We start from the raw sequence: 56,057 nt of genomic DNA on the forward strand, positions 1-56,057 counted from the left end.
CCGAGTCTGATGGTGGGGTCTTTCTGTGTGGAGTTTGCATGGGTTCTCTCTGGGTACTCTGGCTTCCTCCCACAGTCCAAAGACATGCAGTTAGTGGGGATAGGTTAATTAGAAACTCAAAATTGCCCATAGGTGTGAGTGCGACTGGTTGTCTGTGTCTATGTGTTACCTGTCCAGGGTATACCCTGCCTCTAGCCCTAAGATAGTTGGGATAGGCTCCAGACCCCCTGGGACCCTGAAAAGGATAAGTGGAAGAGAATGGATGGATGGTAACACACTACAATAAGCAGAGGTCATTATTCATGAGCATTATTTATTGCTTCAGATCATTGCATTTAAACAACAGTACAGTATGTATCTAAAATCTCAAATGAATCCAACAAATGAAGTAGTGGCAGGCCACGCAGGCATAAAGTCACATGATTCTGTTCAGTCTGCAGAACTAACTCTGCTGAAGTGAGTGTAGAGCATGCAGCTGCTGTGGAGGGCATCACATTATATTCTATTTAAACAATAGTACCTTTTAAAAACGGGAAATGGTTTTCTTGCAAAGGGTTGATGAGAAATGTGAAATGTATTTCATATGAAACAAATATAAAGAAAGGGGTCGGTCATCTTAGCTTAGCATAAAGACTTAAAGTAGAAGGAAACAGCCAGATTGGCTTGGCTTGTTTGTTTCATTTTCTTGGAAAACTTAAAGTTTCCTCAAAGTTCGTTTTCCTGCCCGTGAAACATAGACTGTATAGAAAACACAAACCACTATGATGAAACTCCAAAAGCCGACATCAGCTCATCACACATTTCTTTACATGGTAATCTGTAAAGAAATGTGCACAGCTTACAAGCTCCAGGTGCTGCCCTTCAGCAGACTTCCCCAATGTAGCCAATCAGAATGAAATAAACATCATTCCCAGCTCTAGTCTTTATGCTAAGATAAGGTCTGAACACTGGAGAGCGTCACTACTTACTGCACAGAGAGAGCAGCGTTAATCTTCTCATTACACTCTCAACAAGAAAGCAAATAAAATATTGCCAGAATATAAAATTATTCATTTAGCTCATCGGAATTTTATTTAATGTAATGTGATGAGACACTTGTCACTGAGACCCTCGTCTCTCATGATAACCTGATTAGTTCAAATCAGTCTTTTAATTACATGACAAAGAGTGACTCTGCTCAAAGCAACCAGATATTGGTTAATAATATTTGCAAGTTATTATCAAAGCTTAGAAACAACAAAGTAACCTAAAAAAATGTCAACATCTCTAAAGCTTAAGCTACTTGGATCATTTCCTAATCCAGTCAATAAAGCGCTAGACTAGAGTAATACTGGTGCTGTATATGCTTTACATAGATGAACCTTACTGGCTTAGTGGTGCCTTTCTAAAAGCTGAGCGTATATACATTTTTCCCAAACTACTACCACACTTGCATACATACAGGATTCTCTACACGAGGACTTGGTAACAGAAGCTGCCACTATCACGTTAGCTTTAAATCGTCCCCCGTTTTATAGGACCAACGGAAACAGGAACAAAACAGTAAATGAGAACTCGCCGTACGAAATGGAGAAAGTCAGCGAAAGCAAACAAGAAGCAGAAACGTTCAAGTAAAAGCTGAAAAACTGGCTTCTGATAAATGTAATAGCAGAGGATTTCAGTGCATTCATAATGAGTTATCACACTCTGAAGGCAACATATTAAGCATGGCTATTCATCTGCTTTTAACAAGGAAGCAAATTTCCATGTGCCCGGGCCCAGCTTCGCAATCCCGGACCTCCGGCCCATTTGTACAAAGTTCGAGTTACAAAGGAGAAAAAAGCCGAGTTCGAGTAATAACACAGGTGCATCTTTTGCATAGCATTTGGCTTTTGCTGAGCCATCATCGAATGTAGACTCAAGGAGAAAATATAAATGCCAAATGCCAAAAAATTTAAAAGATCACAATGTGGCAGAAACGAATCAATAACTGAGTGGTAAAGTGTGACAAATTAAGCTTTTTTTAATCATGTACAAACTCTAAGCAAACATGGCAAAATGTTCTTGAAGCAACGCACATGCAATGTTATCGAACTAGCTAAAAAACATGTCAATGACTCAAGGACTAAGGACTTCTCTGCTGATCTCTGCTGATCACTGGCTCCCTATTGAGATACGTAGCCCAGTACACCAGGTTGAAGGTCCCAAACAGCACGGGGAACACTATCCTGGCCATCTTATCAATCTTGCTGACACTGTTGTAAGTCTTTTTGGGGTCTGGCGCCTTGGTTTCAGGCAGTTTGAGCTGGACAGCCGTGCTGTTTGAAATAGTTGAGATGGACGCGTCCTTCGTTAGGTTGGTTGTGTAATTCACACCAGCTGAACAATTGTTGTTTGGCTTCTTAGACAGAGTTAAAGGGTCTTTCTTCTGTAGAGAAGCAAAATAAAACATTGATTCAATATGCATAAGAAAAAGTGGCACATTCATCATTGAACATAATAAAACAGGTGGATAATATCACAGGCACTCACACACATACACAAGAGCTGAAGGTGAACAATAAAAGATGGCTGGTGAGATCTGAAGGCAGGGATCAACGTCCTTGGGCAGTAATGAACTGGCACTGTGCCACAGCACCGGCACACTGAGCAGAGGAGATATTGATCCGGCTTTTTCAACTTCTACGCATCGCCCAATTCATCTCTTACTTTATTATTATTTGGGAAATAAAAATTTTCACTGCGCCCCCTTTTTCTTCTCTCTCCCCACAGCAGATGAAAGCACGGTTTGGCATACCGTGAACAAACTTCAGCGTTTCTCCAATTTTATTCCACTGAGGCAGCACTGATAATAACTTATTTAAACATAATTGACTAAAGAAGAAAGCTGTGTAATTGCTCCTCCTAATCGAGCCAAATGTACTGCCTGAACCATTATCTGTATATAAAAGATGGACAAGCTGAAGCTGAAATTCTTCTAATGATCAGCAGGGGGCGATAATTTTCTTTGGGAAAATGACAGAACATTTTATTTGACATATGACCTCAGTAAATGTTTTCTGATGCGTTTATGGTGTCGGGCGCTAGTTTCACGTCAAATCTAACACAGCATAAGTGGATAATGTAAATCATGGTCTTTATTAGAGTCAATATGTACAACAAATCAGTGTCTTCAGTTTCTCTGTCACATCAGCCCCTACCAACCTGTCACTAATGCAGAAAACCAAGATGATGGTCAAAATCAAGTTAAGGCTTCACGCCAGGACCTCATAGACCAACCCAAACCATCACAGTCTTTTATATACAGTTTATGGGCTACACACAAACATGCAGTAAATTTACACACAACGCATTATGTCTTAACTAGTTAGTTTTTCATTCAAACATATCAAGGGATCCCCTAACAGAGGCATGTTGTACAGCAGCGGTCCCCAACCTTTTTTGCGCCACAGACCGGTTTAATGTAAGACAATATTTTCAAGAACCAGCCTTTAAGATGTCGCAGATAAATACAACAAATGAAAATGATACGACTAAGACAAAAACAATTCATAACACAAGGGAAAAGACCCAGAGAAACCGAGTTAATGATAAAAACCTTGAAAACCATAAATTTCACACCCGAGCCTCAACTCTCGCGGCCCGGTACCAAACGATTCACAGACCCGTACCGGTCCATGACCTGGGAGTTGGGGACCGCTGTTTTACAAGACCTTTATTTTTAAATAAAGTGAGCTTGGCTCTATCAAATATATTGAGCTGTAACAACCAGCTGTAACACTGAGAATACAGGCCAACTTTATGTGAGGAAAAAAATCAATTTTCCAGCCTTCAATATTGACTTTAAAAACTACATCAAGATCTGAAAATGTATTTTCAGTTTTCCTGTTCCAAGAATTCCACTGTAGTTAATCAACAAGAATGTGAGTCGAGGGCAGGTTGGAGCACAGCACGTACCTTTGGCATCTGGGCCTCCATTGCTTTTTTCCCATCCCACGCCCAGCTCCTTTTGGTGAAATAATTAACTGTGGCAAATTCAATGAGGGCAGAGAAGACAAAGGCATAGCACACCGCGATGAACCAGTCCATGGCAGTCGCGTAAGCCACTTTAGGCAGCGAGTTTCGAGCGCTGATGCTGAGAGTGGTCATGGTGAGCACTGTGGTCACACCTGGTGGTGCAGAAAACTGGGTCAGTTTTACTCACCACACTTGCTCTTCAGTTTCTATTCCAGCAGATTAAGTCATAAAAACAGGGCACGTATCAAAGTATTAAAGGCAGATTGTGAAGCCGAGTCACAGAAAAAGACATTTAGGAATATTCACTGCACTCATTTCCCAGCTTTATATTCCCACAGCACATGAAATTTGCTAACATTATGTAAAATATCTGAATTCATTTGATTTCTCTCCTTTTTTCAAACGTACCAAACACGGTCCGTGCTGGCACCGATTCGCGGTTTAGCCAAAAGGAAACCTGTGACAGGATTACAGTCATGAAGCAAGGCATGTAGGTCTGAATGACAAAGTAGCCGATCTTCCTCTTTAGGTAAAAGTGAGCCATCATCACGGTGTATTGACCTGTGGAAAACAGCAGAAATTAGCAATTAGTTATTTTAGTTACTCAATTCCGTATTTTAAAGAAAATAACATGGAGTAAAACTGAGCAAAAACTTCTAAACAACACAAAGAAAAGTGGCATTTATATTTAAAATGCTCTTTTATTTGGAAACACAAAACAAAAAAACGAATTAACCAAAAAAAACTTTTGGCCACTTGGGGGCACTGTAACCTGTCAGTGCAACACTTTTAGGATAAACAGTTGCATTAACCTTCTATTTGAAGTCATGTTATTAGCCACCTGAGAATGCTGGTCCAACCTCCCGTCTTCTTTTAGCTTTTGTTCTGGTCTCCACTAACTTTGGTTCTGCCTACCACAGCTGAACCACTGCAGGCCAGAGGTTCCTAACACATAGTTTATAAATACATTTTTCTCACATGTATGTTAGGAGTTACTTGCGTCGGGTATCACGTCTGACCCCTTAATCTCTGAGACCTTTTACCTTTCCTGAAACATGTGGCCTGTGAGCAGTTGCTACATCGTCACTCTGCACTCTGTGCTCTACATCAAACCACCCGACAATGCCCTGGCCATCATCCAAATGTGTGAATTCGATTATTTAAAGAAAAAAGGTTTGTGGGGAACTCATCATATCTCGTTAACCAACTGAAGATTTCATTTGAAGGATTTTTTATTTTTTTTCCCAAAAATCCTGTTGAGCCATGGAGTCTGATAAACTATAGAAAATCCACAGATGACTGCTGCTTTCTCCTGGCAAAATCCGATTTTTCTGTCTCACTAATCCCTTGTCACAATCTGCATCCTGTATATCTCTCTCTCGCTTCCTCCCCCTCTCTCTCTCTTTCTATGTGCATGCATGCGTGTGTGTGTGTGTGTGTGTGTGTGTGTGTGTGTGTGTGTGTGTGTGTCTCTGTGTGTGAAAGACAGTCCATCCCATTCTGTCAGGCCAGGCCTTTGATTGGGGACGTACATCCTTGCCTTTGCTGAGCGAGAACACTAAAACAGACCTGGATCAGCGGTGATTACAAGCAGGTGCACAGATGACTGAAGCAGAGGGGGGCTGAGAGGGACCGCAGGAAAGTTTTGTGAGATGCAACAACGAGCATCATGTTCTTAATGAAAAGGGCACCTGTGCTGCCTTCGCTCCGAGGACTAGCAGTGAGCAGCCCTGCTCCGTGGTGGCACGGCCGGGCGAACCCCGCTCTGATCTGACCGCCTGCTGGGATTGGAAGTGGATGGAAATCTCCGAGGCGTGAAAAAATGCAGTTGTGGTGGATTTTACTGTTTGGTTTTTGGAGTGTCTGTGGAGAACTGCCATTCATAGCAGAGAACAACGCAGCTATGTTGGTCAACTGGTGAGTACATTTCGAAACCATCTGTTGAGCTTTGCCGCTTTTAATTGTAACCCGGTGTCTTTAACCAAGTGAAATCACAAGTATTCTCAGCTCAGCTCCTGCTCCTCTTCTCACATCATCCTCAGCTTAGCTTGTGAGGTCAAAGGTCATTTCACTGTGAGCACCTTGCTGAGCTATTCTCGGCTTGTTAAAGAGGGCTTGCACCCCAGATTAGTGATACTAATTAAGGACACGATGGCTTTGTGTGTCTGCCCTCTTTAACCAGTCTGAGCTGCAGGAGTGTGTAAAGACAGAATTGCTGTCTATGGCAGAATCTCATCGGTTACTGAGTCTCGGTCTTCCTCCTGTGTAAGCATAGCTGGCTTATTCTTTTTACCATGTAAGAAGCATGTGACGTGCCTCTCGACAAGTGTTCACTTTTCATACACCAGCCAGTGTAAACACCGGCTTGCACCGGCAGATACTGGATCAAGATAGCTATTTCTGTATACATCACACTATAGGAACTCCTCCTCTGTGACAGACTCTCCACCAACAAGCAGCAGAATTGTATTATTGTACTTCTTTACATAACAGAATTAAGCAGATGCCATTTGCCCCCCACCCCACATGCCTCCACTCCAGCAGCCAATCCCTGCGCTGTGACGTCACTTAGTAAAAGCACAACTGATGGGCCTGCAAACGGATTAACCCTACAGACCCAATGGCTCAGACCACGGATAAGTGATTTTTTTTCACCCCCCCTCCCCTTCCCAGCACCATCCTATCTCTTCTCTTTGCAGAGACAGCTGGCTATGTGTGGGAGGCATCCTCAAATCCTTGTGATTCATTCATTGTCTCTATCCTGCTTGATTTGAAAACAGTTTCTTCACACAATATCTTTGGAACACTATAATAACACGGATAATAGGGTGGAAGTGAGGGCTTAACACAGCCTGAAGCTGGGGTATGACCGCTGCAGTAAGAAGGGAAATAACGGCGAGAGCTAAGACGTAAGAGGTCGTGTGTGTGATGCTGTGGGATGGTTCATCTGTAATCTGAGTCCATTTACTCTTCGCTTTACCTCGGCTGGTGTAGATGTCCTCTGTGCCCGCGTCCTGACCAATCAGGTGATACTGGTTGAGCCGGGACCCTTCCTCCGCAACCACCACCGAGTCAGCCGCTTTCTCGGTCCACCTGTAAACCACCTCCGAGACCGGATAAGCATCTAAGAAAACAAAACACAAAGATGTGCAGTCTTTTAAGACTTTGTTTCAATTTTATTTGGATTTATATCAGGAAGTAATTTTATCCAGTTTCATTAACCGCCATGTTCACAGTTGGTTTCAGGGCAAACAAAAAAGGACAGAAAAAAACACTACAAACTTTTAAAACACCATTTAAAGGACTTTTCAACACCTACGCATTTCAGATTAGGCGTTGAACGCAATACTTACTGTTCATCAGAGAAAAAAGAACTTATCTGATATTCGCCTGGACTCAGTTTTAATTACATCGCAAAAATATTCTTGAATCTCCCATTTATGAGAAACAGTCCAATAACTAATATCACTCTTTGCTTCAGGAACAATTCTTTAAAATAACATAAACATCGATAATGTCTATGTCCAGATTTGACCTTTAACCTTCTACATAAACTCCCCGAGTCTTCCAGTTTTATAATAACTGCTGAATGAATTCTTGAGTTGTGATCAAAAACACGATTTGTTTAAAATGTGGACACATGGCTGAACTCATTAACTGCAGGTGAAGAGTGTGTTCATTCTCTGCAGCTTTGTGGAGACTCGATAAAAGACATCGTGATGTTGCTCACTGGTTTTGGAGCTCTACATTCTGAAGCCTCGGTGCTAATATGTTGGCCGTGGTGTTCTTTCGGCAGCAGAAAGTGGCCAAGGTTGGGTACAGAGTTTATAGGAGCGCCACACAGACATGAATGCCTGCTAATTAATTCTCAGTAGTAAGTAAATAATTAAGTAAAATCCTAGAATTCAGTCACCAAAACTGGAGACTTTTTGGACGTGCATTAAACACTACAGCAGCGATGCATGTCTTTGTAGCAGCCTGTAATAACGCTTACTCGTGTCGACTATTTTAGCTGGCTTTGCTACTTAGCTTGTTTTAAACACGGCACTCTGAATATCTGTAATAAACAATAAAACTACCATCAGTGATATCGCTGAGGTGAGACATCTGCACAGAGTCCATCAAAGACTCAAAGAGGTTTGAGATGACTAAACTCCAAACCTCATTACAGAAACTACCTTTATGTTGCCAACATCATTTATATTTCTTTAATTTCATGAATAAAAGGAACTCTGAAGCATGCAAGCGTGAGAGTAGCACAGCTGTTTCAGTGGGTCTGTCATTAACTTTAGTTTGCTTCGTCCTTCCTGTCCGTCAAAGTGAAAAACGCTGAAGTGACTGACTGCTTCTGACGCTTTCAGAAAGGATTCGAATATATTATTAGAACAGAAATAAACGGTCTGCTGAATGAATGTCATGTCATGGATTAAACAACACACTCGCACACATAAGCCCCCCCCCCCCCAAAAAAAAACAACAACAAACAAAAAAAAGAACAAAAGTCCTAATGCCACACGAGCCGTCCACCCACGGTGCATGTTCACAATATTATTTTGTGTCCCCTGTGAGCTTTTACTTCCTGTTAAGCAAAGATGAGTTTGATAAATGACATGTTACGTGAATGAAATTATGTAAGAGCTGCATTTTTAGTCACGTCAATGTTCAGATACAGGTGCTGTTTAACAGGAAAAGCAAAAAAAAGTTCCAAATGACTGACAAATGCTAACTTACTGAGTATGATCCAGAAATCCAAAATGTGCCGCAAATATCCAGCAGTGTTCATGCAGATGCACTAAAAGGGCCCCAGTCCCTGGATTTTGAGTTCATAGTTTCTTTCTTCTTGAGAATGATTTATGTGATTTATGGACTCTTTATGAATTCTTCATTCTTCTTTGCTTTAAGTTGATCTCTTTGTGTTTTTATATGTTTACTTTACTCCTTGTCAGGTTTATCTACCGATGATTTTGTGGAGTTTGTTTTTAGTTAGCTTCCTCTCTCTTTCTCCTCACTCTTTTGTATCTTATGTCCAAATTTGCTTCGTTTTTATTTTCTTAACTTATTTCAGCTGCGTATTTTTTTTTTTTTTTTTTTACCTCTGGTGTATGTACAGCCTCAGTCTGAGTCAGAGTGTCTGTTTGTCTTCCTTATAGTTGCACCTCCATTTGTTTAGCTTCTGTCTGAAAATCCTTCATTTTTGTTTTCTATTCATTGTGTCAAAAGCTACACTTGCAAAACATTTTTCTTAATTTATCACGAAAGTGTCCTCATGATGAAAGTCAGTTACTTAGCTAAAATAGTGATAATACCAGAGCTCTTTGAAAGAAAAGTCACCAGTGTGACTTCATTACACAGAGATTAAGTTGAAGTCGCTGTCAAGAGCTCGTGTGTGGCTCTAACATAATCGCCCTGATGTTATATGTGGCACAGTGAGGGGGATTGCTGTGACACGTCAGACTCTTCCTTTTGCTGCCACTACCTCTTCATCCTCGTGCATTTCAAGCTCAATCTTTCATTCATAGCTTCGTTTTAGAAACAAGTGAACTCTGCAAAACGCAAAGGCGGCGATCCCACGCACGATCCCAAGTACAAACTCCACACGTACTGTACAGTAGATGCATCTGTGTGTCTTTCTCTCTCAGTTGTACTGCAGTGCAGAATCCAATCTAACAGTGTTGCACTAATCCAGCAACTGTGGTGTTAGAAGACTTCACTGTAATTTAGATTGACCCCGGTCAACCAGGCTGTGGATTATCGTCTTAAAGAGGCTCCGCGTTGCCTCGAACGAATCTTTGTACATCCGAGTCACAGAATACATTACGCGCTGCACCTACTGTAACACTTCACCCACACTTAAACAGTTCAGAGAGCTTTGTCTGTAGATCGAGGCTTATACACTTGTTGGGAGACAAAAGACCTTTATATAATGACTAAGCCATTCATTGCTCTAAAATAGAAAAAATGAACTTTAAGCCAGTGTCATCACAGACTGAGGGTTATATATGGCACTTTGCTCAAAACCGCTTTCTGCACAGGCTGAAAAGGAGTCTGTGCTTTTTTAGAGAGTTTCTTAAAATATAAAAACGATTCAGAAACAACAGCCACAACGTCGCTGTTTTCCATCCTGCAGGTTGGAGGACTGTCACCTCGTTCTAAAGACTGACCTCAGAGTTATCATTAAAGTGGAGAGAAAGCCCAAGATACCGTAGATCACACTGGTTATGAGTCTGAAAGAGATCGCTGCTTTAGACTAAAAGTATTCTTGAAAATAAAGTTAAGCCACAAACTGTCATCTTTTACACTCTTTCCAGTCTTCAAGCTAATGGTAATTCCCCAAATCAAACTACACTGCAGTCTGGAAACTCTAAGTAGCACTTTTTGCATATTGGCTTTCTTAATGAAAACTCACCCTTTTCTTTTTCCATAAATCTTTATGATTGAGTTCCAGGTTTCTTTGTTTGTATCTGCTATTTACTAGAACTTACTCACTGTCGGAGCCTCAAGTGGGCGTTCAAGGAACTGCAGATTTTAGCTTTCTTTTTTTTTTTAAGCCCCAGAGGGTGTTGGTTGTTTACAACAGCGTACCTTAAAGGTCAGTGTGAACAAACCTAAAAACAGGTGAAACACTTCCGTTGTGTCAACCCTGATACACTACAGTTCTTAATGACAATGTATGCTCACAGTGAATACACTTTATTCTCTGTAGCCACTTCTACATAACACAACAAACACACAAGACAGCAAATAGTACTTTAAAAAGGTTAAATATGAAAATTTTCTTGGCCACTCATTTCTCTTAAAATAATGCAAAAAATATATATTGTTTTTATGTTATTGATTTACAGATATGTAGGAAGATTTGGACCTGATTTGGTTCACCAGCTCGTTCCACATAGTAAAAAACATTTTTATTTTATGGTAACCATGAGAGAAATTCAAACATTTATTACAAATATCAGCTATAAAGTTTAAAAAAATGTTATTGCATTACAGCTGTTGCAACAAAACCACAAACCTTACTGCTCATCACAGTCGGCGAACAAGCTCAAACACTCAGAAACTTCATCTGTAAAACATCTTTACATACAGGAAGTCACTGTACATGTGGCCCATAAAGCAGCCAGTGTACTTCAGACATGCCTGAGAAAATCAGAGAGACCCAAAGGGTTGAAAACACTCATTACCACTCAGACGGGTGGTGGCGAGGCCACTAGTCTCGTGTGAGGCTGAACCGGATGTCTTAAGTATATTTTAAGCATAGGAGATTTCTTTATTAAAAGACCCAAACATTGAGACGCTTCTGCATAAACTGCAGTGTTAACGGGAGCTGTATATCACAGTAATAGAATCAGGCCTACGTCTGTCTAAAACCTATACAGATACACGTGGACATATAAATACATTTATTAGTAACCAAATTAAAAACATCCTTTTCAAAGGTTTATGTCATATTTTCAGTTTAACTGTGACTCTGTTCCCTGTTTCGGTCCTGATAGTGTTTTCTGCCCATCATTAAGTGCAAAAAAGAGACAAATGAAAGTAAGAAATCATCCTGATAAATGTGGTTTGTGTGCATATATCTGAACATGGAGCACTTCTATTTATCACCCAGAGTGTAATCTAAAATTAGAAAAAACAGCCTTTCAGACTGAGTAAGAACGTTCGTCTTACTTTGTTTTGTATTTGCATTTCGGTTCATTTACAGGTGCATGAATGATCTGAGCAATTACTTCAGCTGTGAAAAATTGAGACGCCGGCAAGAACACGACTCCAGATTAGCATTTTCCCATGCTAACACTCAAACATGAGGACAGAATAGTGTCGCAAGAGTCCAGCACGCTAGCGTGCCATGTTAGACTTTTTCTTGTATTATGATGTTTTTTAACGGCGTTTTTACTGAGGTACAAATAAATCTTTGTAAATTCAGGCAAAAAGAAACCATCTGTTATGGCGAGTGAATTGTAATTAAGGCTGTACGACAGTTGGCACACACACTGAGATTGTGAATCGACTGCTGTAGACGAAAACTTCACCAGAATTGTCGGCTCTTTTTCAAAAGTTGGTTTGGAATTTTGGAAGTCGTATGTAAGGAGGTACACTAAGAGAATCAAAGAGACTACAGGTGTAATGTGACTAAAACAAATTAAGATATATACGCATGGTCACGTGGCCACCAGTGTGACCACAAAACAAGACCTGCGTGTTGCTCTGGTGTATTTACATCAGGTAAAGGCTTTCTGTGCATCACACACTTCCTTTAAATTGTGTCACAGCGATGAGCGACAGCAGGCACACAGACACTGGTGGTTGTACAGTTCAGTCCATGAAAGGTGATTAACACAACAGCAAAGGAAAGGTCTACTGTAGCTTTGAAAGCTTTGAGCTCACGGGTGAGTGCTGTCCATTAGGTCAGAGGATTAGCTTGGGTTAATGGAGTTGGAGAAAACAGGATGTATCGCACGTTAACTTTTACAGCTCACAGCCTTTCACCTTCATCACGATAGATCACAACTTAGCAAAGCTACAATAATACATACTGCAGCCACACTTCCATCACTGCTTTTGTTGAGCTTAATTATTTGTGTTATTTGGACAGTTTGGAACGATTTCCACTTATTTTATTTTTGTAGTTAATACTGATGGTTAACATAGCTTTCAGCCTTTGATGGGTTTTCACATTTTTCCATTCAAGGATATCAAATTTTAAAAGAATCTTCACAAAATTAAAGAGATTCTGTTGCTTTTTTGTTACAACTTTTATTGTCAGTGTTTTTTCTTTGTGTATTTGCAATGAGCTGCTGTATGCAATAGACTTTGTCTGTTACACTAAATCTGCAAGAAACCAAGCAACTAGTGCTGTATTTAAACTTACATAATTAATTTAAAGTGGCGCTTTTATGCATTTCCTTATTTCCTGTCATAAATCTTCTGTTCCAGTGGACACTGGCATTATAAAAAGGCTCAGTATTTACACACAAACCCCCTGTGAGCCCAAAGCTCCGCCTGCCAACTGATCTCAGTTCACTCATTTCATCACGGGTGTTATACTGTTGGATCTGTGTGATGTCAGTGAGAGTAGATACATGGCCATTCCCCTTACTTTCGGTTTTAACCTTCTGTTTATGACTGACAGCCAATCAGAGCAAAGCTCGCTTGCCTTAGAATGGAGAGGAGGGGTAGCACTAAGGTCCACCTTGATATGAGGAAGAAAACCTTGATCTGTGAATCATACAATATTAAAAATATGGAGCTAAAAATGAGAAGAACAGCTCCTCTGTGAGGAGGTTTCGATTGTCAGGGATCCCTGATGGACTTCAAGTAGAGTTCATCAACTTCACAGCAGTTGTTCTCTTAATTAGCTGCTGCGATTATCCCTGCACTTGGTTTCACCTGCCGGTAAGGTGACCAAAGTAGCTGTGGGAGCAGCTAAGTGTCAGCATGCGGCAAGCGCACTCATGAGGACTGCGATCACTACGTCATGTCAGTGGCAGGGAAAGCCTCAAATGCTAATCTGAAGCTTACAGAACAGGAGCTCCCCAGATATTTTTGGACCGTGTGAGACAAGCTGACTAACATAGAAGTCACATGGAAGGTGGCGGTTTGGCGGTTCATGTGCAAAAGTATGTCCAGATTTCTAAGGTTACCTTGGTGGTAAATTTAGATTTGGTGTGTGTGTTTATGTCTCTAGCTGCTTCCAGTGTGTGTGCATGTAGGGTAGCTGTTTCAGAAATTTCACCATTAAATGTAGCCGAGCCAGTGAAGGGTGCAGAGGAGCAGCCCTGACATGTTGATTAATGGCTTCATCAGGAGGAGTGTGTCAGTGTCTACATGGCTCTCCTGCACCACCGCAACAATAGCTTTACACCTGAGGGACACGGCCTGTCAAACGCACTAACGTTCATCCGTCCCTATGCCCTCTGCATGGAGAAAGACACTGAAACCGATGCCATGTCAAAACTACATGCTGCTTTTCTTTCTGGTGTACCCCCTTTTTCGAAAAGTTTGCTAACTATTTTAACATCACTCTAGTTCCGGATGCTGACATAAAACATTTACATCACACCTTTTCCTGTATTATTAAAGACTCATTATGTGCAGTGGGCATTTGCTTGAAGGTGCATTTACTTACAGCTTCCAAATTTAAGGGGACAAGCATGAGCATCCATTGGAAAGTCCTCCAGCTGCATGGGACATTCAGCAGAGATGGTAAGCCTGAAAGAAAAAAGCAGAAAATGAACTGACTACATCATTATCATGATCACCTCGTTCACAATTAAACACAACCCCTTATTATAAATTGTGTTTAATGTTGTAAACAGCCATTTATAAACAGAAATCTCCCTTTGTCTTCATTAGTGTCTCAAATAATTAACGGTAGAGCGAAAAGCAATTTTCCCAGTGTAGAGCAAAAAGCATCTGAACCAGCAGAGGGACCCGTGATGAGCTTTGGTCTGTGGAGAAAGGATGCCACCTGTCTGTGGGAATACAACAATGCACAAATGAAGCTTCAGTGGAAATAAAAACGGGGAAACAAATGAGCTCATGTTGGATCTAAAGTGTGAACACAGCTCAGCCACACAGGCAGCCAATGGACCACCAGGTCTTATATAACACTGCCATCTGCTGGTCACATGGAGAACAATGAGAGCTGCTACTATTCAAATGAATGCACCATGGTAACAGGACGTGCTATATTTGACATATTTTCTATTTCAGTATACAAATCCTGTGATCACTTGATTAACTTGATTTCTTGTGTACATTCACCTTGTTTCTACTTTTGTATTTGGGGGCGTTGTTTGACGTTTCTTGGTTGTAGTCTAGTTGTGACCATTTAGGAAAGTTTACTAAACTTTGCCCCACGGCTGCTCCTGATCTGCTTGCCTTCATCTGTATGACCCAAATGTTGGATTTGCTCTCTCTGGTGTATTTTTGTCTTACTTGGTGATCATTACAATTCCAGGTGTGGTTGTGACTCTCACATTGATTTAAATAATGGATCATAGTATGTTTTCCACCAAGAATACCTCACAAACAGGGCCGTCAACCTCCGTTAAGTGTATGAATCACATTCAGTCCAGTTGATCTGTGCAACCATTTCAAATATCTAATTTTCCCTTTCTTGAGTAAAAATGTGTGAGTTCACTCGCATTTAATGAACCCCTCTTTTATGAAACAGATGATCAGTCTGCTGCGAGTACATGTGCAATTTATCGCTCATAGTTGATCTTGTGAGGTGTCAAACCTCCACAAATCTAAGGAATTATATATCTAAAAAAACACAAGACTCAAGACTCCAACAACACACTGAAATCTACAGATGTGGATGTCCATATATTTTTATAACAGTGCTGATATTATTTAAAACATGTGCTTATTAATCACATTAAAATAACATATTCTTATATTGTTATACAATATTACTTTTATTTCACTTTTAATACTTTGACACTTGCGCATTAAACATTGTAACGCAATGCAAAGTCTCGATTCAAATGTGCAACGACACCTGCTCGGTCTTGTTGTGCTGAGCAAACTGACGGCAGACAAAACTAAAGAAGATATTTCTGCAATATTTTGAAGTTACTGCAGTTACTTTATATGCAGTACAATATCAAATTAAAGTTCATTTTATTTTTTCCTCAAAGTTTTTAGTTTTGCCACCAATTTTTTTGCAGCAAACGTTAGTTTTGAGTTTTAGTTGACTGTCATAATCCTGCACAGCAGAAGGATTTCTTCATTTTGAACCACATCTGCTGTCTCGGCTGTTTCGTGTGAATAAAATCCACACGGCACAGAGCACGAGCCTCGATGTGAGAGAGAGAATCAAAGATGAATACAGATAAGCTTGGGATTCACTGAATACATCACAGAGCAAAATATACTTTCTAAAAAATTGTCACTGCTCGCTGTGTCTGAATAGGACCCCCTAGTGGTGATTGTGTTATATTGTTACAGCCGATTATCTGACTGGAGGAGTTGAATTTAGGTTTTGTTGTTATTGAAACATGCGACATATGCTGGAAAATATAGTTGTCCTTCTTTTCAGTTTTTTGCTTCACTCCTTTCTTGAACAGAGAATAACATCTTTATGGATTTATAAACCAATGTGTCTAAATGACAGCTCTGAAAGCAAAAACATGCATTAACTATCGTAGTCAAAGGAGCTTGCAAAGAAAAGCGTCTGGACTTCTTTAAGTTGCTTGAAGACGTTTCACCTCTCATCCGAGAAGCTTCTTCAGTTCTAAGGTCAAATGGTGGAGAGTCCCAGATATAAACCTAGTGGGAGTGACCCCCCACAGAGGGACAAAAGGACCCCCTGATGATCCTCTAGTCGCCTGAGCCAAGGTGGGAAACTGGGCGTGGGTCCCAATCAGCCAGAGTTTCGGGTGTGTTCATTGTGAAACCTGGCCCCACCTTATCATGCGAATTCCTGAGGTCAGATGGCCCAGGATGTGAGTGGGCGTTAAGGCGTCTGGGAAGGGATCTCAAAACTGGATTATAGATGGAAGAGAGTTGGTGTCGTAAACCCCCGCCTCTGTTCAAAGATGGTCGCTCACAGAGTCAGCTCGCTGACTGAGAACCTTCACAGACATGCATTAACTATCACTTTTCATGGCATTAAATAGATGGAAAACTTGAGAAAGATTATTGATAAAACAGTTTAAATAAATTAAACGTAAGGTAAAAGCATCACTAATATTATCCTGGTATTGTTTCTGCTGATTGCCATGTCAGCACTTACAGTATCGGTACAACAGCAGGTGTTTAATTCTGTCCTGTTTTAGATTAATTACTCCTAAGTGAATCATGTTTGACACACAGCGTTTTGTTTTGAGACTTCTACATCATCAGATCATTTAGTTAGTCAAACACATACAGATGTTAATAAATCATACTGACCAATAAAAAGAGTGCAGGTAAATTACCAGATGATTAAAAGGATGACTGATGCTTTCACTATGTTATTTCACCGAGGTCCATGTTATTGGATTATTAGGAAGTTATTGCGTGTTTTGGGCCATATTGTGCATAATGTGGCATTGCACTGTCTGGAAGAAACCTTCATGTTTCTCTAAGGGATCTTTTCATCCTACAGCAGCTGGGGCACTGCACACTGCAGAACGACGAACGCAGGAGAGGAGAGTAAGACATGGCTAAAACGTTCCGCTAATAACCGGACACAAATGCATTAATGGGCTGCCTTGAACTCGTTTCTAATGGCTCGTAGCGTTGGAAAATGTGCTGTAGATTTGTAGCAATTTCAAAGTAAGAGGATCGATAATGATTTTTGACACGCAGCCATGTCCATTTCCTCAAACTTCCTTTGTTAATATTTGATTTGCAGGATTTATTGACCTGATAAGATGATGACGCAGCACTGAAATGAAAGTGGATGTAAATGAGATGGTTCTATCTAGAATACATTTCTTTCCACAGCACAGAGTCTAATGTATTATGCATCCACAATGAGTGGATTAGTATGCTTTATGCAAGGAAAAAATCTCTTTCCAGTTGTTAAGGCGGCACAAACTGAGAACAAGACACATTCTTGAACTGTATCCATCCTTTGAAAGAGCCAGAGCATGTGAAATCTGGGCTGCGATCAGCTTGTGCTGTTTTCAAAGTAAAGCTTTCTGTGACGTGGTGACAGAGTTAGTTAATAGTAGAGGAGAGAACAGAGCACTGGGTCAAAGCAAACATTTCCAGTTCCCCTGACCTCCAGTTTACAGTGTGAGGACAACATGATGACGCATCAATGCACCACTGAGACACAGAGTATAAATGTGTGGGCTGTATTAGAGCAGCGGGGGTCTTAAAAACCATTACCAAAGGAATATCGCAGACTGATAGAGGTTTCAGTCATCGCTCCAGGTTTAATTGGATTATACAATATCTTTAAACATGGCTAGCCAGCTCTTATGAGTCAAGGTTTGTAATGTAAGACTGGCTGGAAAAGAAATGCTTTCAGTTCAAGCTGGATAAAACGTTTGCTTACCTCATGGTGTAGAGAAGAGTCCCATCATCCTTCAGCCGCAGCAGCTTGTTAGGTGTAGTCATATTATGTGCAATGGACTTTTTCCCGTTGAGGAAGAAGGTGTCAGGGGTCCAGATGTTGCTGGCTAGAAGATTATTCAGGGCAAGCATTTCCATCGGGCCTTTGAAGCAAAGTCGCTCATCCTTCCAGCTTTGGCGGAAGAATACGTCGATGGTGTATTCCTGCAGGAAAACAGCTCAGACCCATGAATATGAGAGAAGTCACGTATGCATCTAAACAAATTGATGGAATAAAGAAAGTTTATGATGATTAACTAGTGCTCAGTCATGAAATTGTCTGTTTCTCCTACAATAGTTCAACAATAGTTCACAGTTCTTACAGGAATTGGTACATTTTGTTCATATATTTTGTGAGGTTTTTTTTCACTCCTTTTTGCATAAAAATGACTAAAAACTGTGATTAGAAGATTATGGAATATTTGCTTCAGATAAAGGAAACAGTATTTGGCATGAGAAACACAAACAAAGCCAATAAAAAGTCATCCTTTGTAAAATATAACAGAGTTACGTGTGATCGCACTCGGGCTCATTTGAGGGTTAAGAAGGAGCAGCAGAGTGATTAGCGAAATCTAACATCATGCAGCTTAGGTTCAGGTGTGATCCCTTCACCAAGCTGAATGTGTGATCGTTGCCTTTTATTGGTGTGTTCAACAACATTATGCAAAAATCAAGCCATATTTCCTGAATCGTGGTTAAGAGGTGAAAAATGGAAACATTTAAATCTGTTCAATTCTGGCACAATTTGGATCACTTTCTTCAAACCTGTGGAACAGGACGGTAAAAAAGTAGACTTGTAATTTCTGTAATTAAAGTTCTGATAAGGCCAGGTTTTTAACTTAAAATATGTATGCATTTAGTATATTTGCAGTGTGATTATTACCATTTCGGTGTCAGAGACCGGACCAAAGCTGGTGACAAAGATGTTGGTTTTGATCTCCGTCACCTTCTCTGTAAGAAAACACAGAACACAGTGAGCCTCCAGAGCAGACATCAGCATCCACAACATCATCTGGTCTAAATATGAGGGACTAGGTTCTTGCTTCTTTGGGCAGAGATTAAAGTTTAACAGGCCAAATCTCTAATTTCATTTTATCTGAAAAACTAATCCAGTGTGACATTTGGGTTTGTAAAATTTAGGTTCTTCCACAAAAAATAAATAAATAAAAATAAAATTAAAAAAGGCATATCGTGGATTATTTGATGGGGTGACTGCAGTCCATCTTTTGAAAAGTCACTTCATCTCTGCTATGTTTAATACTGTTTAAGCCACGGTAAGATTTTTATGCCTGCATATTGTTCAGTAATTAATGCATGACACCTTTGAAGCTGGGCCAGTGGGCATTCTCTATATTTTAATGTTTATGTGTTTACACATCAAACCAGATTTTTTTTTTCAGTTTGATAAATATAATTTATGGGAACTTAACTTTACAGTCGCTGCAGAACAAAGGACCCACCGTCCAACCAGAGATGAAGTGGTTCTCTCAAGGTCACAGTAGCACGCTGCATACTTCACAGTGCCATTAAATCATACTTAGCTGAGGTCATAACAGCTCGTCATGTGTCTCGTGAATACAGACTAATTTTCTGGGCCGAGCAGAAGGCAGATGTTGCGGTGCGGAGCATTTTTTCTCTGAGGGGAGAAAATTTGTGTCGAGGTTTAAACATTCGCTGGGCTTACCTCCCAATCCGGGCCGGAGTCTGTTGTCGTAACCATCCAGAAGTCCGTCCAGGATGCGCGTGAAGATGGTAATATTGTCATTTAATTCTGCCTCTTTTGGAGTTATCTCCTGGGAGAAGCTGGAGGAAACACAGAAACAGAAAGCTGATCCTGGACACGGGTGGATTAGAAAAAAAAGGATGTCATATAAACACCTTTAACTTTCTGTAAAATTATTTAAAAATATTGAACAATCAATTCCTATTTATTAAGCAATGAGCTGTGAAAAATGTGCCATTACAGTGTGCTAACATTAAGAGTCAGTTCCTTACCTCAGACGGCAGGTGATGCTCGCAAGCAAGACACAGAACCACAGACGCCTCATTGCAAAGCTGCAGCACATTCCATCGCCCATTCCTGAAAAAGACACACACGCAGTAGTTTAAAACTTGAATACCTTTTTTTATTATTACTGCCAGGGCTAACTCTTAGTTCAAAATAATCAGAACTTAGTTCCGTTTGAGAGCTTTTGAGATGTGACCTTGTTGGCACATCATGTTGCCTTTTTTGGCAGAGGAAACTAAGTCAAATATTAGATGATCTGCACACTGTCCCCCAGAAACTCTGCACTCACTCCAAGCCTATGGGTTCAATAAATCTTTAACAGCTCCACTACAGGAAATGTGTGACAGAATCAATTCAGCATCTCGCAGCGCAGTGGCCATCAGCCTTCCTAAACACTAGGCAACATCTGTAAGACATGCAGATGTTCAGACCTTCAGCGGAGGTGTGACAAGAAAAAATGAAAAGCTGATAAATATCCAGTGCAGCTTTCACGGCTCAGACATGCAAACAGTGAGTTCCTTCTTTGTTGGAGCCCCTCTATACCCACCCATCTCACTGCAAAAGCCTCTGTTCAAAGGACTGGCGCTGTGTGAGCTCTGCTGCGTGTATATCCAGGTGAAATGCCTCCACCTGTGCTGCATCTACAAGATTCCTTTCTGCACCACAGCTGGACTCTTTTAACCCGCGTCTGTGTTGCTGTGACTGAAGGTACTCTTCACTGAATCATCTGAAGTCCGACACAGATCTCTACAAGCTGATTAAACTCCCGTGAGGAGGACGGTGTCTGCGGGTCCTTCGTAATCAGCAGCAGCAGCATCAGCAGCAGCAGACCTCGGGGATACTCTTTTCTTTTCTAGCCTGTTCACTAATCCGTGCTACTACATCTCATACTGTAGTGGCCTAAAATAACGCGGTGCTGCACAGGAGCCGAGACGCAGTTACCAAAGCTTACCACACAAGACGATGCGCAGTCAAACTTCTCCGCAGGTCTCTCACACACACGCAGACTGCACTGTTCACAATTTGGCATCAATTCCTAAGGCCGACACCTCCATCCGCGCACAATAACTGTATGTTGGAAAGAGAGAGGAAGAAGATGTGGACTGACTTCACTGTCAGCGAGCTTTATTTCTCCCCAGAGCGATTAAAAGGTTGGCAGCGAAAAAATAAAGGCTTCCCAACACTTGTGCTGACTGACCATCCTTTAGTTTGGTCTCCGAGGAGCCGCGAGCACAAAGCCAGCTTAGCAAAAAATCCAATAGTGTATCCAAAGGAAAAGCTGAGTGCAAATGTAGAGTTTGGTGCGAAATGAGCAGGCGAGCGTGCAGAGAAGCGGGAGGATGTGTGGCCAGTGAGCGGAGGAGAGATGCTGTAGAGGGATGAGAGACGGAGAGGGGAGGGAGGGGGAGGTGGCAGAGGGAGGCAAAAAAAAAGAGGCAAAAATCAAAGTGTCCGTAGTAATAATCCACAGCATGAGAGCCATCAGCAATATTAGCCGTAAAAGCTTTACTTATTTAATGTGAGGTTAAAGCTACACAAACAGAAGTGGCTTATTTTCATTTCAACGCTGTTCTATTGTTTTAACAGGCAGCTGCACTCATGGTATACTGCACTGATCTACTGCTCCCCTCCAGTGCTCTAGTGTATTTGCAAACTACAAATTATTTGTATTTTATCAACATCCAGTGACATCCACCGTACCCACTGTATCTAGACTGTAGTAAAAAGAAGGATGCGTCTACTTCCAATTTATTTATTTAAAAGGGACAATGCAGTTCAACATAGTTCCAATATAGAGCACGAAACTCTGCAATGCTGCACATCACAGTTTATAGCTATTGCTCATTTCCAACCCTTGTCCTTCATTATATATAATACATTTATACTATGTTACAACATTTAGTTACATAAAACCGTAATATATCATCAATATAATATAAAACTATCAAAAATTCGCAGTGTAAGATAAACCTTTTCTCTGTTTTTATAGTGTGTTTTTTTCCGAGTCTGAACAGTAAAGCTGAAGCCCCATGTTTCAAAAGGACAGCAGAGGGCGACTCTTTTTGGTTCGTCTATAGAAGTCTTTGTGAAAAAAGAGCCTACTGCTATCAAAATCTGACCCAAGTAAAGACTTTCCCGATGAGTTTATGTTCTCAGTCACCATTTCCATATTTTATTAATTACAATAAGATTTCCACTTTGTAAATTATGGCCCCAGTTAGAATGAAAAAGAGCAATCAAGCTAACTCTCCTTTAGGGAGGACCCTTTTAGATAAGTTGTCAACTTAAAAAAATTAAAACTCAGTTAAATAGCCTCATTAAGAAGTCTAGTTTATTTTGTATGCACAGAAGCTAAAATATACATTTAGTGTCAGTTTCTGTGCCCCACATACTAAAAATCAGATTCAAATAAATAAAATGAAACAAGTTAAAGACCCAAATGAGTGAAACAGAAAGTAGAGATAATCTAATATAAAAACTAGTACAAATGGATTGAAATCCATGCAGTATGGCACAGTTTCACAGTCATCACATCATGGTGACAGTCAACATGCTCACCTGAAGGCTTCATAAAAGGACCTTACTAACCAAGGGGTGGCGTCACAGGGGCTGCATCCATCTTTTATATACAGTTTATCACTGTACGGGATAATACAGGATAATACGGGATGATACGAGACTGTGAATTATGAACTGAACAATTGTTTTTGATTTGTCTTGTCAAACAATATTGCTTGAGAATGGTTTGCATGAATTTCCAACAGCTGTAGATACCCTGAGTGTAGAGAAACCTGGAAAACGATGGTGTTGGCCTCAGCCTTGTGTTATGAGATTCAGAAGCATTACACTGACTGAAAACCATTTGAATGGTACGTTCTGGTACTGCTTACTGATTCAGAAGTCATTTCTTTAATGTGGGATTTTGTGTATTTATGCTTTAGTCGGTTGTGCCTCTCACTAGTGTTTTGTATTAATGGCTCGATTCATGTGCTTTATTGCTTTTCAGTGTGCTTACTTACATGGAGGAGGCAGTGGTTAAAAATAAGCCATTTAGTTTGGACTGATGCTTTCTCCATTTCTCTGAGATTATTGTGGTCCTGACCTAAGTGGGGCATTTTAAAAACTGGGTCCCGGTTTGGTGGTTAGTGGTCCAGACTACTTGAAGAGACAACATGTCACTCTGTGCTTCTCAAGGAGGCACAGAGAACCCTCTACGACAGGAATCTGCATTTATTTCAAAGGGTTACGGTCGACTTACTTCCAAATGACTGGGTTATTTTAAATTCCACAACACAAGTACAAGTAGAAAGATTGGCTTGTGATACTGCAGCAACAACTGGTACTTGCGTGTTTCTAACAATGTGCAATAAAACTGGATCGGGAACAAATCTCCTGTAGGGACATGGAACGAGTCTGTAAAAGTCACCGTACTCACACGGAAAGTAATCTTTTCTTTTCTGTGTTTGCAGGAATGCTGTTGATGGAAACAAAAAGCTGTATGCCATCTATGATACAAGGTAAGAATCAATCCCTAAACACTGCTTTCTTGAGGGCTGCAACAAAAGGGAAACTTTATTAGAAAAAGTTGCAGAGTGTTCATTCTGAAAAGTGGCAGAAAACCAGAGCGGCTCTCTTGAATAAATAGGAGAAATCTTTTGGTAGGCGTCCAACTAAAGCACAATCTCATTCCCTGCAGCAGTATTGAACTTCTTCCTCTACGGCAAACACTGGAGCAGAGAGGGAAAAAAAAGAGCTCAGTGAGCATTTTCATGAAATCTTCGCTAGAACAACTTAAACTGATTGGCATTCGTGGGGGTGCGAACATTGTTTTCATTAACAAGTAAGGCTGAGTCAGATCTTCTAAAATTAGTATTGAGCTTTTAGATCTCCAACCTGCTTTTACCCTGTAACCAAATCTGGAAAACCTAAGACAATTAGACCTGCACACTCCACTACTTAAACTTAGCAACAAGCACTGTGTTCAAAAGTGGTCGTTTTGGAGTATCAGTAAGTGCTAATGCACAGTACAACATTAGCATTAGCATTAGCATGTAGTAGCTGCAGTAAAAAAAAGCAAGCTTATCAAAGCAGGTGAAGCACAAAATACTGAGGGACTGAGTATTATCAGTTTATTGTTGTAAGCAGCTGGTGGTCATTCTCCACTCAGGTGCTTTTAAACCATTGCAGAAGATGAGGCCGCACCAGTAATGATGACTTGAATTATTTCAATCCAAACTCTTCAACCTTTTCAAACCTTCATAATCTTCACCAAGTACAATTTTTTTCACATTTCTATTCAAAAAGAAAATGAAACTGTGTTGTTAAAAATTTGCATAAAAATGGAAATGCACCTTCTGCTAATCAGATAGTTATTAGCTACAATTTTCCAGGTTAGCAAGTGAAACTGTAGCATGTGCATCGATCTTGGTGAAGAAAACTCCATCAACAGTAGCAAGCAGATGACACGGGATCCTATGGCTACGTCCACACTAATGTGTTTTCAAACGAAAACGCATTGTTTTCTCTCCGTTTTAGCCTCCCGTCCATACTGAGACGGCGTTTTCACTCAAGGAAAATGCCGCGTTTTTAAAACGCTCTCGAAAACGCATACATTTGAAAACGGTGCTTTTGCATCGCAGTGTGGACAGCAAAAACTGAGACTTTTTGAAAATGATGACACATTTTAGTCATGTGATGCAGTCAAGTAACCAATTAAACTACGATAGCGGAGGGCAGTACACAGCAGTGGTTTTGTTTGCTCTCAATTTTGACAGCCCTATTAAAGATTAATATCAGTTTGTACATGCTCCAGATAGCTTTTCTTCAAATTCTTTAATTCTCATTCGCGTTTGCAACTTTGTACTTTTGTGTTACTCGCAGCAACAACTCCACCTCATCGTTAGTCCATTTAAAAAACTCGGTGCTTTTCCTCGACATTTTGTTGCAACGTTTCAAAGAGCCGGACAGTAAACAAATGGCAGACAGAAATGAGGCAGGTCAAACCGTCTTGCGTTTCATGCATGCGCAGTACTGGAACATAAGCGTTTTCAGTGTGAACGCACAACTCTGTGAAAACGACTGAAAATGATAGTGTGGTCGCGGAGCGTTTTCAGACAAAAACGCCGTTTTCAAATCTATCCAGGCTAGTGTGGACGTAGCCTATGTTAGGGTGAAAAGTACTTGTGGTGCTGAACTGAACTGTTGCTACCCAGACAAAGGAAGCAGCTTGGAAAGCAACACCCATGTTGAGAATTATCACACCTAGAATTGGACCAGTAAATCAACATAAGGTGCTAGCAAGCAGTTGCTCTGTTGTGTGGTGATTTATGGATTTGTTTGAGAAGTGAAAGGTTTCTAGTTCAAGTCCAGCCAGACATTCAAGGCTCCTTTTCGGTTGTGTCAGGAAAAGCATAAAACATGCGTAGCTATCTGCTGTGTTGATAAGTAACATTTAGCATCAACAAACATATGCTTATCTTTTACCTGGTTATGAATGTCTCACCATGCTATGACACTGCATTCCACTAGGGCAGCGTCATAGTTATTTCTGGCATTCATTAATACTTTGATTAAAAAGGAGAGAGCAATCTGACTAACAGACTAGTCTAAAAAAGAGGGAGAAAAAAAACCCAACAACCCCGCATTCAAAGGGGGGGGGGGGGGGGGGGGGGAACTGTGAGATTATTCAGTTAAAGAAATGGGCAGGGGTCCCCCGACCTCAGCACACCCTTCAGCACGCCACTGCGTCTGAGCGTAGCTGGGCCGCCCCAGTCTCCTCTGTCAATAGAACCACTCAAACAAGCTGCTACTGTTAAAACAGACAGTCACGTGCCCTGAAATCATCCCCATGACACTCGCGCGTACTGACATGAAGAGTCATTTTCCAAGCAGCTCTGCCAGGCTGAAGCATGCAGTGTGCTTTAACAATGCGGACCTGTGGATTTCTGCGGTATTTCTATACATTTCTATAGTATTGGGCACTTTGTAGTTTGTGCTAACTGGTGAAAGGCTAGAGGATGGGGATGCTGGGCAGCAGCAGCAGGCTGTGCGAGGCTTTCCGGCTCCGCTGCTGTGTCACAGCCAGCGAGCAGCACATCTGGCAGTGAAGCCTGCGCCTCCTGAAGCCGCACAGGCTGACAATGTGGAGGGCGTCTCACCTGGTTTAGGGGGTGTGTGTGAGCACCGCGGCTCACTCTTCATTTAGTCATTTGTCGGTCGCTTGACTGCAGCTGTGCACCCAGACAGCACCCGAGGGATGTGGGGCAGCCAGGGAACAGGTCTGTTGGACGCCCTCTCTGTGCCGCTGGTCGTGGCCGTGATGTGCTGCGCCCAGAGGTGAGTGTGTCTGCGGGGTTAAAAGTCCTGGCGTCCGCTTTCAGGAAGACTCACCGGGGGGGTTATTCTCTTTTTTCAGCGTCAACGAACCGGGGAACATGTCTTTCGTCAAAGAGACAGTGGATAAACTGCTCAAAGGATATGATATCCGTCTTCGGCCAGACTTTGGAGGTATAACTATCACTGTTTCTTTGCTGTTTTATGTGACTGAATTGCTCATCCGTAGTTAACTTTATTTTGCTCTGTTTTAAGGTCCACCGGTTGCTGTTGGCATGAGTATAGACGTGGCAAGTATAGACATGGTGTCAGAAGTCAACATGGTAAGTATAGCACACAAATCCTCCTTCAGATCTGAGCCATTTGTGGCTGTGTTTGACTTCCTTTTCTTAACCAATGAAAAGTAGCTCAGATTTGTTTTGTTTGTTTGTTTGTTTTTGCTTTTTATTGCATATAGGTTTACAAATATAGATCACATATAAGTTTATGTGAAGGTGGTTTAATTTGTCCCATAAAAATGTCCTTCTCTGCTTGTATATATGGTTGCCTTCCTGTTAATATGAATTTCTTTCTCTCCACCATCCCCACCATGCTAGATGTCTCTCTCCAGTATTGCATTATCAAAGCAGCTAATTACCAGCCCTTTATAAAGCAAAAACGTGTTGCCTGTTGTTGCAACTGACTGTGCAGTTCATCTGCTGAATTAGATTATAGCTAGTTGTGCTGTGTGGTTGCACACCCTGGGTCACTGGCTGTGTGCGTGTAGCAGTGATGCCTTAGTGGTCCTGTTAGAGTAAGGTCAGTAAGTTCTGTTACTGTGTCTTCTCCTTTTAAACAATGATGCAAATATAGTGAAGCTACTTTGTTGCAAGTGTGCGCCCGTGTCTGTGTGCATGTGTTGAGTACAGTTTATCACCTTTACGCCATCTATCAGGGCTCTAAACTGCTGACAGGGCTCGATGTCTGATCACATGCTACAGAGAGGAAAAAGCCCCTGACATGCTGTCCTGACAAGTCTGTGTGATGAAATGTATCCGTGGTGCATTTTAATGCATCTCCACACAGCAGCAGAGTGTGGCTCGCTGAGACATTTTTATTGTGGAAGTGAGTTAGTTTCAGTTTGTTGCGTTAAATAGAGTGGTTTCATCAAGAAAATGCAGAGCGAGGCTGTTTTACACTCACACACAGTGCATTGTTAGATTTTTACCAGGGATAAAACTTGGACTTTCTTAGTGTTGGATTTGGATTTTCATTGAAAATCAAGAGTGGCGAAGACAGACACAGTGCAGACACTTCTTATGCAATGCAATCTCTAAATCCCTATCATCATTGTTCACTTTAAATAAATGTCCACGAAGCTGCAACTTGCCTGAGAATCATCCTGTTTCTCAGACTCCATTATAATCCAGTCATGGCTGCCTGTATACCAGCGGGAAAAAACTGCAAGCAGGAGCTGCTAATGGCTCCTGCAACATATTTTTAATGGTGTACTAGTAGTTAGCTTAAATTTATCTGTTTTGAAAACTCCTCAAATATAATAATCAGTTTTATACACAGGAGAAATACTGCAATTGTTAAGCAGTGTCAGTGTTCTATACTGCAGATGAATAATACACCAGCCTAATAATGTATGCACCAGTTATTGTGGACATAAGCACAGCGTTTGGCTGCTTAGATGTAAGCCTTTGGTTGCACAGAAAAAGAGACAAACACATCATTTTTCAGTGTCATTAGCTCTGAAAATCTATGATCTGTTAACTGAATTTTAGCACTTAATGGGCCAAACATAATATCCGCATTAGAGACCACGCCTGCTTTTAACTTGAGAGTTTATGTCTGCCCGGACCATCCTGCATGAAAGCATTTAGCTTCTTCATATCAGACTGTCTGTGTTAGTAGCTGTAGGCATGCAGATGGGTTCAGAGTTATCTCCTCCTCAGGCTGGAGGAACTGGCAACCTCTAGAAAAGAAACAGTCCCAGTGGCACTCGTGATAAAAATGTTCTGCTTGTGATAAAAAATGATGGGACACTGTCTCCACGAGGCATTAAAGAAACACTCACTTCTTTGAGTTGTGAGACAGACAAAAATATCTGCAAATTCTCAAAGGAACGTGCATCATTGAACCCACAGGAACACGGTCCTAAATCAAGCACATGTCATTCATTCAATGACATTTGAAACATTTGACTGCAGCTGTTGTGCTATCATCTGCATTGTGTGACTGTTTGCAACATGCCGTAGCCCTCACCATGCATGCAAAAACACTAATCAACACTATGACACAAGTTATGTGCCACTACTGGCTGTTTACCTAGTTAGCACTGGCATAATTCTGGTTACCGAAGATGCATTCTTCTCCTGCTTTTTGTCGCTCCCTCGTTTTATGCTACATTGCTAGATGGCAGCCATTAAGGGTGAGACTTGTACAGGGTTCACACTTCACTTCTTGACTCTTGTGATTGGATAGAGTGAATCACTGATGCCCTTGAAATATAGACACAGCATTGCAGTTCATCACACTGCTGGATTCAAATATACAGCATGTTAGTTGCTGGAAATTTGGAAATCTAGACGTGAACTGAAGCTCTTCTTGCTGTGTTTTTTGACACAATTTGATTGGTCTTATTCGCTGCCAGTCATCATGTTTAATAGCAAAGAATGGATTGCTGAAGAAGCAGCCAAGTTTGAACCTGATCATCAGTTGGGACCTTTTTTGGTAGAGTTTATATGGCCAAAAATATGGATGTGAGTGTAAATGATCATCGTTGTGTCTGCGTTAGCCCTGTGATCGACTGACACAATGTCCAGAGTATATCCAGCTTCTCACCCAATGTAAGCTGAGATAGACTCTGGTTCCACCACCTGATAACTTGTTAGGAAGATGGATGGATGGATGGATGGATGGACCAGCAGCCCAATGGGGCAGAGAACCTGCCTAAAAGATTGCAAAGGGATTAAAGTAATATCAAACAATTGCAAAGAGACACAAAATGCCCAGAAAATAAAAAAAATAAAATCAGAAACGTAAAAAGACCACAAAGCTCCTTTTAAAAAGGAATCACGGCAGCACTTTCTAAAGGTTAAGGAATTTTTGGGATGGGGGCTTGCAGTGCTCAATATCAGTCAGCTGCTATTTTTAAAAAACGTACAATTGAATTTTTGCCCTTCCACGTGAAGAAGAAATACCGCCATCGCATGACCATTAACAAACTCAAGGCCAAGTTAAGCATTTATGCAGAGAAAAACATACATCAATGCAGTGAAAAGGCCTTCATTAAAAACTTTTAAAGGTAATCAGTTATGCATAGTAGTACTCTAGTATAGTAAAAAGAAGGATGATTTTGAAATGTAAATCATGCAAAGCTACTCTGGTGCAGGCTAAGAATAAAAATGTGAAACTGGAAATGAGCAAAAAAATTCCTTCTTAATAAATATTACAAAAAAAGTGCCATATACAATTAAGCAACACTTAGAGGAGCAGATACATTGAGCAGCAGTAGGTTTCTCCTGCTGCAGTGTCCTATAGCCTGACACAGACAGGTTGTAAACAGACTGAGAGGCAATTTAATGTTACATGCAGTTATTACAGGGTAAATTTAAAGTATAACAAACTTTTGGAATCATTATCTTATAAATTGATGAGCAGGACATCATGTTCAAACGTACAGCCTGATTTCCACTGTTTTCCTGCACCTGTAGCAGCTTTAGTTTTACTCGCTTCTTGTCTTCTGTTGCCTCTTTTGCGTCTCTGTCAGCCTCTAAACAGCTCTAACCTCATTTCTAAAGCCTTTTGAAATGTTCTCTGAGCAATTTAATAAACTTAGGTGTTAAATATAGCCACACAAAGCCCATGCTATATTTTACAAGTGATACAAGGCTGAAAAATATCTTCTTAGTGTCAGCTGAGCCCAAACAATGCATTTCCGACCAATCAGTAATATAGGGGAACCTGTTAAGATGATGAAGTGACTCAAAAGCATTCAAAATCCTTGAAGCTTGTCAACTAATGCTTCAGCTAAATGCCTCACTGCCTGAAAGGCATTATTATCATGAGTGGTTGGTGATGGAAATTTGACATTTCCATAACAGCTGCCGTGTCACTCCAGCTTGAAACATGAAGCAAAAACTAATGGCAGCCCGGCGAGTGGCATGTCCAGAGTCTGCTCAGATCATGAAGGGCTTCTATTTTTTTCTGAGTGAAGAGGAAAACTGTCAGTCATCTATTATACCGCTTTGCTGAAGGAACACCCTGTGTGAATCCCTACTGAGCATTACCAAACCACAATGAAAGAAGCTTTTACTTTAGGCTATTTATGTGACTGCCAGTGTTGCTAATTGGTTACTTTAAAGGTGTGTTTGCTGTGTTATTTGGAGCAGCTCTTAATCTGCTTACAGGATCAGAGACTGCATTTAGTAAATCAGAGACCCTCGGCAGTGCTGCGCTTAGAATCGTACTCTAAGAGAAGAAGAGTGTGAAAACCGAGAGATTAAACCTGCAATGCAGTGCACGTCTGTCTTCATGTGTTTCACCATTAAGGTGCTGTTAATGGCAGGTCTCTCTTTCCCTATAAATTGTACTGAGAAACCGGAAACTCGTGTCTCTGTGAATTATCTGCAGTCTAGTAGCACCTATCGCACCCTGCTGTGATAATCAACAGATCAATGCCTTTTGGGCAAAGCCAGCACAGTTGGATTGCTGCCGTTTTGGAAAGAAAATGATCAAGGAACAGGTGATTGCTTTTGGTGATCGCGCATGTCATCCGTCTAAGCATTAGAAACAATACTGCTGAAAAAATTTAGGGAACACTCATTGCAGCATAACACAAAGTCCATGAAAGTTCAGGGATATGAATCTGTCCAGTTAGAAAACAACGTTTTGTGAGTCCATTTAATCTGTTTTGGTCCAAACCATAGTGACAATAGGTGTTCTGGAGAAGTGACAACAAGGCCACCCCACTTGAAAAACAAAACCCTCTCTGCTTATCTTTACTGACTGATTTTCTCTAGTTTATCTTTTTGGTTATTGTTCTTTGCTAATATGATGAAATGGTACCTGGACCCTATTCAAGTTGCATAAGTTTCCCAGCTTTTTCAGGAGGGCATCCATATGTGCCAACACAAGAAGGTTTGCTGTGTCTCCCAGCATTCTAAAGAGTATGAAGGAGATACCAGGAGAAATATAAGGAGAGCTAAACAGGTCGTAGAAGGGCATCAACCCAGCAGCAGGTCCAGTATCTGCTTCTTTATGAGAGGAACAAGAGATCACTTCAGAATGACCTCCAGCCAGCTACTCATGTGCATCTTTCCTACCAAACTATCAGAAGCAGACTCCGTGAGGGTGGCATGAGACCCCAGAGTTCTTTAGTGGGACATGTGCTCACAGACCAGCACAGTGCAGGTCAATTGGCATTAACCAGAGAACTCCAGAACTCGCAGGTCCACCACCAGTACTTGTTGTCTTCGCAGATAAGAGCACATTCAAATTGAGCACATGTGTCAGCATGAAAGAGTCTGGAGACTCAGGCAAATATTATGCCTCCAATATCATTTCTGAAAATGGTACGTGGTGTGATGATTGTACAATTAATATTTGTGAGGCAAAAGCTCAGACTTTAAGCTTGTTTCAGACAGATGATGAACTGAGGGGCTGCACTGAGGCACAGTATAAGAAAAAAAGGCATACAAAACTACTCTAGTAGAGTCCAAGAATAGAAAAACAGAGCTGGAAATGGGCAATATAGTTCCACTTTAACTAGGATTATAAAAAAAGAGTGCATAGACCAATAAGCGATGCTCAGAGGACCTAAAACAATGGCTAGCAATTAGTTTCTCCTGCCGCAGTGTCTTATACTCTGACACAGGCAGGTTGTAGACACACGGCTGGCTCAAGCTCTTTTCTGTCTTAACTTTTAGGAATAGCTGGATGCTTACGGAGTCGATTAATGTAAGCTCATCCACCCGTTATAATGCTAATTCTGTGGCACAGATGGAACAGCGGAGGTGTGAATGGTGCATTCCTCAAACCACACTGGGTGACATGAGAAAGAGAGATGGAGGGTTTATTTCCCAGCAATGAATGAGCTAGCCACCTGTAATCTGTAATTATGGGATGGAGATCAGCTAAACAGGTACAGCTGTGTCAGTCATAACATCTGCTTTGTTCTTAATTTTTCTTTTTTCTTTTTTTGTAGTTTTTGTTCCCTGTTTTTTATATGTGGAAAATGGTAGGCATTTTTAATGTGTCAAATTCTGATTTAAAAATCATGATAAAAGAATTTGGTGACCTACAAAGACAAAAGGAGAACTTGCCGTCTTTCCCTCTGAGAAGGAGTGGAGAGCAGAAAGGTGCTGGCAGCTTTCAAACAGCCAGAGTCACACGAGGCTTTGGCCCGTTATAGACTGTGTGGGCGAGCTGCAGAGCTTGTTGTCTAGGAGATGAGATTATTAATATTTTTCTGACTTTCCTCTATTTTTAGAGGAAAATTAAGATTACTCTGTGTCCACTTCAGTTCTGTCGTTATTTTTAATATAGCCTCCTCCCCACGGCGTCACACTGCACACAAGTGCACTCCAGGAACAACCTTTAGAGCTATCACTCCTTCATGTGAAGAGCTCTTACACTTTGCAGAAAAGCACCTGCGAGTGCACAGCGGGTCCTCTGACCAGTGCAGTCACACATTAGTTCGGTATCCTCCGCATGAGTCAGCTGGAAAATGAATTCATCATGTCCTAAAACTCCCATTCTTTTTGACACTTTAACATTATCCACCTTCTGCCTGAAGGAAGTGTTACCTTTAGATGTTCTCCCAGATTTATATTGAAGGGCTTAGTTAATAAGTCAGCTATAAAACATCATTAAAAACCTCAGGTCACTCAGAAGGTAAGAAGAACTCAGCAGCAAATACTAAGGTAGTTCTCTTTATGGAGCAAGCAGCGTTTCACACTGTGCTGCATTCAGTGGAATATAAAGGCCGTGTTTGCCACTCTAACTCGACGCTTTGAATAAAAATAGAACTTCAAGGGCTTTTTGGGAGCGTAATTCTAGGTTAAACTAAATGAGAGGAACTTTTTGACTCTTTCAGTCAGTTTGAAGCATTGAAAAGACCAAGATCACCCAAGTTTGGGGTTTTTTGTTTTGTTTTTTTACTTTAAGGTCTCATAAATGTTTTAATTACTGAGTTTCACGGTGTGTGAAGAGCTCTTTAAATTCCTTTTCATTAGAAATGGCTCATAGTTAACCGCAGAACCAACAGAAGACACTGTGTAATTCATCTTTTTTAATCTTGCTAATAGAGCATGAATCTCTGTCTGTGTGTCTGTCTGTTCTTCCAAAAACCATTCATCAGATCCACTTCAGACTTGGCGGTTTTATTGTTTGGGACCTGAGTGTGTGCAGTGCATTTTTGGAAGCTTGTCTGCCAGTCAGCGATGCCAGCATGTTGCCTCCATTGCTGGGCATTACCATTCGAGGCAAATGAATGCTGCACCAGTGGTTTTATGAAAACGTGTGAGTGGGTTGAGACGTAGCTTCATGCACTGTGGTCGTGGTCTTTGTGTTGTCATTGTTGTTTCCCTGCCTTTGCTTCCCTCCGTCCTGTCTATGTGCTGTATGCTTCTGTGATCCCTTGTGTTTCGCTCTCTTCTTGTTTATGTCTTATTTTGCTTCCCGTTTTATTTCGATAGATCCTTTTCTCATGATTCCTGCCTGGATTTTACTTCCTGCTTTTATAAATTCCTACATATTTTTATTTTTCATTTGTGATCCCAGGACGATGAAGAGATCACATGTATAAAACTTTGTTTTCTGCCTTCACCGTTTGTTTTCAGCTGCAACTGCACATTACTGTGAAAAAATCATTTTATGCTGCCTGGCCAGCATCAAAAGGCAGTTCAACTTAAAGCTAAATCTGGTGGGAAGTCACTAATACCCCATTTCTGCTGTATGCTCAGATCACTTTCATAATATGTCGATGTTGTTGTGCTCTGTTGTGTTTTATTTACACAACGTACATAAAACACATTGTGTGATTTAATACATTTCTGGCTCTTTGTTGTGCTTGTTGCCTTTAATTGTCTATTATTGATGTATTGGAGATGTATGTTGGGATGATCCATTATGTTTTTAGGCCTTACACGTTCACCAAAGACACTTAAATGACTTAAAGCATGGTTATATCTCCCCTCCACAAAAGCAGCTATTTAACAGCTTTTCTTTCATAATGTAATAGTACAAGATTTTTGACAGCACAACGAATAAATCATTTAATGAACGGCTTGTTTGCTACAGCGTGGGAGGATACAGAGGATGAAACTATTAAATGGATAGTTTGTAAAACACATCTAGCACACTTTGGAAACCTACTGGGAACATCTAACTGTCTCATGGAGTGATGAAAAGCCCCCCGATTGCACGGGGCGAGATTCTCAGAGTGCCATTCCTGCACTCCCAGCAGACATCCTGGTGTTAGGATGACGTAGACGATGTTTGACTGGCACACATTAACCGTGTCTGAGTTTGAGACTGCGATCGCTCCGAGCCAAAAGTGACACAACAGTCTCAACCTCCCACCGGGCCTCATTTACTCACTGGTGCTGAGAATAAGCGCCTTTATGTCTCTTGTGGTCTACGTGATATCTGACAGCAAACAACAGCACCCTTCAAACCCAAACCAACGTGACAAGCATTGCAGGTATTTTAAGAATTTTATCATGAGTTGAGTCATCGTATGACGGCAACATTTTGAAAACCTCCGTGGAATGATCTTTGAGAACTTTTTGAGAACTTTTGCTGGTAGATTCTGTCAGTGAAAAAGTGTTTGGCATATTATGACCTCAGTGGTGTAGAGTAAGGTAGTGCTGCAGTATTGCTGAGTCGTAATTCTGTATTGTCCTTTAAGCTGATTGATTCTTATGATTTAGTAAAGTAGCTTATGATTGACTGTTTCTTGCAAATAGAAGGTTTGAATAGCAGGTGGGTGGGGCTTATGTGTTTGTAGCCATAACCTTAAAGTACAGCATTTGTATCCATTCCCAGAGGCATTTGCTTACAGGGAGCCCACCTGTGAGGTTTTCAACCACTGGACACGTGATCTGTGCAGTTGTGCAAAATCCCAGCTGTACAGTGACTTATGTGGATGATGTTGGGCATCATTTGAATGCTGATTGGTTGATTAGTTGACCAGGAAGTGAATTCACCTGGAAAGGGAGAAGCACAAAAAAGATTTTTTTAAAAAAATAAAATAACAGCAATGAAAGTAGCAACATTAGCTGTGGTGGACACTTTTCAGTGCCTTTAACTGTCTTTGTATGTTAGAACTTTTTCCATAGATGCTTGGTGGCCCAACAGCAAAAGCAGGAGTAGCCTATGGAGACCGGTTGTACCACCAATTTTTGACACTGCCCCTATCTGACAATAGATTCTCTCTGCAGTGGACGGCAGTCCAAGCTGCCAGTGGACTGCCCACCATAATGGAACGATGAGTAGACAGGTGGATCTCTTCAGAGCAGTTTGAGGTCTGAACTCACGGAGATTAATTTCACATTCACTTGCTTAGTACGAGCATCCACCAGGAAAAGCATAACAGATGGCCAGATGGTAAATGGCCTGCATTTGTATAGCGCCTTTCGAGTCCTTAAGGACCCCAAAGCGCTTTACACTACATTCAGTCATTCACCCATTCACACACACATTCACACACTAGTGATGGCAAGCTACATTGTAGCCACAGCTGCCCTGGGGTGCACTGACATAGGCGAGGCTGCCGGACACAGGCGCCACCGGGCCCTCTGACCAAACAGGCTTACTTTAACTGCTTTTATCTTAACTCTGATAAGATTCTGCACTTCCAATAGCTGATTAGCTTTTTCCTGCTGCACAACCACTCATTCATATAGCCATATTACTCATGTACAGCGTGGCCATTTTTTTTACTATCTGATGACAACTGCCGAAGCTCCCTCCACTCCCCCACAACCTCCTCAAATATATGTTGCTGTTTGATCTCTATTCGCCTCTAAAAGCTGGGACTCATCCTTAAAAAATAACTTCCTAACGATCTGTTATTAGTGGACATAAGTGCCTCTGATAGAACTGGGAAATGTATTTATCAAAGTTCTTTTTGTTTGATAAAGATAAATATAAGTAAAGTTGCATTAGAATTTAACAATTTAATTTTGAAACCATTTCACAATATTGATCTTATACTAGTGAGTCTTCAGATTAAAATATAAATTATGTTATGACTTGTTCAACTTTAATTACAGTGGGGCAAAAAAGTATTTAGTCAGCCACCGATTGTGCAAGTTCCCCCACTTAAAATGATGACAGAGGTCAGTAATTTGCACCAGAGGTACACTTCAACTGTGAGAGACAGAATGTGAAAAAAAAATCCATGAATTCACATGGTAGGATTTGTAAAGAATTTATTCGTAAATTAGGGTGGAAAATAAGTATTTGGTCACCTCAAACAAGGAAAATCTCTGGCTCTCACAGACCTGTAACGTCTTCTGTAAGAAGCTTTTCTGTCCCCCGCTCGTTACCTGTATGAATGGCACCTGTTTGAACTCATCATCTGTATAAAAGACACCTGTCCACAGCCTCAAACAGTCAGACTCCAAACTCCGCCATGGCCAAGACCAAAGAGCTTTCGAAGGACACCAGGAAAAGTATTGTAGACCTGCACCAGACTGGGAAGAGTGAATCTACAATAGGCAAGCAGCTTGGTGTGAAAAAAATCAACTGTGGGAGCAATCATCAGAAAATGGAAGACATACAAGACCACTGATAATCTCCCTCGATCTGGGGCTCCACGCAAGATCTCATCCCATGGGGTCAAAATGATCATGAGAACGGTGAGCAAAGATCCCAGAACCACACGGGGGGACCTGGTGAATGACCTGCAGAGAGCTGGGACCAAAGTAACAAAGGTCACCATCAGTAACACACTACAACGGCAGGGAATCAAATCCCGCAGTGCCAGACGTGTTCCGCTGCTGAAGCCAGTGCATGTCCAGGCCCGTCTGAAGTTTGCCAGAGAGCACATGGATGATACAGCAGAGGATTGGGAGAATGTCATGTGGTCAGATGAAACCAAAGTAGAACTTTTTGGTATAAACTCAACTCGTCGTGTTTGGAGGAAGAAGAATACTGAGTTGCATCCCAAGAACACCATACCTACTGTGAAGCATGGGGGTGGAAACATCATGCTATGGGGCTGTTTTTCTGCCAAGGGGACAGGACGACTGATCCGTGTTAAGGACAGAATGAATGGGGCCATGTATCGTGAGATTTTGAGCCAAAACCTCCTTCCATCAGTGAGAACTTTGAAGATGAAACGAGGCTGGGTCTTCCAACATGACAATGATCCAAAACACACCGCCCGGGCAACAAAGGAGTGGCTCCGTAAGAAGCATTTGAAAGTCCTGGAGTGGCCTAGCCAGTCTCCAGACCTCAACCCCATAGAAAATCTGTGGCGGGAGTTGAAAGTCCGTGTTGCTCGGCGACAGCCCCAAAACATCACTGCTCTCGAGAAGATCTGCATGGAGGAATGGGCCAAAATACCAGCTACTGTGTGTGCAAACCTGGTAAAGACCTATAGTAAACGTTTGACCTCTGTTATTGCCAACAAAGGTTATGTTACAAAGTATTGAGTTGTATTTTTGTTATTGACCAAATACTTATTTTCCACCCTGATTTACGAATAAATTCTTTACAAATCCTACCATGTGGATTCATGGATTTTTTTTTCACATTCTGTCTCTCACAGTTGAAGTGTACCTCTGGTGCAAATTACTGACCTCTGTCATCATTTTAGGTGGGGGAACTTGCACAATCGGTGGCTGACTAAATACTTTTTTGCCCCACTGTATATGCTCATTTTTAGCAACAAAAGAATGGCCAGCAAAGTTTTTACCAAGTGGAAGATAAAGATAAAATTTCTTTGGTATCTGGAACGTGATCGTCCAAAAAGAAATTATCTACTGAAACTATTTCGTTCCTCAGACGTGTAAAGTCTTAAACTGCTTGCAGTGTTTGATTCTGTTTTTAAGGGAGGTCTAATTAATGAGGAGCTCTGTGTCACATCCTGTTTGGATGGCTTCCACAGGCAAATCTGAGCCTGGATTTTAAGAGCTTAAACAGTCGCTACTTTGTACAAAGGGTGGGAAACATTTCTCTCCAGAGGGCCTGACTGACACCGATGAAGGAAGACAAGGGTCACATGTTTAATAAAAAAAAATCAAAACTTATGCTGCAATGAAAACATTGCCAGCATAAAGGAAATACGTAAATGGTACATAATCATGTACCATTACATTGCGACCACATGCCGTGCAGCCAGAAAGCACAGTCCTCATGCATTGATTAATCCAATTACAATCAGATTTCTAACCTTGAATTTAACTAGTTGTTGCATGTATTGTGGCACATTGATATCTTTTTCATTAGTTAAATATTGTATATGTAATATGTAAACATAACCGTTGATGATAATCTTTAAAAGAGACAAAGTACAACTAGTTAAACACTGGTGATGTTTCACATTTGGAAGGCCTACCAGCCTGTAACAGTGTACAAAGTCTTTTTGCTCCAAACAAATGAATTGTGACATGATCTGGCATCTGAGTCTCTTTCTTGAGTTTTCATTGGACAAGAGCTGACTACGCTGCCCTCCACTGTGGCTGTCTGACTGTACACAAACTGAAGAGCCTCTGTGGGGAATTAGCCGAGGCCTAGAATAGATCCCTGAGGGAGCCTGCAGGTTACACAGGGTGCTGGGAGCTCGAGGGCGTACAGTACAGCGTGTACAGCGAGAGTGATGTGGTATAAATTTGTTTCTGAGCTGCTTGTTTAAAGTAGTCAAGGATAGCTGTGAGATCTGAAGATCTCAAAGAGACTAAAATAGCTGTGGTCCAGACATGGAGGGAGCGTGTTGGTAGATGGGCACCATCGCTGTAGTAGAAGAGCTGTTGTGTAAAGCTGATTCACCCATCCCACAGCTCTGCTGCTTGTGGGAGGAAGCATAATGAGGGCATCTTCTGTTTGCAGGGGGGTGAAAGAGAATTGGGAGGGTGAAGGCATCTCAGAAAATAAAACAGTCAATTCGCAAGCCAGGGATTTTCTGAAATCTAACTCACCACAGTTCACTACAGAACCTACACCCAGAACCTGACGAGTTAAAAATGTTTCCTGTACGGCAAACAAATGAAAAAGCCTCACACAGTCACAGTAACGACTGTGCAGCTCTTTGAAATGAATATCTATTCTGATTATACACACACGCTGAATTATTCATTGGAATCCATGCTGCATTATAATATACTGTCAAATCACATACACAAAACAAGCTTATTATTTGTCAGTCCTCCAAAACCCAGGTGTCTCTTTGCACTTTGTATACAAAGTAAAAAAAAAAACGCAGTTCTTTCATCTGTTGCGATCAGATCAGCAGTTTATAACGTGACACCACAAAGACCATCCTAAGCAATAATTAGTTCAGCGTAGAGATAGAAAATACCACCGACGCATTTTTGAACACTTTATTGTGAATATGTTGTTGCACCGGAGGATAGGCATTTTGAGCGTGGACAACTTTTTGTTTATTTCCTGTTTTATTTATTCACGAGAACATAAGTCAGCAGAACACAGCAAAGAGAGATAGTAAAGAGCTCCATTAAAGGGCTGAAAAAGCTTTTGTGTTTGATGGATTAACTCGTGGAGCTAGCTGCAAATGAATGCTCAATAAATTATGGATGCCTTTGTATGTATAGCTGGTAATATGCAATGCTATCTAAAAAAAAAGTGGTCAGTACTAAACTGAAACACGGTGTTGACACGGCTTGTAGTAATGGAAATCTATAGTTTGAGGGCTTGTGTCAGTCTTGTGCAGAGAGAACAGCTGAGAAGAGTTTCTTTTTAAGGCAGGTCCTGAAATACGAGCACCCAGAGCAGACTGACAGTCCTATAAATATCATTTTTGTGACCAAAAAATCCGTCCAGACCTGCGGGGTGCACAAATCAAGCGCTAAACTTGAAATCCTTTTTAGAAATCCTGGCTACAGTTTGGATGGTGTTTGCCTCCTGTTATGTATGCTATGCACTTCTCTGACTTAGCATAGCTACATGACCGTGCTCTTTTACATTTCACAGGACTACACGCTGACTATGTACTTCCAGCAGTATTGGAGAGATAAGAGGCTGGCTTATGCAGGGATCCCTCTCAACCTGACACTAGACAACAGAGTAGCAGACCAGCTCTGGGTCCCAGACACCTACTTTCTCAATGACAAGAAGTCCTTTGTGCATGGTGTCACAGTAAAGAACCGGATGATTCGACTTCACCCGGATGGCACTGTTCTCTACGGCCTCAGGTAAGAACTGCAGTTTAGCTTGACCTTTCAGGGTAGGCTTGTATTCTTTATTCATCAGTTTATACGAGCTTCAGTTTTCTTCCCGTCTTGAAAAAAATATCCCTGTAAAGTGGGGCTCCTCAATTGAGGAGAGACTGGATTTTCAAGTGCAGTAATTCCACCAGATTCTGGGTGTTTTTAACCAAGTATTATTTGCAACCGGCCTTTATTTCAGCCACTGTTGAAAAAGGAAAACTGTTGTTTTAACCGCGTTCAAGTTCTGTTCTCAGCTCTTTGGAGAGTAGCAGTATGACTCCAGCACTGAGCAGAGCTGCATCAGTGACAGCAGATATGACGTTAAGTCAGAAACAGCATGAAAAGAAGCAGCTGGGGTGGGTTGTGCAGTGGCTTGCACATGCACCGTATAAGAGATTGGATTTGTAGGATTTCAGTGGCTGAACCACTGAGATCAGCTCATATGCTGGGATCAATTTCTTCATGCTGATTCTGTCATGTTTCTAATAATATAAGAATTTGTCAGTTATTTCACATTAGTAACATATTGGCTGTGGACAAAGACTTAGAGGTCATTTTTCTTGTTAATATTCATACATGATAGGCTTCCTCTCATAATATACATAATACTCTCTGCAATTAATTACCAATCCATCTCCGGTGCTTATTGGCTGCATCTGGCTTTTACACCATCGCATAGCTCTCCAAACTGCCCAAGATTCATGAAGTGGCAAAAAGCTTTATTTGTTTTGTTGAAGCAATTTAAGCTGCAGTTCAACACAATTTAATGCTAATGCAGGAAGTCGCATCTCATAACTGCTGTCATACGTTTGTTTGGACTAACTCAGAATTGGATCCTCAGTGTAAATGTGCAAGTCTGAAGAGTCTGGAAATGAGAGTGGAATTAATTGGCAGGAAGTTTGTTTTTCTTCCTTTAATCAATTAATAATAAAAATGGATGCCATTTGCATCTTCCTCAGATGGAACGCATTTCTCCTAACCATCCTCTGCTCTAACAGCTGTCCTGAATCTAAAACGAGGTCACCTCTCTTTTGTTCCTCTTTTGACTCAGAATCACGACGACGGCCGCCTGCATGATGGATCTGAGGCGATACCCGCTGGACGAGCAGAATTGCACTCTGGAAATTGAGAGTTGTAAGTTTAAGCCCTGCATCTTGTGCTTTGTAAAGAAATACAGCAGACAGCCCGACTTTTTTCATCACTTAAAAATATGAACAGCGCTGTAATTCTCATAAAAAATGTTCAGTCATCGGGTGGAGACAAAAACTGCACAGGCTGCTGAATTGCTCTGGATTTATTAATCTGTCATATCCCAGTGAGATTGCTCGCTGCACCCTCTCCAGTTAAACGACTTCGTCTGCACGGAGAGGTTCTGAGCTGAGCAGACAGTGATTTCCATAGTGGAGCACCGTAATGATTAGTCCAGCTTCATCAGTCTAGATGACGTGTTCGGCTGTCCGTGCTGCCATAAAACTCTTGGCGGTCATGGATCTCATGCATTTGGTATCAGCCTGTCTGTCTGCACTGACACACATCCCCATGAAGATTCACATCTCATGCAATCAGCACTTACAGGATCTGTGTGATTCATGAGACTTACTCTAAATCAGTTACAGCTACCGGGCGTCCTGATTTCTCTTAAGGATATAAAAATACATCCAGTGAAATGAGACAGATTCACTTTTCAGAGCTTTTCCACTGTTAAGGACACATCATGTGACTTGTTTTCTTGCAGATGGTTACACAACAGATGATATAGAGTTTTACTGGAAAGGAGGAGAAACTGCTGTGACCGGGGTAAAACGCATTGAGCTCCCTCAGTTCTCCATAGTGGACTACAAACTGGTTTCCAGGAATGTAGTCTTCTCCACAGGCAAGTTATGGCACTCACATTTTTAATGTTTCTTCTTGAATCCATGAAAGAACATTTTAGAAGGTGCATGCTCGCGTTCAGTTGACATCACCAGAAATCAGTTCAGATCTGTTGTCCCTGATTACAGTGTTAAATAACCTCAGTGAAAATAGCTTATAACTGAGATAAAAGCACCTTACCTTGTATTAAGAGTTTGGCACAACGTGTGCTCAGCAAACAATGTAAAAGCAGCACGTCTCACACGCCTCCATCAAGATGCATTCAGATGCATTCTTGCACTTCATCCAATAATCAGTGATCCCAGATTAAAACAGAAGAATAAGACTTTAAAACATGTGCTGCGTCACAGATGAATCTGTCACCTGAACTGCAGAGATGTAAGACTCTGCCGAGGTTGTGTTTTGTTACCTGTCGTCAATCTTGAGACGTCCCAGTATATTAATTCATGACTGGCTGTTTTTTTTCGGTGCATTCTATAAAACTGCTGCTTTAAAACTAGATGGAGCTGCACGCTGCTGCAGAAGGACTGCTTGCTTCCTCCCATAGGTGGAAGTGGGTGTTTGCAGGTTCTGGACGTCTCTTGTACTAAAAGTTCTGCTGCCTACTAAACACATACCTGTTTAAAATGATCCTCCAGTTTGTAACTCTGGCTGAAGACACACAGAGTGCAGGTTGAGAATTTGGAACTAAATTAAGTCTGACATGAGAATGTCTGCAGTCTCCCATGATGCATTCGATTACACTTAGACAAGAACCTGGACTGAGTCTATTTAGTTCAAACATGCCTGTAAAGGTACAGCGGGTGAAGGGTCTTAGTGCTACTAATGGCCCTAAAAAAGTAGAAAATAACCTGCTTTTTGTGGTGTTGACTCACTTTTCTTTTTATGTATCTGAGCCGAGTCAGGATGATAAACTGTCCTTCATGCAATGACCAGATCTGTTAAACTTTATATTCCCATTGCTTGAAATTAAGAGATGCACTGATTGATGCTGTTGATAAAGAATGGGGACTGTTGCATACAGCAAAATAATGCATTCATGAGGCAGAGTGCTGGCAGCATGAATTATTCTCCTATAATACAGCAACAACTCAGAGGCACCACAACAGTGATTATCCTCACTGCTGAATTAATGACATGTAGGATGGCTACTGTCCGAGCGTTTCTATACAGATAATGTAGAGAAACCTATTAGAGCTCATTAGGATCACTGTCACATTCTGATACAATAAACTCTAATAAATGGAGTGTCTGCAGATGCTTTTAACTTCTTCTCAACATCCTCTTATTGTGTGTGTGCGCGCGCGTGTGTGTTTTAAATTATCATTATCTGTACATATACACTGTGTGTTTGTGTACAAATACTTTTATGTAGAAATCTCTGTCTAGGTTTTGAGATATTTAAAAATTAATATACATATAACCTTTTAAGAATGTGCACACATATTGGCACATAACTTTTACCCCTCAGCCGTAAAAGGCTGATGGGGTATTGTTGTCACTCTATGACTGGTGGGCGGGTGGGGGACATGGACCAGTAGGTTTGTAAATGCAATAACTTGAGAACGTGGCAATGTAGGATTTTTAAATACCCACCCTTTTCCCCAAAGTTTTGTTTGTTTGCATCATGTGAGAATGTGGACAGTGTCTCGTTTTTGCCTGCAGTTCTCGTGTAAATACAGTTGATGAGCTCATCACCACAGAAACCAAATCAAAGTGGAAGGCATCCCCATGTTTCTCCTGAATTATAGAGCCCTGATTTTTACCTGATGTGTTGTCCTGCAGGTGCCTACCCTCGACTGTCTCTGAGCTTCAAACTGAAGCGAAACATCGGATACTTCATCCTGCAGACGTACATGCCCTCCATCCTCATCACCATCTTGTCCTGGGTGTCGTTCTGGATAAATTATGACGCCTCAGCTGCCAGAGTTGCATTAGGTATGGTTTTTCCAATGCAGTGAGTTGACCTCTGGATTGTAGTTTAATCTACACGCACTCTGTGTTTTCTAAGACTTGTGAACAGTGACCGGCTCTGTGCCAAAGCTGGAAACCAGAAAGTAACACTAAACTGTGACATTATCAAAGTGGCGATTCTGTAATTAGAGGATGGATTTGTGACTGGTTACTTACAGTTATTTTACATCAACATTATGCATTCAGTATCCATCCGTCTGACTTATAAATGTGTCAAATGTAGGACCAGATGAATCTTGACAGCGAAAATATTGAAAGAATTGGCTTGTGTGGGAATGAAAAATTGGTTTGTTTAAAGAATATTTATGTAAAAGAAAGCATTCACAAAGATTATGTAGTAGCACTAACAAAGAAGAATAGTCCTGGTGAGGCATTATGCATTCAAAACTAAACTGGTGAGTTCCTCCCACGTGCCACATTTGAACAGATAAACAACAGATTCAAGAAGAACAAATAATCACAGCTGTGCGTTTCCTTCACTCTGTTTGAAGCCTCTGCATTGTGGTGTAATAGGAGACTCAACTGGATCTCAAGACTCACACTTTCCACTGGCTTCTAGGGCTGAAAAAGTTCACCGTTGTATAACACCATACCTCCCTAACTGCATTGATCGCTGCTAGAATATTTGCCTTAATGGAAATCCTCAATCAGCTTTGGTGCACTCTCAGTCAAGTCTGCGTAAAGAAGAGCACATTAACGTACCAATAATAAAATCTCACTTGAGCATACGCTGTGATTAGATGAATGTAGTACATCTTAGGAAGTCTGGTGGGAAGCTGGATTTGGAAGCCCCTGTGCTGGCTCAGACCTCGTCATTTAACGCACGAGTCGGCTCACTCCGCCGTAACGCCTCCATCGTTGAGAAGACTGCTGTCTGGGATGCTGTCAGATCAATGCAAGTTAGAACGCATCCCTACTCCTGTGCTTTACAAAATCAATCAACGGTGATTCATTACAGGTCTCCATTCTCTTTGGTGGGTGGTGTGAATATCCTGAGCAAAACCAAATTAGCTGGGCTACTTAACAGGCTTCATACATGAGGAGCGGAAAAACATGTCTGAAGCGTATGGAGTTTTACGAGTCGTTCAGAAAGGTGTAGTAAAATATATATACTTTTAATGCAAAAAGATATGCACATCCCAGAAGGATATACACATTTTTTAAAAAGATTTTTTCAAACAGTCCAGACCATTTGAAAAATGGTAAAAAAAAAATCATATTTTGCATGGTTGGATCTTAACAAGGTTCCAAGTAGAGCTTCAACATGCAACAAGAGGAAATGGGAGTGAAACAAAAAAAAATTGAGCATGCAATTTATTGAAAACAACGCTTAAACTGAAACAGGCTGTTTTACAGCTGATTAAATGTTTAGAACCACACCTCTGAAAAAAATACCCTGTAAACCCCCCAAAACAGAAATCAAAGTTCCAAACAGGATCTCAGTAATGAGTAGCTCCACCGTTACTGTTGATCACTTCAAAAATCTGTTGCGGCATGCTTGATGTGAGTGTTTCCACAAAGTAAGCGGGAACATTTCTGGAAGCGGTGAAGACGGCCGCACGAAGGACATCTACTATCTGGAACTCCATTGTCCATTTTTGTAAACTTCTCTTGCCATCCATCCCTAAAGGTTTTTAATGGGATTTAGATCTGTGGGCGTTGTGTACTGTGGCATTGTCCTGTTGAAAAACCCAGGCGTTACCACACAGACGATGGCCCTCACTCATGAGGGATGCTCTCTTCAACATCTGGACATAGCCAGTGGCCGTTTGACGCCCCTGCACCTCCTGAAGCTCCACTGAAAAAAAAAAAGCACCCCAGACCATTATGGCGCCCCCTCCACTGTGGCACGTAAAAAACATCTCAGGTGGGATCTCCCTTTCATACCAGTTACGTTGGAAACCATCAGGACCATCAAGGTTACGTTTTTTCTCATCAGACAATAAAACTTTCTTCCACCTTTCAATGTCCCATGTTTGATGCTCTCTTGCAAAGTCCAAATGGTCAGTTCTGTGGCGTTTAAGGAGATGAGGCCTTTGAAGACGTATTTTGTTTTTGAAGCCCTTCAGTCTCAGATGCTGTTTGATGGTTATGGGGCTGCAGTCGACACCAGAAACGGCCTTAATTTGGGTTGAGGATTGTCCAGTGCTTAACGGACAGCCAATTAGATCCTCTGGCTCAGTGCTGATGAAATTTTGACTTTTTGTTCCATCACCCTCAGGATCATTTAAGCAATTCCAAATGACTGTCTTACTGTGTCCTACCTCAGCAGCGATGCCGCACTGCCAGAGACCCTACTTATGCAGTTCAACAACCCAACCATGTTCAAAAAGGAAACATTTTTTTGCCTTTGTGAACAGATCATCATGACAGTGTTACTACATGTCAGAAAATGACAATGAATCCACATTTTTGCACAGATTTGGCTTTTTAAAGGCATGTGGTGCTAAACTTTTGATCAGCTGTAAAACAGCATGTTGCAGTTGAAGCGTTGTTTTCAATAAATTGCATGCTCAAAAAAATGTTATGTCTCACTCCCATTTCTTCTTGTTGCATGTTGAAGCTCTACTTGGAACCTTGTTAAGATCCAAACATGCAAAATATGATTTTTTGCCATTTTTCAAGGGATCTTAAACTTTTGATCGGGTCTGTATTAGCCAGTTTTTTGGGATTTAACACCAGAACTAGAGCTCAGCTGAGCAAACACAGGATTTTAAAATCATCTGTTCAAATTACACTCCTGTTTTGCCACATTTAATAGTTTATTAGGGGAAGATGCCATCTTGAGGAGTCCAGTGATGTAAATATTTTTTTCCACCAATACTTTCCTACCCCTGTGACATGAACAATAGTGTACAGCAAGTGTTATCATCTTGTATGATTATCACTTCTTATTTTGTCCATCTACTTTTACCTGCTGTGTTCTCAGGGACAGCACTGCGCAGTATTTCAAGGGGTTTGTTGAGTAACCATCTCCTCTGAGCTCTCAGAGTGTTTAGAATCTTGCTCGTCCCTTTGTTATGCAGAAATCGATGCCATGTACCCACTGGCGCTCTTGACTCCCCCACACACTCCATACAGTGCAACATTTTTTGTTTTAATTATGTAAGCCTGAATCGACAGAAATAGACACACCGTCCAGGTCGGTGAGCCTTCATGGAGACACAGAGCATTACTGTAGATGGCGCAAACTACTGAGAGAGTTTACAGTGTGTTTGTTGAGTCTGTTCGCTTGTCATGTGAGTTGTAATTCATCCAAGTTCAGAATATTCAACATCATCCAAACAGACGACTTTTAGCTTCTCAGAAAACAAAAAATCGGGTTCATGGTATTCATCTGGATATGGTCATTTTAGAGATCGGTTCTCAGCCCTCCTTTAGTACTGTGGAAACAGATTTTTTTTTCTTCCAGGGATCACCACTGTGCTGACCATGACAACCATCAACACCCATTTGAGGGAGACGTTGCCCAAAATCCCCTACGTCAAAGCCATAGACATGTACCTGATGGGCTGCTTCGTGTTCGTCTTCCTGGCTCTGCTGGAATATGCCTTTGTCAACTACATCTTCTTTGGCCGAGGTCCTCAGATGCAGAAAAAGCTGGCAGAAAGGGCGCAGAAGGCAAATAATGACCGCAGTAAATTTGACAGGCCCAAGGTGAGAATTATTTCCAAACACCAAGAAGGTTCATAAAAAACAACTGTGGTGTTTCTTTTAACAAGCAAGGCTGGAATTTAACAACTTTTAGTGCTTATAGCTGTTAAATCAACCATGTGGAGCAATTCTCCTCGGACATCACACAAATATACACGAACTAGCCGTTACATTAAAACCGCTGCTGGGAAATGTCACCATGCAGCATTGTTACAATAATGATAATGAACATTATTGCAGTAATTCATCTGTAGTCACTATGTTTTGGCTCTTCGGTGCCGAGATGCAGCGCTATCGTGATTCAGGTTGTTTTTTTTGTGGATTCCATTTCAAGCAGGGATTTATTTAAATAGGTGTATTTAAATCATCACTATCTGAAAGTTACCTATTTAACTGTGCGGGAGTATCTCTAGCTGCTAACTGCAATAAGAAGACCAGTCGTACAGCAGTTTGTGTGAAAAGAATCCGAATTCTGTCTTGATCTTTGACTCCAGCAAACATTTTTACAGTCTTAATTCTCAGGTCAAGTATTCCTTGAAACTCCGTATTTGAACTGGAACATGTAGAGGATTAATCAGGGTGTGCTTTAGGATGTGTCTGCCTTGTTACTGCTTGGTCACAAACCAGTGGCCATGCGTTCAGATCCACCCCTAGCAGTACTGTAGATGACGTCATGTTTATCCGTCTGTTAACGGCAGCAAAAATTGTGCTTCGAATACCCTTTAAATATGGGTAACTCTATATAAAAACCCATCTCTGAAAAGATTCCCACCTGAACCCTGAGAGTCTTTTGTGCACATTTAGCTTTAGCATATTTAATGAAGCCATATATCTCATACTATGAATGTACTCAGACTTTAATCTCCTCAGAGATTTTACACCATTTTCCTCATAATATCATTAATTCAGACATTTTCACCCAAATCAGCTCTAAGAGTCACAGTACAAAGCCAAGACCTCAGCTTTAGTAGAAACAAGCACTGGGGTTGATAACTCACTGAAGAAAACTTCAAAAACTGCATTCTGGCTTAACACCATGGCTTTCAATAGCCTGTGGAATTTCTGGCTGATCAGAACAATTTACACTATGAAAGATCTCCTTTTTACCTACATTTGATGCCAGGATGATCTTCAAATCAAGGATAAAGATGAGCCGATTCTGAGGGATAAGGTGGGAGACAATGATTTTTAATGTGACTGGATCAATACATCCTACAGATGTTTTTTTTTAATTAATCATCAGTCACAGCTTTAACCAGTCCACACTGAGTGACTTTCTGACTCCTGACTCCGATGTTCTGTGAGCATCTTAGGTGACCGAATCTCAGACAAAAGGGTTTGTGTTTGTCTTTTTCCTGGCTAGTCCATTCTGGAAGGAGGCAATTGCAAGTCTTCGTCTCTTAAACTGTCCAATCAGGTACAAGGGCGTCGTCACTCACGACGGGTGAGTGTCTGTCACTGCCTGTTGTGTTACATCTGTGAAACCTCTGGCTGAAACTTTGCTGCTGCAGTGCAAAGTTTGACCTCATTTAACAAAGTAACACGTCATCACAGCCATTTCTCTAAACACCTCACCGTACGAGTACATTCTGCTTAGCCCGCCTTTCCCACTGTCGTATTTTTGCCCTTTTTTAATGTCTTTATATGTCTGTGTTGCTAACATGCTACCCAGTAAGTGCAATCAAACCATTCCAACCATCATTAATGTCATTAGGCGATTACCTTTACACTGCACTAATTCGGCGGCACATAGAAAACATGAAGAGTCACGAGTTACATTTTAAATTAGTTTACAGGATTCGAGGTTGATCTGTGAAACCACAGCCAAAAAAATAAGAAGACAAATATTCACTTTTTCACCTCCTCTCATGCCTTGTGGTCACCTTTTTATATCTGTGTTCATCCTGTGCCTAAACTGGTCTGAATGATATATCTGTTTTTGTGTGGGAAGCAATAGTTGTCACTACATTAGTATTAAAGCCGGCCAGTCCAACCTTGAGCTGATTTGTGAGAAGACGTTTAATTTTGGGACAGAAAAACCTGCCTTTGAAGGTCGCTCTGGTTCCCAGGCTGTCAGCCTGCGAGAGGAGACCGACCCCGGGGAACCGACGCATGCTGCACATGTGTCGTCAGTCGCTGTAGCCTGTTTTAAACATCGCTGCTGTTTGTCGGTCCTAGGTCGACTCCCAGGGGAACATTTTGCTGACAACCTTGGAGATCCACAACGAGGTGGGAGGGAACGAGATAACAACCAGTCTGAGCGAGACCCACAACTCGTCCTCCATGGTCTTCGACAACTCAGCTATCCAGTACAGAAAGCCAAGCGGGTCACGCGAGTTGGGCCGCCACAGCCTGGACAGGAACGCACATCTTAAGAAAACCCATCTACGAAGACGGTCCTCGCAGCTCAAAATCAAAATCCCAGACCTCACTGATGTGAATGCCATCGACAGATGGTCACGGATTATATTCCCCTCTGCCTTCTCCCTCTTCAACCTCATCTACTGGCTTTATTATGTTCATTAATGCATTGTGGGTTTTTTAAGCCCATGTGATTCTGGTTTATGACTGAGAGAAGCCTTGTGTGGCCGACCCGACACGGTAACGTCCTGAACGCTTTTTTAACATGATACGTGCAGAAAGAATCATGCACAGCCACAAGGATTTACCTGCAGAACATGCATCTTACAAAGACTTGCATGTGAAGTCAGCCCTGTGATCACCTGCGACTCTATCACACAAACTGAAACACACTTTTGCAGCACTGCATCTCCAAAAGATGATTTAAGTTGGATTCGATGAGCTGCTGAAACCTTCCCCTATAATTTCAGTATAACATGTGGCCACACTATTAAATTTAATCGTAAAGGTTTGTAGTATTATGACAGCGCTAGCCTTCCTTATATCTGCACATGGACAAAGGCGGACCTGTAAGATCCCATGCACCCAGACTAAACAGACTTTGCCCAGGCGGGAAATTATTTGGTATGAAATCAGCCATAAAGGAATAGTTGTGATATTTTGGGAAATGTGATATTACAAAAGCCTAGTTGAGATAAAATGACATTAAAACAATAAGGCTGCATCCAGTTTTGTTATTTTTCATGATGCCCTTTGTTTGTCGTATTATATACATCCACCATACCCCTTTTCCTTACAATTGTGCACTTTTGTTTCTCCCAAAATGCCAAAGCTCGTTAAGTGTTTAGTTTCAGTTGCTTCAAGACGATAGAAACAGAGTCTGTGGTCAACAAGCTCAATCTAGAAGTTGTACCAAGGTTACAGGAGCTGGACCGTGTGTTGTTGTCCCTGTGCCGTTGTTCAAATGTTCCCTAGACTTGAGATCATTTGGTTTCAGTTCAAATTGTATTTAAATTTAATGGAAATACTACTTTCTTAAAAAGTTCAGTAAGTTTTTGCTGATCCTACTGACCAAAATCTTTGTTAGCATTTCTGCTAATCAAATAGTTTAATGCTATGCTCATTTCTATCCTGTAAGTTCTTGTTGATGATGGAAAGTAACTATAACACGTTACTCTATGATATCAAAACAGAGCCATGTCTTTGCAGTCGGGAACAATAATGACCTTCCTGACACAACATGTAGTATTTCTGTAAAAGTAGAGTTAGAATTATCGCATGTCATTGATGATGACTCAGAAAGTTGAGTATAAATACCAATATCCAATCAACTTAGCTTAATTTTCAGAACCCAATTTTAAATAACAGGAATAGAACCAGTACTGCATTTTAGAAATAACTTTATTTTCTCATTTAGTGCCATGAATGAAAGATTTTTAAAAGGTTGGAAGAACTAGCCCTAATCGTATTTCTGATGCTAACACATCACGCCACTTCAACCACTGCAATAAAATTGTCATTTTAACATTTTTGTGTGAACAAATTAGGTCATGAGTGATGTTTTGTGTTACTCTGTGGGCTTTTGAGGCTAGTACATGGATTATTTTCATATTTGTTCAAAGCAATGCTAGCAATTTACCGCTAAGCTAGGCTAATCCTCTAAAGAAAATGCAAAAATAAAAGGACTTCCCAAAATATCAAACTATTTTATCAACGTGTGCATTTACACATTTTCAAAATGCCATATTTCCGACAAAAACTGGAGAGATTGTGTGACCTTAGTACAAAGGTTTCCAGGCTTTTGTAGTGGTTTTTTTATCGAGGAATGTATTAGAACAGTTTACATCGTCCCACTATTTTTGTCACGTTGCTTTCTGTTGATTTTGTGAAACACGTACATAATACAGCACAATCCATAACTTCCTTGTTTGTTTCAGACTGCATGTTGTACTGAGGACTGAGTCGTGGCTGCAGATCCCGACCCTCTGGGGATTTGATGTACATACTGTAACTGTGCACATTTTTTCTCAGCTCACAGTAATTACATGGCTATGTTGTCAACGGTGTTTTGCTCAGTGATTTCTGGCCTCGCTGTTCTGTTTTTGTTAGTCTTTACACAAACTTATCATTTCCTTTTTGTGACAGTAAATATAAAAACACAATATCAGTTCGTTATCATTTCCATTTTTTCCTAAAGGTAGAGCATGTGAAGTCCTGTTAAGTGAAGGAGGAACTGATGGGAGGTGTGTAGCGTCTCCTAAACAACCATTCCTGCCAGACACAGCTTACAACATGCCATCTGACTGCTTGCTTGAGCAACTCGCAGCGCGTAGGAGTGACACCACCTGTCAGTAATCCTCGCAGCTCGGTGACATCCATGCGCGCCGGCCTCACGGAGCCCAAAATCAAGAACGAATCGCACATAACTAACACTTTCTCAATGGGTTTCGCATTTTTTTTAAACACTTTGCTTGATGATCTGTTTCTGCAGACACTGCAGCTTTTTCCATGAAGTGCTCCACCTTCAAAGTCTTAATGGATCAGGAAGATCAGGGCAGGAAATGGTACATATTTTTGGCATTTGCTAAATAAATCAAAACATTTTAATTCATAATTTTTGGTCCGAGCACTATAAATATCCGTGCTACACAAACACAATCCGCTGCCAGGATTAACCCTTGCTGTGCAATTACATTACAGACATTATAATATAGATTTTATATCTTTTTATCTCTCTCAAGGATATCCATTCCTATTTAACCATCCATCTACTATGAATGGAAAGATCAATACACATCTGGAGAGATATAAGTAGATTTTTGTGTTTGTCTTTTTCCATCTTTGAGAGATGGATAAAAGCATCTGTGTGGATATCTGTCTGTCTGTGCCATGAACAGAAGGTATTTTTAGCCATCCTTCTATATTGTACCCTATATGGTACCCTGTTGAAATTTTACCTTTGTGTCCAATATGTGAGCCCAAGTAAGAGTAAATACACATCAGCGATCATTATTGACAAGACACTGTGCCAAAAAATGAAAACTTAATTGTATTCATGCATATTTATGCAAATATCATGGTACACTGTGGTGGACTTTGCCTGCCGTATAGTTTTTCCTCAAGCTTAGCTAACAACTGAATTGCAATAGCGTTCCCACCTTAAATAAATTAGTGACGTTTTCTTGGAAATTAGGAACATATGTTTCATTAACTGTTTTTTAATAAGTTACTGTTACATGTGTGATGAAAGTAACAATGTACTCATTGTTTTTGGGTCACATTTAGACATTTAAGTTTAAATATTATATTGAATATTGTGCTCATAAATATACACTGATTAGTGTTTAATTACATCTTTCAACAAATTGATGCCTTCTAACAAACTGAGAATTAATCCATTAAACATAAATACGAGCGGAAGCTGGTTTCTGGAAGTCGTCACATGGCCCTGCCATCTTGAATACAGTAGCCGAGGTGGACATCACAGTTCCACTTGATCACATTTTATGTATCGCTGGAGATCGAACACATACGTAAGAACGGAGAAGAGAACACGAAGGCATTCTTGTGCTTTAGAACAAAATTTGAATTCATATCAGCAAGATATGAGAAGAAGAAGACTAACTCAGTCACGGCATCAACTGTCCCCTTTTCTCAGATTAGCAAACAAGCAAGCAATTTATTCATATAGCACTTTCAGAAACAAAGTGCTGTACACTTGACAAATAAAAAATGATAAGCATATTAAATTACATTTTAAAAGGCGGGGAGGGGGCTGTCTAATGTGCAGGGGCAGGTTATTCTGAGTTCCCTCTTGGACCCCGGTACCTCCAGGAGCAGCTTGTCAGCTGACCTGAGAAACCAGGGGGCGTTAGTAAGGATTCATTTAAAAAACAAACATAAGAATTTTAAAATGACCTCTAAGATATACAGGCAGCCAATGTGGTGAAGCCAGGATGGGAGTTATGTGCTCTCTTTTGTCGTGCAGCAGCATTTTGAACCATTAGCAACAGTACAAGTAAAGAGCAGTGTGCTTGGAGTTTAACCCCTTTTGGCAAGATTATTTTCTCTAAGTATAATGTAAGTTTCAAATATGTGTGTGTTTACATTTCTTGCTCAGTGCAGCCAACATGATTTAATGACTTGGGTAAAAGCTGCCGGTTATTAGACTGTTAATGGTTAAAACTTTTCTGGATGAATGTGTGGAGGCTCGTTCTAGCCATAAAGCCTAGCTGTCCTCACCACTGTAACCCTTATATTTGTGCCATCTGAGAGTGAAAGGTGGACAGATCTGAGACCTGTTTTCTGTTTTGCTAAAGATGATGTAGTGACTACAGTTTGGTCCTGCAGGTGTTACAGCAGGTAAAGTCCATGCAAATAATGAGAGAATTGATTATTTCTGATACAAAGTTAACGCTCAGTGGCCTGAGAGGTCAAACACAGTGGTAGAAAAGTCCAGAGGTGACTAAAGCAAACATGTAACTACAGAATTATATGAATCTAGTGATTTTTTTTTTTTTTAAATCCCTCTCAGCAACAATGAATCCTCCATTTCTGTTCAGTCACATTATTGTTTCCCTGTTCAGCTCTGTGTCGACGCCTGGACACAGACGTAGGGTTAAAAGGGTTAAAAAAGGATGTTTTATTTAAAGTATTTCTTTGAGTCAATTTTTGGGATTGTAGACAGGCGATTGTCACAGGTTTCTTTTTCCCTTCCAAAATTCTCCTAAATGAGTTTTCTCTTGACGGCAGCAGGTGTCTGAACAAAGGAGCCCATGGTGAGTAAACCAGACTGTGCCTACTGCGAGATCCACACATGTTTACCACATGCGGCGTAACATTCTGGCATTGATTGGATGGAAACACCAGCGTCTTATAGTGGAGGCCCAATCAGTTCAACAGTGTGCAGTTGCGTAATAAGGAATGTCTTCCAAGTGTGTGATTAGCAGGGCGGAGATCCCTAGAAAAAACTGCAACAAAAGCGTGCACACACACTCTCATTCACAAAGACAGGGAAGAGAAAAAGGGAAAGGTGAGTCTGTCCAGGAGGACATGGACAAACTGCTTATGTTGTTTTTGTTTCTTTTTTCCACTTCTTTTGTGTTTTGTGAACTAGCAGCATTTTTCTGTTAGCTGGTGTTTTCATAGGTTGATGTTCTTTCTGGGCCACCGTACAATGAAGCTCGTTGTAGCCACGTTGGCTGGCTAATTAACCGTCATATTTGCTCTTATATATTACTTATGTATTTACTATTGTGTATACATTTGGATGTAGATGCATTGACCGAAGTACAACATCTGCGTATAAAGAAGTGAAATATTACAAACTACTGTAAAACTGAAATTGGTGTTTTTAAAGTGTTTGAAATTGAGAGCATTTTACCAGGTAATGTATTGTGCTTCATCAACTGTTTTAATGGATG

The 56,057-nt window shown here is 41.0% G+C and overlaps 2 protein-coding genes across 6 annotated transcripts; one reads left to right on the forward strand and one right to left on the reverse strand.

The window, feature by feature from the left end:
• Positions 1-292: 292 nt before the first annotated feature.
• gabra5 (gamma-aminobutyric acid type A receptor subunit alpha5) lies at positions 293-21,400 on the reverse strand. 2 transcript variants are annotated; one of them, XM_086284715.1, is made up of 11 exons: positions 21,255-21,400; positions 21,009-21,124; positions 20,044-20,128; positions 19,733-19,851; positions 18,932-18,999; positions 17,993-18,213; positions 14,123-14,205; positions 6,977-7,120; positions 4,405-4,557; positions 3,937-4,148; positions 293-2,407 (listed from the first exon to the last, which is right to left on the reverse strand). In XM_086284715.1, exons 3-11 carry the CDS (start codon positions 20,124-20,126, stop codon positions 2,105-2,107), a joined length of 1,386 nt encoding a protein of 461 aa, XP_086140841.1. In that variant the 5' UTR covers positions 20,127-20,128; positions 21,009-21,124; positions 21,255-21,400; the 3' UTR covers positions 293-2,104. The 2 variants fall into 2 exon arrangements, with proteins under 2 accessions (XP_086140841.1, XP_086140842.1); XM_086284716.1 differs by lacking the exons at positions 21,009-21,124; positions 21,255-21,400 and adding an exon at positions 20,604-20,979.
• Positions 5,479-52,695, forward strand: gabrb3 (gamma-aminobutyric acid type A receptor subunit beta3). Of its 4 annotated transcripts, XM_086284711.1 has the most exons (11): positions 5,479-5,913; positions 23,527-23,574; positions 26,472-26,563; positions 26,645-26,712; positions 40,538-40,758; positions 41,825-41,907; positions 42,509-42,646; positions 44,431-44,583; positions 48,032-48,276; positions 49,637-49,717; positions 50,452-52,695. In XM_086284711.1, the coding sequence occupies exons 1-11, from the start codon at positions 5,819-5,821 to the stop codon at positions 50,797-50,799; spliced, it is 1,572 nt and encodes a 523-aa protein (XP_086140837.1). In that variant the 5' UTR covers positions 5,479-5,818; the 3' UTR covers positions 50,800-52,695. The 4 variants fall into 4 exon arrangements, with proteins under 4 accessions (XP_086140837.1, XP_086140839.1, XP_086140838.1 ...); XM_086284713.1 differs by lacking the exon at positions 49,637-49,717; XM_086284712.1 differs by lacking the exons at positions 5,479-5,913; positions 23,527-23,574 and adding an exon at positions 25,912-26,392.
• Positions 52,696-56,057: the final 3,362 nt, after the last annotated feature.

Source organism: Aulonocara sp. 'chitande type north' Nkhata Bay, linkage group LG23, assembly GCF_057382095.1.
Source record: "Aulonocara sp. 'chitande type north' Nkhata Bay isolate Kocher_YH1m ecotype deep benthic linkage group LG23, A_spYH_male_GT1.1, whole genome shotgun sequence".
NCBI classification, from domain to species: Eukaryota; Metazoa; Chordata; class Actinopteri; order Cichliformes; family Cichlidae; genus Aulonocara; species Aulonocara sp. 'chitande type north' Nkhata Bay.

Excerpts from the sequence above, each read along its gene's own strand:
- gabrb3 (XM_086284711.1), top strand. The coding sequence starts at position 5,819 with ATGCAGTTGTGGTGGATTTTACTGTTTGGTTTTTGGAGTGTCTGTGGA. Across the intron at positions 26,564-26,644 it reads TCTTCGGCCAGACTTTGGAG|GTCCACCGGTTGCTGTTGGC; the intron begins GTATAACTATCA and ends CTCTGTTTTAAG. Across the intron at positions 49,718-50,451 it reads GGCGTCGTCACTCACGACGG|GTCGACTCCCAGGGGAACAT; the intron begins GTGAGTGTCTGT and ends TGTCGGTCCTAG.
- gabra5 (XM_086284716.1), bottom strand. The coding sequence starts at position 20,697 with ATGCAGCACAGGTGGAGGCATTTCACCTGGATATACACGCAGCAGAGC. Across the intron at positions 19,852-20,043 it reads AGCATCACCTGCCGTCTGAG|CTTCTCCCAGGAGATAACTC; the intron begins GTAAGGAACTGA and ends TGTTTCCTCCAG. Across the intron at positions 4,149-4,404 it reads GCCAGCACGGACCGTGTTTG|GTGTGACCACAGTGCTCACC; the intron begins GTACGTTTGAAA and ends CTGCACCACCAG.